At 42.1% G+C, this 60948-nt stretch overlaps 3 protein-coding genes and 1 long non-coding RNA gene across 6 annotated transcripts in view; 2 read left to right on the top strand and 2 right to left on the bottom strand.

Moving 5' to 3' along the window:
• The first annotated feature begins 6477 nt into the window (after positions 1 to 6477).
• Positions 6478 to 28250, top strand: LOC139542793 (cadherin-like protein 26). The gene is made up of 19 exons (XM_071348624.1): positions 6478 to 6629; positions 11210 to 11281; positions 11383 to 11475; positions 11683 to 11844; positions 11985 to 12132; positions 12388 to 12560; positions 13224 to 13352; positions 13502 to 13687; positions 14094 to 14371; positions 14496 to 14641; positions 14820 to 15047; positions 15721 to 15942; positions 16306 to 16436; positions 18371 to 18454; positions 21301 to 21369; positions 22145 to 22252; positions 22463 to 22495; positions 22635 to 22706; positions 26575 to 28250. The coding sequence occupies exons 1-19, from the start codon at positions 6600 to 6602 to the stop codon at positions 26779 to 26781; spliced, it is 2571 nt and encodes an 856-aa protein (XP_071204725.1). The 5' UTR covers positions 6478 to 6599; the 3' UTR covers positions 26782 to 28250.
• Positions 28251 to 53911: 25661 nt separating this feature from the next.
• On the top strand, positions 53912 to 54933 carry LOC139542792 (uncharacterized). Its single transcript, XR_011668549.1, has 4 exons — positions 53912 to 54190; positions 54273 to 54337; positions 54464 to 54578; positions 54844 to 54933. It is a non-coding gene; the product is annotated as an uncharacterized lncRNA (long non-coding RNA).
• Positions 54934 to 56112: 1179 nt separating this feature from the next.
• LOC139542791 (uncharacterized protein SCO4629-like) lies at positions 56113 to 58778 on the bottom strand. Of its 3 annotated transcripts, none has more exons than XM_071348621.1 (6): positions 58662 to 58778; positions 58060 to 58148; positions 57564 to 57687; positions 57279 to 57431; positions 56704 to 56886; positions 56113 to 56467 (listed from the first exon to the last, which is right to left on the bottom strand). In XM_071348621.1, exons 1-6 carry the CDS (start codon positions 58768 to 58770, stop codon positions 56349 to 56351), a joined length of 777 nt encoding a protein of 258 aa, XP_071204722.1. In that variant the 5' UTR covers positions 58771 to 58778; the 3' UTR covers positions 56113 to 56348. The 3 variants fall into 3 exon arrangements, with proteins under 3 accessions (XP_071204722.1, XP_071204723.1, XP_071204724.1); XM_071348622.1 differs by having other exon boundaries at positions 58569 to 58699; XM_071348623.1 differs by having other exon boundaries at positions 58296 to 58663.
• A 1070-nt stretch (positions 58779 to 59848) lies between these two features.
• The window catches only part of mtg2 (mitochondrial ribosome-associated GTPase 2), a 2997-nt gene continuing 1897 nt past the window's right edge, over positions 59849 to 60948 (bottom strand). The window contains exons 4-6 of the mRNA XM_071348619.1: positions 60785 to 60948; positions 60485 to 60623; positions 59849 to 60398 (exon numbers count right to left, since the gene is read on the bottom strand). The exon at positions 60785 to 60948 is cut by the window's right edge and continues 55 nt beyond it. Of these exons, the coding sequence (XP_071204720.1) occupies positions 59998 to 60398; positions 60485 to 60623; positions 60785 to 60948 (704 nt within the window). The 3' untranslated portion in view covers positions 59849 to 59997. The remainder of the gene's footprint in view (positions 60399 to 60484; positions 60624 to 60784) is intronic.

The following is a 60948-nucleotide window of genomic DNA, read 5'->3' as shown; positions in this document are numbered from 1 at the left end:
ATATACTCTGCTACACGCGCCGAGCATGTGTCCCTGGTGCACAGGGTGCTTGGTCGACTGTTGGTGCATGACCTGTACGTCAAGGCTGAGAAATGTCTGTTCTTCCAACAGTCCGTCTCCTTCCTAGGGTACCGCATTGCCACGTCAGGGGTGGAGATGGAGAGTGACCGCATTTCAGTCGTGCGTAATTGGCCGACTCCCACCACGGTAAAGGTGGTGCAGCGGTTACTAGGGTTTGCCAACTACTACCGGAGGTTTATCCGGGGTTTTGGTCAGGTAGCAGCTTCCATTACCTCACTGCTGAAGGGGGGACCGGTGCGGCTGCAGTGGTCGGCTGAGGTGGACAGGGCTTTTGGTCACCTGAAGGCTCTGATTACCTCGGCTCCCGTGTTGGCTCATCCGGATCCCTCTTTGGCGTTCATAGTGGAGGTGGACGCGTCCGAGGCTGGGATAGGAGCCATGCTTTCTCAGCACTCGGGCACGCCACCAAAGCTCCGCCCCTGTGCTTTCTTTTCGAAGATGCTCAGCCCGGCGGAGCGAAACTATGATGTGGGGGAACGGGAGCTGTTGGCTGTTTTCAAGGGTCTGAAGGCGTGGAGACATTGGCTTGAGGGGGCTAAACACCCTTTTCTCATCTGGACTGACCACCACAATCTGGAGTACATCCGGGCGGCGAGGAGACTGAACCCTCGCCAGGCAAGGTGGGCCATGTTCTTTACCCGTTTTGTTTTCACCCTGTCCTACTGACCAGGTTCCCAGAATGCTAAGGCAGACGCACTGTCCCGGATATATGACACAGAGGAGCGGTCCATGGATCACACTCCCATACCTCCGGCCTCTTGCCTGGTGGCACCGGTGGTGTGGGAGCTGGACGCGGACATCGAGCGGGCGTTGCGCACAGAGTCCACTCCCCCCCAGTGTCTAGCTGGGTGCCTGTATGTTCCGTCTGCTGTCCGCGACCGTTTGATCTATTGGGCCCACACGTCACCCTCCTCTGGTCACCCTGGCATCGGTCGGACGGTACGTTGCCTTAGTGGGAAGTATTGGTGGTCCACCTTGGCTAAGGACGTGAGGGTTTATGTTTCCTCCTGCTCGGTGTGCGCCCAGTGCACTTCTTCCAGGCACAACCCAGAGGGAAGTTACAACCCCTACCCGTTCCACAACGGCAGTGGTCGCACCTGTCGGTGGACTTCCTGACGGATCTTCCTCCCTCACAGGGCAACACCACGATCCTGGTCGTTGTGGATCCTGGCACTACGGGTTACCTGAGGACATAGTCTCTGATCGGGGTCCCCAGTTCACGTCCAGGGTTTGGAGAGCGTTCATGGAACGTCTGGGGGTCTCGGTCAGCCTTACCTCAGGTTTTCACCCCGAGAGTAACGGACAGGTGGAGAAAGTAAATCAGGATGTGGGTAGGTTTCTGCGGTCATATTGCCAGGACCGGCCGGGGGAGTGGGCGTCGTTTATCCCCTGGGCAGAGATGGCCCAAAACTCACTCCGCCACTCCTCCACTAACCTCTCCCCCTTCCAGTGCGTACTGGAGTATCAGCCGGTTCTGGCACCTTGGCTTCAGAGCCAGATCGAAGCTCCTGCAGTGGACGAATGGCTTAAGCGCTCGGATTAGATCTGGGATGCCGCCCACGTGCACCCTGACTATAATGTTGTTGTTTTTAATTGTCATCAATATACAAACAATACCCCATAACGACTAAGCAACATTTTCAACATTTTTCTAAATGTATAAAATAGACAACTGAAATATCACATTTACACTATTCAGACCCTCAGTACTTTGTTGAAGCACCTTTGGCAGCAATTACAGCCCCGAGTCTTCTTGGGTATGACACTACAAGTATGGCACACCTGTACTTGGGGAGTTTCTCCCATTCTTCTCTGCAGATCCTCTCTAGCTCTGTCAGGTTGGATGGGGCGCGTCACTGCACAGCTATTTTCAGGTCTCTCCAGAGATGTTTCGATCGGTTTCAAGACGGGGCTCTGGTTGGGCCACTCAAGGACATTCAGAGACTTGTCGCAAAGCCTCTCCTGCGTTGTCTTGGCTGTGTGCTTAGGGTCGTTGCCCTGTTGGATGGTGAACCTTTGCCCCAGTCTGATGTCCAGAGCGCTCTGGAGCAGGTTTTCATCAAGGGGTCTTTCTGCTCCGTTGATCTTTCCCTTGATCCTGAATAGTCTCCCAGTCCCTGCCGCTAAAAAACATTACATTTACATCATAGTCATAGACTCTTCTGTCTGCTACCGCACGGCAAGCGGTAACGGAGCACCAAGTCTAGGTCCAAAAGGCTTCTTAACTTCTTGCCGCACGGATCCCTTTAGCGGGATCATTTTCGTAAACAACCGCTGAATTGCAGAGCGCCAAATTCAAAAAAAATACTAAAAATATTTATAATCATGAAATCACAAGTGAAATATACCAAAACACAGCTTAGCTTGTTGTTAATCCACCTATCGTGTCAGATTTTGAAAATATGCTTTACAGCGAAAGCAATCCAAGCGTTTGTGAGTTTATCAATCACTAGACAAAACAGTAAGAACAGCTAGCCTCAAATTATCTTGGTCACGAAAGTCAGAAAAGCAATAAAATTAATCGCTTACCTTTGATAATCTTCGGATGTTTGCACTCACGAGACTCCCAGTTACACAATAAATGTTCCTTTTGTTCGATAAATATTATTTTTATATCCAAAAACCTCCATTTGGTTGGTGCGTTATGTTCAGAAATCAGCAGGCTCGAGCGGTCATGAAGGGCATACGAAAATTCCAAATAGTATCCGTAAAGTTCGTAGAAACATGTCAAAAGTTTTTTATAATCAATCCTCAGGTTGTTTTTAACATAAATAATCAATAATATTTCAACCAGACGGTAAACTATTCAATAAAAGAGATAAAGAAAATGTCGAGCTACAACTATTGCACGCATGAACTAATCGAAGGACATTCAGCTATCCACTGACGCGTTTTGATAAATCTCGCTCACTTTTCAGAATAAAAGCTTGAAACTATGTCTAAAGACTGTTCACACCCTGTGGAAGCCATTGCAAAATGAATATGGTTGATATCCCTTTAAATGGAGGAAAGGCAGGCAATGGAACAGGGGTTTTTCAAAATAAGGGGCACTTCCGGGTTGGATTTCCTCAGGTTTTCGCCTATAACAGTTCTGTTATAGTCACAGACAGAATTTTGACAGTTTTGGAAACTTTAGAGTGTTTTCTATCCCAATCTGTCATTTATATGCATATTCTAGTATCTGGGCCTGAGAAATAGGCAGCTTACATTGGGAACGTTATTTTTTCCAAACATAAAAATTCTGCCCCCTAGCTTCAAGAAGTTTTAAACAAATAATGTTGACTCACCCTACTTGTAGATTAGTTGAATGCCAATGCCATTCTCCTTCTCCAATGCCAATGCCATTCTCCTTTCTTTCATGTTTGCAAAATGGTTTATGGGTCTGTCATACAGTACTCATTTAGTTTTAGTTTTCATAGGCTACCTTGCTAAAATGCATGGGCAAAAAGGAATCAGCTAAGTTAGCTAGCTAGTTAAAACTTCTTCAGGCTGCAAGCCCGACACCGGTACACTTATGACAACATCCAGCTCAAGTGCAGGGCGCGAAATTCAAAATATATATTTTTAAAATATTTAACTTTCACACATTAACAAGTCCAATACAGCATTTGAAAGATAAACATCTTGTGAATCCAGCCAACATGTCCGATTTTTTTAATGTTTTACAGCGAAAACACCACGTATATTTATGTTAGTTCACCACCAAATACAAAAGAGGACAGACATTTTTCACAGCACAGGTAGCATGCAGGTAGCATGCACAAAGCCAACCTAACTAACCTAGAACCAACCAAACTAACCTAGAAACAACTTCCTCAGATGACAGTCCTATAACATGTTACACAATAAATCTATGTTTTGTTCGAAAAATGTGCATATTTGAGCTATAAATCAGTTTTACATTACTGCTACCATCACAGCTACAGTCAGAAATAGCACGGGAGTAGCCAGAGTAAATACAGACACCAACGTCAAATACCTAATTACTCATCATAAAACATTTCAGAAAAATATATGGTGTATAGCAAATGAAAGACAAAGATCTTGTGAATACAGCCAATATTTCAGATTTTTTAAGTGTTTTACAGCGAAAACACAATATAGCGTTATATTAGCTTACTACAATAGCTAACACACAACAGCATTGATTCCAGGTAATCGGTAGCGATAGCACAGTTCGACAGATATATGAAATAGCATCCCAAATTGGGTCCTACCTTTGTTGATCTTCCATCAGAATGTTGTACAAGGGGTCCTTTGTCCAGAACCGTCTTTGTTTGGATTCAGAACGAACTCTTTCCCTCTTGAATTAGCAAGCACACTGGCCATGCGGCGCTAACCTCTCCTTCGTGAACAAAGTCATACAACGCAACACGCCTAAAGTCCCGAATAAATTTCAATAATATAATAAAACTATATTGAAAAAACATACTTTAGGATGATATTGTGACATGTATCAAATAAAATCTAAGCCGGAGATTGTATTCGCCCATAACGACAGCTTTCCAGAAGGCGATTTCAGGTCCAACTTCGCGCTTTCGAAAAGAAAAAAAAATGGCGGACCCCTCATTCCAAGATGATGTATTCCACCTCAGAACAAGATAATCAACTCATTTCTGCTCTCACTTCCTCTTGACATCCAGGGGAAGGTGTATGACGTGTATGTATAGTCCTAAGTGACATGCCCATTTATAGGCAAGCTCTTGAACAGAGACCTCGCTTTCAGAAATCTCACTTCCGGATAGGAAGTGGGCTGCAGAAGGAGTTCTGTTTCACTTAGAGAAATAATTCAAACGGTTTTAGAAACTAGAGAGTGTTTTCTATCCAATAGTAATAATAATATGCATATTGTACGAGCAAGAATTGAGTACGAGGCCGTTTGAAATGGGCACCTTTTTCCAGGTTACTCAATACTGCCCCTGCAGCCTGAAGAAGTTAAGGCTACATACTGAAATTAAATCGTCACAGGCCAGTGGCACAATATATTAATTCATGGTTTGATCAGAATCACCTTCATAATCATTGGCCTGTACAGAGAATTCAGTCAAAACCACAAGTCTAAATCCAAATCTCCATCCATGGCTTAGGAAAGGGCTGATTTAGAAAACTAGCTACTGCAGGACATCAACACAAGCAGACCAGAAACAGAGACGTTTGTCTGACAATGATGACGTTTAGTTTAGGATATGACTTGATTGGTGTAAGCCAAATCCAAACTAGCTTCCCTTGGGGGGCATTTTTCTGTGCCAGGACAACCCACAATTGAGCTCCGCTCAACGCTGATTGGCTAATTATTTTATTTTGAAAAATGATCAAGGGAGGCCAAATGCTTGCTAGCATCAATCAATCAAATGCTACGGCGGCAACATGTCATACTCTTTTGTTCCAGATAGCATCAGATACATGGGCTACACATACTGAGACAGAGGGGCGCTGTTTCCCTCACTCGGATGATGTCTCCTGTGAGATTCAGCAAATTATGAAAACACAGAGAGACGAAAGATAAATTATTTTATAATTTTTATAAATTTTATTGGTCAACAATGTCTAGAAATACACACGTTTTGTGCTCTTGTAGGAGGTAATCATTCCCCCATTGCTGACTACACATTATCTTTAACGGGGCTAATAAATCACTAACAAGCAAAGGATATGAACAAATGTACAAATGTGCTCACGTCGCTACATGTAGCTCTCGCTTTGATCTCAAAACAAGCTCATCTACTGACAACCGCTGAATGGCACAGATCCATACAGTGCATTGCAATGGTCTATTTGCATGTAGGCGTACTGCAGCTCTGACTGGTTATGGCGCATACGTCTGTGTAGAAGAGTATGGGCCTGAATAGTGCCTGTCAATGCAATAGAATCCTACTCTCCACTGCATTCTGCCTACAACAAAAGCATAGTTCGTTTTGTATGTTGCATTGAAAGTGGCTAATATTGCGTTGACTCGATCACAATTCCCACAGTAAAGGAAAACGTTGATAGTGCTAACTAACAGGGAAATCTCTAGTGGAGTGAAGTTCAATCTGGTTCTTCTCTGCCTGGGCAGTCCCGGGGACCGTGCAGTCCTGTGCAGCGAACAGCTTAGAGAGAACAGTGGGTAGAACCCTCTGTGGAAAGTGTTTTACATGGAACCAAAAGGGGTTGTTCAAAGGGTTCTCCTATGGGGACAGCCGAAGAACCCTTTTCGGTTCTAGATAGCACCTTTTTTTCTAAGAGTGTAACCCTTAAGCCTAAAATAGCATTTAAACAAATTCAGAACATGATAAAAGTTCAGAATTTTCTAAAATCTTCTTGTTTTCCTACCTTGTTAGGACATTCTGGTGATTTGTTAGCACATTAGGGTCCTGATAATGTACACACACACACGCACACAGGATCAAACACGCCTGTTCTGCCTGGAGGGATAGTGGGCCGTCCCTCACATACTGCCTGTACCAAGTGTCTCAAGCTCCTCTACCAGAGGTGAGTTGTTGACACTCACCAGAGGATATCAAGCGGACCGGTCCAAAATGGGGAAGTTGTCCTTGCTTCAGCTGATAGTGAGTACAAAACCAGCTTCTACAGAATTCATTGTGCTAAAGTAGATTAGCATTGACAAAATAGGCACATTTGTCTAAACCAGGGGTTGGAACTAAAATGATTTTCCAATCGTTTCGTTCTGAACAGAACCCTGATTTTTTGTGTTCAGTTTCACTGTTCCGACCAGCAAAATAAAGTTCTGAAACGTTTCGACCCAAAATAAGTCATGGTTAATATTGTTCCTCTCTGTTCCTTTTTAAAATCTCTAAAATAGTTTTTTTATTTTATTTTTACATTTAGCTTGACATTAAATCGCTTCACCAATGGATAGAGTAGCTTGCTGTGGAGCGGGCAAGCTATGTACATGCATTGAACATAGAAGTGTAGTGTAGGGTGCGACATGCGACTGAAATTCTGCGGATGAAGAGAGCTCTGGGCATGAAGCACTGGGCATCTTGTTGTTATGACATGCATTATCTGAATTAGACCCACAGAATTATACCTACGGAGGATCGGCTTCTATGAAGGAACATTGAATGTCTTTGAATTTCAGAGTTGGCTTAACTAATGTTGGACCAGAGCTAGCCCTTGATCATGAATCTCAGATCCATTACATTACACATAATGTCACCTAGAGTTTTCCAGAGCTAGATCAGAGCTAGCTAACAAGTTAGCTAGCTAACAAGATTAATGTTGGACCAGAATTAAAATAAAAACACTTCTTACCTTTTTGTAGTTGATAAATACAATGTGAAACGTGATAACTATAATATCGTTAACTGGCATTGAAAAAGTGTATCCATTGTTCTCTAATTAAAATCTCTCTCCCTAATTCCTGAATCACGCCTGTAACGTCAGTAGCTACAGTACCCTATGCTTCGGAGGGAGGAGCAGGTGGGCTTCACACACACACTGGAATACATTTATGAGTTACAGTGAGGGTTTTGCATAGGCGCTTTGTTGGGATTGGAAAAAAATATCCAGAGTGTAAAACAACATTATAACCTGTTCCCATGCTTTTAAAATAACAGTTCTGTTCCGGAACAGTATAGATCACTTTTGTTCTCGGTTCTGGTAATGTTCCTCAAAAAATGTTATTTTCTGATTTTCGGTTCTGTTCCATGAACTGGTTCCAACCCCTGGTATAAATGTAAACATACCTGAAATATTGATCACAGAAGTGTCATCTGGGTGCAGTTTATCGTGTTATAACATTAGTATGCCACTTTGCAATGCTTTGAGTGTTTTCTCTCTGAATGTTGAAAGGTTTTTAGTCTATCTAGCCTACCTCATCAACAATGGCACAAAATACCTGCCAGGGGTTTTAACCCTCCAGGCAGTCCTGGGCAATTCCGGTCCTCGCGGCCTGATTGGTGTCACACTTTTCTCCATCCCTAGCAAACACACCTGACTTAAACTAATTGCATTTTTAACTGAAGATCATGATTAGTTGATTATTGGAGTCAGGTGTGTTAGCTGGGCTGGGGCAAAAGTGTGACACCAATCAGGCCCCCGAGGGGGGTCTAAGCCATGTGAAGGGGGGCGGTCTAAATTAACATATGGAATTGTTTTAAGATGGTCATACCAAGGATTATTTAGCTATTTGATTTTGAATTTTAAGATCCCTTAAGGTATCAAACAAATATATAAACAATTATTGGATGACACATTGAATTTGGCATAACTGCTATTAGCCAATATAATCACATTGAATAACAGATTCACTACATGGAACAACAGCTAGTCCCCCAAAAAGTATCTAAACGAAGTTTGTTCTGAAGTGTCTGTCCTATATCTGAGAGACATAAGAAAGATCAGAAAGTTTTTTTTTTACATCCATTTATCCTCCTATTTTAGGCACGAAACTATCTCGATATATACTTCCATAAAAAATGTTATCTGGTACCGGGGACCTTCAGACAGGTCTTGTGAGAGTCTCAGCTTTCCACAGAGGGGTCATACTAGTGTGTAGCCGAAACCGTTTGGATGCTTTAGACAGAAGTTGGCGGAAGAGGCTGTATCAACTTCAGACGTGTCTTGTGAGGCTTGTGGGCATCCTAGAGCAAAATAGATTTTCATTTTATTTAACGAGGTAAGTCAGTTAAGAACAAATTCTTATTTACAATGACGGCCTAGGAAGAGTGGGTTAACTGCCTTGTTCAGGGGCGGAACGACAGATTTTTACCGTGTCAGCTCAATGATTCAATCTAGCAACCTTTTGGTTTCTGGCCCAACGCTCTAACCACTAGGCTACCTGGTGCCTCTGATGTTCAGTTAGGCTACATATAGGCAGATACCCATTACACTTTGGACAAATGGGAGATATCATTGCCATCTGACTGACATTGTCTTTAAAACTTCTTCGGGATCGTGTCCCTTCCACGGGACGGTTGAGCTGACGTAGGCTTACTACCTTAGCATGAGGTAGTAAGTAACAAAAACATTTCCCAGGACATAGACATATCTGATATTGGCAGAAAGCTTAAATTCTTGTTAATCTAACTGCACTGTCCAATTTACAGTAGCTATTACAGTGAAATAATACCATGCTACTGTTTAAGGAGAGTGCACAGTTTTGAACATGAAAAGTTATTAATAAACAAATAAGGCACATTTGGGCAGTTTTTATACAACATTTTGAACAGAAATGCAATGGTTCATTGGATCAGTCTGAAATGTTGCACATACACTGCTGCCATCTAGTGGCCAAAATCTAAATTGAACCTGGGCTGGAATAATACATTATGGCCTTTCTCTTGCATTTCAAAGATGATGGTACAAAAAAAGTACACAAAAAAGGGTTGATTTTTTTCTCCTACATTCCTTTCACATTTCCACAAACTTCAGTGTTTCCTTTCAAGTGGTACCAAGAATATGCATATCCTTGCTAAAGGGCCTGAGCTACAGGAAGTTAGATTTGGGTATGTCATTTTAGGCGAAAATTGAAAAAAGGGGCGGATCCTTAAGAGGTTTGAAGTGTGAGTGTGCAAGGATGCCTATTATTTTAGATTCAGCTGCGAAGTGTGCTTCAGGCCAGTAGACTACAAATCAAAACATCAACAACTGATGGGAAGATACTATTTTCCCTAGTCTTAGAATCTCTGCTTCTGTCTGTTGGAGCATCAGTCAAGTTCATCCACGTTTTACCAAGCTGATTATGTCCATATTATCTGTCTAGCTACCCGAATCACCTCAGAGGAATTAGCTAGCTGTACTGTAGGCTAGCTGAATCTAGCTTGCAAACTGGTATTATCTGGTGAACTTTTTTCAACTAGACTTTCCGTTGAAAATCATGTCAGGCGTATGTTCTCCAATGCTCTGCACACACTCTACTTAACTGTAAATATACCATCTTCCCTTACACTTTTACCACCATTATTTTGTGAAGCTTGTCTCGTCTCATCTCTCCCCTCATTTACAGTTCACCTCACTTCACAGCATCACTTACTGAAATATGCCAAATAACTTTCTTGGAATTTTAATGCGAAACTAGTCTCTACTAAAACTACCTGTCTGAGCATGTAGGGAGTTCACTGAGCTTTGAATCTATTATGACTTTGAAAATCTCCTATGATAATTGGGACATCATTGAATGGGTGTTGATAGCTGAGTATGCAGGGTTTCTGGAGGATGAATTAACATAAAGTCTTTATCAGAGGCCATGGTGGTGAGAATGCAAGTGCCCTCATTTCACATCATACTTTGTAACATTCTCCAGAATTTAATCGATCACGGATCTACCGAATTGCGTTTTCACTCTGAACTTGTATTCTTTACTGGACTGAGCCAAAACTGTCAATGTTTAGCAGACAGTCTTCGTTGGGGTGTAGCCCCACATTCTCAAACTGCTTATTATGTAATATACATGTCAATTGGTTGCAGTAAATATAATCCCAAGTCATTTTTTATAAATCTTCACCTTGCCTTCAACCGTAAGAGCTTTCCTTAAATCATCATACTACACACCCCATTGCGTTTTAATGCCTGACCCTGAATAAACATATTCTTCAGCTTTTTAATTTGTTAATTTGTGGTGCAACTTTTCAATTTGACCATCCCTTGACCAACTAAAAGTGTCCATCTCTTAGTGTTCCTTCTAATGAAATGTACATTTGAGTAATTTAGCAGACACTCTTATTCAGAGCAATTAGGGATAAGTGCCTTCCTTAAGGACACATCAACAGATCTTTCACTTAGTCAGCTCAGGGATTCGAACACACTATTAACCGCTACCTCATTGGATGATTCATTAGGTATAATTTGTTTTTTTTTAAATTATGTCTATGAACAGTGTCCATGGGGTAGAGAGGTAGAGAGAGGTAGAGAGAGGTAGAGAGAGGTAGAGAGAGAGAGAGAAAGAGGTAGAGAGAGAGAGAAAGAGAGAGAGAGAGAGAGAGAGAGAGAGAGAGAGAGAGAGAGAGAGAGAGAGAGAGAGAGAGAGAGAGAGAGAGAGAGAGAGAGAGAGAGAGAGAGAGAGAGAGAGAGAGAGAGAGAGAGAGAGAGAGAGACTGGATGAATCACACCTTCATCTTTATGTATTTTTTTACTATGCACAAATATATTCTCTCTAATTGCATGTTGTAACTGTTTATGTCATCAGGTCTCAATCATGGTTGCATTAGCACTGGCACACGATACCGGCAACTATACAATGAACAAGCGGGAAAAGCGGGTATGTCATGGACATTTCCAGAAAAAAAAGAGAGAAAATCTTGAAATACATTTTTGAGTTTAAAGAAAGAAGTACAATGGCCCTCATCCCCTTTCCTAAAGGAGCTGCTGGTGCGTTCCAAAAGAAGGTGGGTCCTGTCCACCATTGAGCTAGTGGAGGAGGACCCTGGACCTTTTCCCAAGATAGCCACACAGGTAAAAACATCATGCACCACCAAACAAGGTACAAAAGCACTGGGCCCATAAATAGTCTATGGTCATTCATCAGAAGAACAGTTGCTTCCAACACAACTCTGTAGTAAGTCATACTGTAAACCCTGGACCTGTTTTGGGCTTCTCCTAAACCAGGGACCCAGTAATCATAGAACTGCAAACTGCTCATCAACAAGGCTGTCTTTCCAGATATTCAACGATAAAACGCCAATGCTCAAAAACAACTACCAGTTCCGTATAAGTGGAACCGGAGTGACCGAGGAACCGATGGGCGTGTTCTCCATTGGCAACACGGACGGAGTGGTTTATGTATACAAGGCCATTGACAGGGAGACATACCCCTTCTTTCACGTGAGCATCAACACACACAGACAGAAGGACGGACAGACGGACAGACAGACAGACGGACGGACGGACAGATTACCTAAAACTATCTTAACCAAACAGAATATCTAAACATAAATTGACAATCATAATATTATTTCCTACAGATTAATTTTGACATCATGGACAAGGAGACTGGTAATCTCGTGGACAGTACTCTGGGGTTCGACGTGGCGATTAAGGACATCAATGACAATGCGCCTTACTTTGAGAACCTTATCACGAAAGCCAGTGTGAAAGAAAGTTTACCAGAGGGTCAGTACACAGAAAGGCTGTAAATCATATGCCTGCATATAGGCCTTGCACAAAGTATACTTAACTAGACTGTTCCCACAAGAACCAATCAGTCATTGCGTTAGGCTGAGAATTCAAGTGGCAAGTGGGTGCTCTTTTTGAGCAGAGAGAACATGTAAAGGGGAACTAATTTCCCCTTTTCTCATCCTCCTCTTCCCCAATATTTCTTCTCATCCTTCCTGATCTTCCCCTCCTGCCCTCCTCTCCCCGTCTTAGGCTATCTGCCAGTGCCTCTGACAGTCAGGGACAGGGATGAGGCGAACACAGAAAACTCCACCATCAGTTTACGGGTGTTGTCTCAGGAGCCAGCTGAGCCCCAGATCAACCTGAAGCAGGTGGAGGGCACCAAGATGAGCCAGCTCACCTTCACCGGCTGCTTCGACTATGACGTGAGGTTCCACTACAACACACATGCACACACAGACAAGCCATTACATGCACAGACACACACACACACTTGACATACCCACTCACAAACACATACACAAAACATTATGAACATGACATAGTCTGACCAGGGGAATCCAGGTGAAAGCTATGATCCCTTATTGATGTCACTTGTTAAATCCACTTCAATCAGTGTAGATGAAGTGGAGGAGCCAGGTTAAAGAAGGATGTTTTAGCCTTGAGACAAATGAGAAATTAATTGTGTATGTGCCATTCAGAGAGTGAATGGGCAAGACAAAATATTTAAGCACCTTTTTGAATAGGGTAAGGTAGTAGCTGTCAGGCACACCGGTTTGTGTCAAGAACTGCAACGCTGTTGGATTTTTCACGCTCAACAGTTTCCTGTATGTATCAAGAATGGTCCACCACCCAAAGGACATCCAGCCAACTTGACGCAACTGTGGGAAGCATTGGACTCAACATGGGCCTGCATCCCTCTGGAATGCTTACAACACCTTGTAGAGTCCATGCCTCAACGAATTGAGGCTGTTCTGATGGCAAAAAGGGGGTGTAACTCAATATTACAAAGGTGTTCTTAATGTGTATTTTAATCTGTATTTTAAAATGGTGGGATCAATATTTCATTTATTTTGTTCCTCGTGTAGAAAGTAAAGATGTATAAAGTGGTTGTTGAAGCTAAGGATCATGGGAAACCAGCCCTGTCCTCAACTGCAGTGGTCAACCTCCACATAATGGACTCCAACACTCACCAGCCAGTGTTCAAAAACAAGACTGTAAGTTCCAAGTTGGTTGACTGGTTGATTGACTGATTCAATGATTTGTTGGTTGATTGGTTGATTGATCAATTGATCAACTGATTGAGTGAACATGTCTTTATTGATTTGTGAAACACAAATATTTACTTTACCTTCTTTCTGTGCAGTACAATACTCAGGTTATGGAGATGGAGTCCAATAGGGAGATACTCCGAGTGGCTGTGACTGACGCAGACACCCCCAACACCCCCGCATGGCGGGCTGTTTACTCCATTGTGAAGGGGAACGAGGAAGGGAACTATAAGATTGAGACCGACCCCAAGACCAACGAAGGTATACTGACTGTCATCAAGGTGAGTCTGTTTGACCTTATGACCTTATTCAAGGTTCTGAGCATCAACGTCACTTACAGATATGCCATTTTAATTTGATCACTCTGTTGTTGCAGATCATTTTCCTGCACAACAGTAAAGGCAAACTTGTAGTGTATTCAAAGTTTAAAAAGGCTTCTAAAGTTTGTAATTTCCACTTTAAAATGTCAGACTTGATTTGCCCTGATGAAAAATGTATAAACCCCTACAAAAATGACCATTAATTATACTCCACATATTAACTCACATGTCTTGTTGCTGCAGGATTACTTTCCTGCTGTGAGAAACTGGTCAAATTAAGATAGTACTAGTTCCAAGTAGTTTTTTCCATTTTTGTTTTGTATTGACTTACATTGCTCTAACATAAGTACGGGACTACATTTCCCAGGGGAAGGATTTTGAGAAGACGACGGTGACCAACGTGGAGATCGCCGTGGAGAACGAGGAGCCTCTGTTTGTGTGTGGCTCAGGAGGGCCCAACTCCCCCAAAACCCTGACCGCGCTCCCCCAGAGAGTGAATGTGGCGGTGGAGGTGATTGACGTGAACGACCCCCCGGAGTTTGACAAAAAGGTGGTAGACGTGTACGTGAAGGAGGAGGAGGTGACAGGGAAGGTGCTGTACACGCCCAAGGTCACCGACGTTGACTCAGATGTGGGAAAAATCAGGCAGGTGGCAACATGTGATGACTCAGATTCACCTGGGTTGTGATATTGATTACCACAACTTATTTTGTATGTACAGTATGGATTCAAAGTAAGCATATATCTGTCCCATCCACGTCCTGACCAGGTATGAGTTAGTTGAGGACCCAGCAGGCTGGGTCACCATAGATAACAAGACAGGAGCGGTTACTACAGTGAAGAAGATGGACCGGGAGTCACCTCACGTCAACAAAGACAACATATACACTATCCAAATCCATGCTATAGATGACGGTTAGTGCGTGAGGTGTGTGTTTGTCTGTGTCTGTGTGTGAGTGTTTGTGTGTGTGCCTGCGTGTGCACCTGCGTGCGTGTGAACATGCATGTAGCTGTGTGTGTACGTACGTATGCATATGTACAGTATATGGTATTGAGCATAATAAAGTATTTAAAGAATCTCTTCCTCTCTCAGGCAAACCTCCTGCCACAGCTACAGGCACCATTCTGGTTCACCTGGGGGATATCAATGATAACATACCCTCTTTGGTGGAGAAGGAGCTGGTCATGTGTGGTAACAAAGTGATTGTGCCAGTAGAAGACAAGGACAAACCTCCCTTTGGATGCCCCTGTTCCTTCTCCCTGGGAGTGGACAATGGAGACAAAACACTGAAGAGCCACTGGAAACTGGACCCTGCCAATGGTCAGCAGAATCACACACACTCATAAACGCACGCACGCACGCACGCACGCACGCACGCACGCACGCACGCACGCACGCACGCACGCACGCACGCACGCACGCACACACACACACACACACACACACACACACACACACACACACACACACACACACACACACACACACACACGCACAGACACACACACACACGCACAGACACACACACACCCACACACCAAAGCACTGCTTTTATCCATCTACTATCGCCATACAACCTGCTAACCTAGAAAATACCACTACTCAGACGCCAGGTCCTTCCTTTGTAGCAGCACAGAATTAAATATCATTATAAACTGGGTGGATCGAGCCTTGAATGCTGATTGACTGACAGCCATGGTATGTCAGACTGTATACCATGGGTATGACAAAACGTTTATTTTTACTCCTCTAATTACATTGGTAACCAGTTTATAATAGCAATAAGGCACCTCGGGGGTTTGTGGTATATGGCCAATATACCACAGCTAAGGGCTGTATCCAGGCACTCTGGATTGAGTCATGCGTATGAACAGCCCTTAGCCGTGGTATTTTGGCCATATACCACACCCCCTCAGGACTTATTGCTAAATTAACCTCCTACCTTCTTTTCCTCTCCGTCCACCACTCTCCCTTGCTCTCCCCCGGTGGTCAGGTATGGAGGCGGGTCTGGTCAGTCTGAAGACCCTGCCGTACGGTAACTACACGGTGCCTCTGGTGATCCTCGACCAGCAAGGCCAGGAGGCACATGACATTGTCCAGGTGATAGTGTGTGACTGTGGGAAAGAAGACAAGTGTAGGGCTTCTCTACCCCGGAGCTCCAGCCTGGGCTCTGCCGCTATAGGACTACTGCTGGCTGGACTGCTGCTCCTCTTACGTGAGTTAGAAGGGAATAGGAATGGAGTACTGTACAGTATATAGGGATAGTTAGAGAGTAGGTGGATAATCAGTTAAGTCAGTTACTCAGACACTCTTAGAACTTAGTGCTTGTGGCCTGAAATTCAGTGGGAAAAATGAAGAGAGAGACACCAATTCAGTCTAAACTAAATCACATTTATCAAATTGAGAGCAAACTTTTGTTGCATTATTGTAATTAAAACATGTTGATAGATAGCAGTGATACAGCATGCTATGAAAAGTTATAAAAACATGACTAAACATCCATTCATTTTTTGTATGGTAAAATGCTATGAGATATGACTGTTAGTGGTGACTGTGTGGTTATGTGTCCCTCTCCCAGTGCTACTGCTTTTCCTCCTGCTGTGTGAGTGTGGCGGTAAGAAGTTCACACACCTCCCCCTCAACCTGCAAGAAGAGGGCAACCAGACTCTCATCAAATACAACGAAGAGGCAGGGGGCAGTGCATGCAAGGTGTGTGTGGGTGTATATGTTCACGTGCATGTGTGCATGTATATCTACAGTATTTGTGCCGAATGTATACATTAAGTTATGTGTCTGGGTGTTCAGCACAATGACAGGAGTGTACAATACGATCACTTACTGAGCTGTCCTGTGTAGGGTTGCAAAGGGAGGGTATATTAATGGAAACTTTCTAAGTTTACCAGTAAACTACCAGAATTTGGGTGTCTTTCACAGATGTTATGTTATCTATCACAAGACATCTAGTGGCCCTTTTGGGTACTTCAGAATATCACAGGTGTCTGTAACTATCTCTGGCACTCTGTTTAAACAAGATTATTTTAAAATAAAAAAATTGAATGACAAAGCTGTAAAACGTCATCCTAAATATAAACCATCAACTTAGTCAATACCATTGGTGTTTAATATGAGGGTTTCAGCATGAAATATCCTTTATATATTACACACTTAGTAGTTATTTTACCATGTCAGTATGTATTTATTTTACTATGTCAGTATGTATTTATTTTACTATATCAGTATGTATTTATTTTACTATGTCAGTATGTAGCTATTTTACCATGTCAGTATGTAGTTATTTTATTATGTCAATATGTATTTGTTGTCAATGTTTTGGCGTCAAACTGGTGGCAGTTGTGAAAAAGTCAATAGTTGAAGAGTTTCAGAGGTAATTGAAAATAATGCCAATGTTAATTAGATACTTTTTTCATTAATTTTCTTTTGAACCATATGGTCTATCTACTAGATACTCATGGACGATATTGACACAGATATATAAAATATATATACATTTAAGTTATTCAAGTATAATTGACCAAAGTTACAATAGGTTGCCATAGATGTTCTGTAAATTACCAAAATTACTGACGATTCCGGTAACTTTGGTAAATCACCAGTAGCTTTGAAACCCCAGTCATGTGCTTATATTATTGTTGTCATTGAGTCTGGGAATTACATGTTTTTACTGTTGGCAAGACAGGTATTCTTCCTCTGGTATGTGACCAGTTTGTAGTCTGACATGATGTTTCATCTTGTAATAACTTTCAATGTTCATTTTCTCTCATCTCTTTTCTCTTTCCTCTCCTCATCTCTTTTCTCTGTCCTCTTCTCATCTCTTTTCTCTGTCCTCTTCTCATCTCTTTTCTCTTTCCTCTCCTCATCTCTTTTCTTCTTCCTTGCCTCATCTCTTTCCTCTCCTCATCTCTTTTCTCTTTCCTCTTTCCTCTCCTCATCTTTTTTCTCTTTCCTCTCCTCATCTATTTTCTCTTTCCTCTCATCTCTTTTCTCTCCTCATCTCTTTCCTCTTTCCTCTCCTCATCTCTTTCCTCTTTTCTCTTTCCTCTCCTCATCTCTTTTCTCTCATCTCTTTCCTCTCCTCCTCATCTCTTTTCTCTCCTCATTTCTTTCCTTTCCTCTCCTCTCCTCATCTCTTTTCTCTCCTAATTTCTTTCCTTTCCTCTCCTCTCCTCATCTCTTTTCTCTTTCCTCTCCTCATCTCTTTCCTCTCCTCATCTCGTTTCTCTCCTCATCTCTTTCCTCTTTCCTCTCCTCATCTCTTTTATCTTTCCTCTCCTCATCTCTTTTCTCTCCTCATTTCTTTCCTCTCCTCATTTCTTTCCTCTCCTCATCTCTTTCTCTTTCCTCTCCTCATATCTTTCGTCTTTTCTCTCCTCATCTCTTTCCTCTTTCCTCTCCTCATCTCTTTCCTGTTATCTCTTTCCTCTCCTCATCTCTTTCCTGTTATCTCTTTCCTCTCCCCATCTCTTTCCTCTCCTCATCTCTTTCCTCTCCTCTGCAATCATAAACTCTTCTTCTTTTCCAATACTCTCTACTTACCTCTCCTGTCTCCTCTCTGCTGCTCTTATACCCATATCCTCCTTTTTTTCTTCTCCTCCTCTCCCTCTCCTCCTGTCCCTACCTTTTAGGGTGAGCCCATGTTGATCCTGACCCCCACCGCTCCTAACAGGGAAGTGATAGATGGAATGAAGCAGACCACCCCAGGCATACCGGTAAACTGGCCACTATTCTTACTTTCTTCTTGTCTTCTTTTTCATTCTTTCTGTAACTCATCTTTTTCCGTGTCACAACCCTTATTTAAAAATACAAAAAACAGTCTATGGTCAACACAGGGCCTGAGATTTTTCAATGACGTGTCTGTGGGTGTGTTCTGCACGGTTAGGTGGAGTTGTGTGAGAGCGTGTGTGAGGTGTCATATGATGGAGGAAAAAGTAATTAAAATCACGACAGTTACAGGTAATTAGTGGTTTCTGTGTACGGTGTGTGCTTCCCTCTAATACGTACGGTATGTATGGTAATCACTGAATGAAGCAGGTTCAGTCACTATTAGCATAATTTAGTTTCTGTAGTACAAATGAGAGAGTAAAAGAGATCACATCCATGATTTGGGTGTGACTCATGAGCACATGTGCCACATGCAGAGTGAGTAAGCCTACAACACTGACTACATTCTCCAAACCACATTTATATGGTAAGGCTGACTGTGCAGGGAAGATGACTCATCTGCTCAAAGAATGTGTTAGAGCCCCCAGAACAGGTTTAAAAACCTAAACATTTGCTTACAAGTCTTGGAGGAGACTTGCATTTTGTAAAGGGTGAAGATTAATTATAGAATACAGTACAGATGTGATTACTAAAGAGCTAAGTATAGGCCACATCACAGTAGTGTGTATCAGAGATTTATCGAGTGTATGGATATTATGGAGCGAATTAGTATGTACTAAGATATTGAGTGTAGTGGATTGGGCAGGACACAGTGTGCATGGTGAAGTAGGCCCGGTGGACCACATCAGTGAGATTCAGAAGATTTAGAAGGGCACTGACTGACATACACTACATGACCAAAGTACGTAGACACCTGCTCGTTGAACATCTCATTCCAAAATCATGGGCATTAATATGGATTTGGTCCCGCCATTGCTGCTATCACGGCCTTCACTCTTCTGTGAAGGCTTTCCACTAGATGTTGGAACATTGCTGCGGGGACTTGCTTCCATTCAGCCACAACAGCATTAGTGAGGTCGAGCACTGATGTTGGCCGACTAAGCCTGGCTCACAGTCGGTGTTCCAATTCATCCCAAAAGTGTTCAAAGGGGTTGAGGTTAGGGCTCTGTGCAGGCCAGTCAAGTTCTTCCATACCGATCTCGACAAATCATTTCAGTATTGACCTCGCTTTGTGCACGGGGGCATTGTCATGTTGAAACAGGAAATGGCCTTCACCAAACTGTTGCCACAAAGTTGGAAGCACAGAATCGTCTAGAATGTCATTGTATGCTGTAGCGTTAAGATTTCCCTTCACTGGAACTAAGGGGCCTAGCCCGAACCATCAAAAACAGCCCCAGACCATTATTCCTCCTCCACCAAACTTTACAGTTGGCACTATGCATGGGTAGGTAGCGTTCTCCTGATATCCGCCAAACCCAAATTCGTCCACCGGACTGCCAGAAAGTGAAACGTGATTCATCACTCCAGAGAACGCATTTCCACTGCTCCAGACTCCAATGGCAGCAAGCTTTACACCACTTCAGCCAATGCCTGGCATTGCGCATGGTGATCTTAGGCTTGTGTGGGCGGCTGCTCGGCCATGGATACCTATTTCATGAAGCTCCCGACGAACAGTTATTGTGCTGACATTGCTTCCAGTGGCAGATTGGAACTCGGTAGTGAGTGTTGCAACCAAGGACAGATATATTTTACGTGCTACGCGCTTCAGCACTCGGCAGTCCCATTCTGTGAGCTTGTGTGGCCTATCACTTCGCGGCTGAGCCGTTGTTGCTCCTACACTTCAGAATAACAGCACTTACATTTGACCGGGGGTAGCTCTAGCAGGGCAGAAATTTGACAAACTGACTTGTTGGAAAGGTGACATCCTATGACGGTGCCATGTTGAAGGTCACTGAGCTCTTCAGTAAGGCCATTCTACTGCCAATGTTTGTTTGTGGAGATAGCATGGCTGCGTGCTCAATTTCATACACCTGTCAGCAACGTGTGTGACTGAAATATCCGAATCCACTAATTTGAAGTGGTGTCCACATATCTTTTGTATATATAATGTAACATTAAATTATGGTTTCCTAAGATTGAGGGATTTACAAGCAATATGTATCATATGCTTGCCAATGGAGAATGAGTTAGAGCCAAGTCTCCTATCTGTAAGATAGTGCTACTGTTTGAACAGAACTACCTATTATATAACTGTCCCTACCTTTCTATCTGCTACAGAAGTAGGATTCTAATTTGAGCCAGTTTGCTACAGCAGGAAAATAATTCTGCAGCAACAGGAAATGTGATTTATTATGTGGATTATAATTAATGGACAGTGTTGTAGGGGTTGATAGATTTTCATAAGGGAAATCAGGTCAAAAACTTCTGAAGCCTTTTAAAACCTCAAATACACTATAAGTGAAAAATTTCCTGCATTGCAGGAAAGTTCTCCTGCTACAGGGGGATCAAATGAAGATCCTACATCTGTACTACACCACTTCATTTGCCACCGTTAGAGAACTTCTACTCCACAGACCTGTATATCATATTATGTGGCTCAGTTGGTACAGTAGAGCATGGTGCTTGCAACGCCAGGGTTGTGGGTTTGATTCCCACGGGGGACCAGTATGGAGAAAAAAAAGAATGAAATGTATGAACTCATTAACTGTAAGTCGCTCTGGATAAGAGTGTCTGCTAAATGACTAAAATGTAAATATTATTATATTCTTAACTCTGTCACCACCAACAACAAGACTAGTTACTATATCTTCTACCATCTTACTACAACACTTTGATCACAGTCTAAATCACTGTTGTTTATGCTGTGCTTAATTCTTGCTCTCTGATTGGACAGTTTACTCAGAAGACTAATGAGATGACCCAAGAGGCCAATGAGATGTACAGAACCACAGGGAGGACCATTGTGAGTGACATCCTTACTGACAATCACGATTTTCAAGTTTTTTTTAAGTATGTGTTTTTAAATACCTTGAAATACTTTTCCCTTTTGGATGCATCTCATCTCTAGTCGATGGAAGTCTCACATCACATTAAACCATTTGGGCAGTGTGAAATACATGCAGTTCATGCCTGCCCTTGTTCACTGGCTATAGCTCAATCTGAACTGTGGGAAACTTTGTTTTTGGGAGGATATTAGCCGATGGCAAAATAACAAAATGCAAAAGTTTTATTTAGCTTGAACCAGTTGTACTGTCCTGACTGTTCAATAGCACTGATAAGCATTGCATTTGACCTGTGTCAACTATTTGTGAGAGACATTTCAAAGAGTGAAGATCTTAAATGCTCTTCCTACCTGTCTCAGTGGTATACTTTCCGTAGTTCTACATTGAGTGGTACTACATCACTGTGTACATAACAGAATTTAACTCTTCATAATCCTCAGTTATGCTTTAATTTTGCACTTTGTGCATTTTCCCTATTACTATGTCATTATCTAACATGCTCATACCATGTTAGATACTTAACGCAGCAAAATAGTGGTGACAACAGTGGTACACAATTCAGTAGGGCATCAGTCTACATTGAAATGTATATAACCTTTCAAGTTTTCAAGTTTTAATGTCACATGAAAGTACAGTGAAATGCCTTTCTTGAAAACTATAAACCCAACAATGCAGTAACCAATAGTCTTAGCAGCAGCGCCTATGTCTCAGAACTCAACCTCCATCTCTCCCCAGGTCACCCAGGTGTCCTCGTCAGGAGAGGGAGGGTTCTCAGGAGGGGGAACATTCCAGAGAATGGGCGAGGCCAACGGAACTCTGAGAAGCCAGGGTGGGCGGGGCATGGTGAGTGACATCTGCAGGCAGCCACTAGAGGGAAACATAACCCTCCTTTTATGAATTTTTACTATAGTGCTGTATGATTTGACAGGTGTATAGATACAGGTTATTACAGATTAACTACAGGTTATCAAGGTTTTATACAGTGAAGTGGGTGCATTAATGCAGTCGATACTTACACATTCATATTGTTGATATTATATTTTCTAATTGCAGTACCAGACTACAAGCAGGAACAATACCATGAGGGTAAGTGTTGCCGTGCACTATCAGGATCTGGTCTACTTGACACCACACCATTGACACATACATACACACGACATACACTGTTGTTCCTCCATCAATCATCCATGTTTGTTTTTTTGTGTTTTCTCCACTCTCTCCTCAGAGTAACTCTTCGAGGTATTCCCGTTCCTTCGGCTTGCTGTCGAACCAGCACATCTCAGAGCACATAGACCGGGTAAGAGACCAAAAAAGTGTTAAACAAATTAAAATATATTTAATATTTGAGATTCTTCAAAGTAGCCACCCTTTGCCTTTATGACAGCTTTGCACACTCTTGGCATTCTCTCAACCAGCTTCATGAGGTAGTCAGTCTTGAAGAAATTCCCACATATGCTGAGCACTTGTTGGCTGCTTTTCCTTCACTCTGCGGTCCAACTCATCCCAAACCATCTCAATTGGGTTGAGATCGGGTGATTGTGGAGGCCAGGTCATCTGATGCGGCACTCTGTCACTCTCCTTCTTGGTCAAATAGCCCTTACACAGCCTGGAGGTGTGTTTTGGGTCAATGTCCTGTTGAAAAACAAATTATAGTCCCACTAAGTGCAAACCAGTGGGACTATAATTTGCATAATGCTGTTGCAGCCATGCTGGTTAAGTGTGCCTTGAATTCTTAATAAATCACAGACAGTGTCACCAGCAAAGCACCACCACAACATCACACCTCCTCCTCCATGCTTCACGGTGGGAACCACACATGTGGAGATCATCCGTTCACCTACTTTGCGTCTCACAAAGACACGGCGGTTGGAACCAAAAATCTCAAATTTGGACTCATCAGACCAAAGGACAGATTCCCACCGGTCTAATGTCCATTGCTTGTGTTTCTTGGCCCAAGCAGGTCTCTTCTTCTTATTGGTGTCCTTTAGTAGTGGTGTCTTTGCAGTAATTCAACCACGAAGGCCTGATTCACGCAGTCTCCTCTGAACAGTTGATGTTGAGATGTGTCTGTTACTTGAACTCCGTGAAGCATTTATTTGGGCTTAAATCTGAGGTGCAGTTAATTGCCGATTTCTGAGGCTGGTAACTTATCCTTTGCAGCAGAGGTTACTCTGGGTCTGCCTTTCATGTGCTGGTCCTCATGAGAGCCAGTTTCATCATAGCGCTTGATGGTTTTTGCGACTGCATTTGATGAAACTTTCAAAGTTGTTGAAATGTTCCGCATTGACTGACTTCATTGACTTCCTGTCTTAAAGTAATGATGGACTGTCGTTTATCTTTGCTTATTTGAGCTGTTCTTGCCATAATATGGACTAAGTCTTTTGACAAATAGGGTGATCATCTGTTTTTAATTTTTATTGGGCGATCTTCTGTTTTTAATTTTCAATTTAACTAGGCAAGTCAGTTAACTTCTTGGAACTATAGGGGGTGCTGTTCCGCATTAGCATATTTGGGTCTCCAAATTAAACTGCCTCGTGCTAAATTCTTGATCGTACAATATGCATATTATTGTTATTATTGGATAGAAAACACTTTCTAGTTTCTATAAGAGTTGGAATTTTGTCTCTGAGTGGTACAGAACAATATCTACAGCACTTTTCATGACAGGGGTCAGATTTCAGAAATTTTTACCCCTGATCTGGAGTCTGTTTTTAAGGCGACAGTGAATGCTATGAAGAAACCGACACTGCCTACGTCTTCCTCTGGGTGTCTGTACGTCATCACGTTTTGAATGGAATCGATTGCACAATCACAGCCATTATAAAAGAACAAAATGTATAGGTACCTCCCTTTCTCGCCGCGCGCCTGAAGCGTGAAGGACATCGGACTTGCCTCATTCCAAATCGTTGTCTACCCAGCAATATTTCTCCGGTCATGTTTTCAGTCGTTATAGTTGTTAAAAACATCATAATGTAGTTAATTTGAACCGTTTTATAGCAATTTATATCCGTTTAGTGCGATTTTGAGGAATTTCTTTGTTGTGCACTCTGAAACTTTGGACACGTTTTGTGGTCCCGTTCGATCGTTAGTGGATATTTCGAAGGACAGAGGACATCTATCGACCAAAAGAAGATTACAACATAGAAAGGATACATTGCCCAAGAATCTGATGGAAGAACAGCTCAAAGTAAGCAATATTTAATATGATAAATCGTTGTTCTGTCGAAATATTTTAAACGCATATTTCGCCATTTTGTTTGTTATCGCGTCACTTGGCGAACCCTGTATTGAAAAGTAAGGATAATTTTAAAAATGTAAATCAGCGGTTGCATTAAGAACTAATTTGTCTTTCGATTCCTGTCAACCCTGTATTTTTTAGTCAAGTATATGATTAGCTTTCAATTAAACTAGATCACTCTGATAGATGACGTCAGACATATTGAGGCTTGATTTCCTAGTATTTTTATTGTGTAACCACGGTTTTGTATGGCTAAATATGCACCTTTTCGAACAAACTGTATATGTATGTTGTAAAATGATGTTACAGGAGTGTCATCGGAAGAATTCTGAGAAGGTTAGTGAAAAAATTAATATATTTTGGCGGTGATTACGTTATAGCGCTCTTTGGCTGGAATCGATGCTCTGGTAACGTTTTCACATGTGGTATGCTAACTTATCGATTTATTGTGTTTTCGCTGTAAAACGCTTAGAAAATCTGAAATATTGTCTGGAATCACAAGATCTGGGTCTTTCCATTGCTATGCTTTGTCTATTTTTATGAAATGTTTTATGATGAGTAAATGGTCATACACGTTGCTCTATCTAGTAATTCTAGTCGATTTGTGATGGTCGGTGCAATTGTAAACTGTGATTTCTACCTGAAATATGCACTTTTTTCTAACAACACCTATCCTATACCATAAATATGTTATCAGACTGTCATCTGATGAGTTTTTTTCTTGGTTTGTGGCTATCAATATCTTAGATTAGCCGAATTGGTGATAGCACCTGAAGTAGTAAGAAACTGATGGAGTTAGAAAAGTGGTGTATTTTGCTAACGTGTTTAGCTAATAGATTTACATATTTTGTCTTCCCTGTAAAACATTTTAAAAATCTGAAATGGTGGCTTTATTCACAAAATCTGTATCTTTCATCTGGTGTCTTGGACTTGTGATTTAATGATATTTAGATGCTACTATTTACTTGTGAAGCTATGCTAGCTATGCTAATCAGTGTGGGGGGGGTGGGGGGTGCTACCGGATCCGGGTTTCTGAGGCAGTAGAGGTTAAGAACAAATTTTTATCTACAGTGACGGCCAAACCCTAACCCGGACGACGCTGGGCCAATTGTGCTCCGCCCTATGGGATTCCCAATCACGGCCGGTTGTGATACAGCCTGGAATCGAACCAGGGTCTGGAGTGACGCTTCTAGCACTGAGATGCAGTGCCTTAGACCGTTGCGCCACACGGGAGCCCACTGTATACCACCCCTACCTTGTCACAACACAACTGATTCGCTCAGATGCATTAAGAAGGAAAGAAACTCCTTATTAACTTTTAACAAGGCACACCTCTTAATTGAAATGCATTCCAGGTGACTACCTCATGAAACTGGTTGAGAGAATGACAAGAGTGTGCAAAGCTGTCATCAAGGCACAGGGTGGCTACTTTGAAGAATCTCAAATATAAAATATATTTTGACTTGGTTAACACTTTTTTGGTTACTACATGATTCCATATGTGTTATGTCATGGTTATGATGTCTTCACTATTATTCTACAATGTAGAAAATAGTAAAAATAAAGAAAAACCCTGGAATGAGTAGGTGTGTCCAAACATTTGACTGGTACTGTATGTGACATGTAGAAAAGGTTACATACAGTAAGTAGCCTGTGGTGTTAGAACAGAGAGAGACATTTTGGTAAAGATGTGTATGATGCACCATGTGGTCTTGAAAACAAGAACTAATGGTGGTAATATTTATCTTATCATTAATACAAATTCTGTAATGTAAGAAGTATCCCTCTATTGGATCTATTACATATAAATAGCCTACTTGTTTAGTTATTAGTATTGAGAGTTTTATAAGATTTTGTAGAATCTAATTAAAATATGATTTAAGATTTTTCTTAAATTTTTTCTAACATTGACACATTGGTGCTCCAGAAGCTACATATGATTGGAGACGAGGTGGACTACCAACCTTACGGGTATGGCTACGAGGGGACAGGCAGCAAGTGCCAGTCGCTGGACGAGCTGTCGCTAAACAAACTGGATGACAACCTGGAGTTCCTGGGGGACCTGGGGTCAAAATTCAACACCCTGGGGGGCATCTGTCAGCAGGACATGCAGGAGAGGAACATCAGGCTGTAGACACGCATGCACATGAACACACGCATGCACACGCACACACGCACACAAACACACACAACTGGCTGGACTGGGACTGGAGATGGTTCTAACGTAACTGCGCTACGACACTGATAGGGTGAGCGCCATCAGCTGGAGAAGAGGACACAGTTACACCAAACATCGCCCATTGAGATTCTGGATCATGCTTTGCGTCATATACGACAGAGGGCCATTTTTTTACCGACAAAAAAACATGCTGGATTGGCTTTTACCCACACAAGGAGGGACTGTGAGAGACACTTTTGATATTTTGGATGTCTGAAGACACAATGAATAATGACCTCACTGCACTGAATAAACCACATCATGCTCGGATGGATTTATGGATTTATGTTTTGACAGGGCCGGGGTGTGTTTGTATGGTGATTGTTTTGCAGTGGTGTAAAGTAAGTACTTGAGCACAAATACTTTAAAGTACTTCACTATTTATATTTTTGACAACTTTTACTTTTACTCCACTACATTACTAAAGAAAATAACTTCATACATTTTCCCTGACACCCAAAAGTACTCATTACATTTTGAATGCTTGGCAGAACAGGAACATTTTCCAATTCACACAATTGTCAAGAGAACATCCCTGGTCATCGATAGGGCCTCTTAATCTGGCGAACTCACTAAACACAAATGCTTTGTTTGTAAATAATGTCTGAGTGTTGGAGTGTACCCCTGGCTATCCGTACATTTTACTGGGTGACTTTCACGTTTACTTGAGTCATTTTGTATTAAGGTATCTTCACTTTTGCTCAAGTATTACAATTGGGTACTTTTCCAACACTGTTGTTTTGTTGTTTAATGTGTTTTATATCATCAGGCTTCACAGTACTTTTCAGCAGCAGCTTATCATCTCTTGATCTACTATTTATGCCAGAATGGGATAATTTTGATGCCAACACTTGGATGGAAACGTCAACATCACCTCTGTGGGAGTTTTACTATCGTGCGAATTATACTTCATAACCTCTCTCTGCTTAGGATAATGATTTACACATGTTGCTTTCAACTCATTTCTTGACCTCGATGGAGTAGAATCCCACACGATGTCTGGTAGTATAGAATTGGGACACAGCAGATTCAGGAGAACAATTGATAGCTATTTTGGAATCATCACCTATCTGCAGAAAAGTGACAATGCCTAACCATGGCTAACCTGAGAGCCTGGAACCATTGTGTGCCCTGCCCTGACCAAACCTTTAAGAGCAATCAAAGCTGTGCTGTTGTGTATCCTAAACATAATGTAAAGGTTCACTGTATAATACTAGACTTGGTTTCCTTCACTTTTGCGCACAGGTCTTTTTTTCTTTTTGACTTGCTTCTCTTTTATTCCCTGCTAACGTCTACTGCTATGCCGGTTTTGTATCAAAAGACAATATATCAACATGTTTTTGTTTATATTTCAAATTTGATTAAAGTATGCACGTCATGGAAAAGTGTCTCCGTATCTCTCAGCCATACCTCACAAAAACACGATTATGATCCTAAATGGTTTTCAAGGTTTTTCACACTAAACATGACATGAAATCACTTCAATGACATGAATTCCTTGGAACACCCCCTTGAGTTCTCCGTAAAACTGACACACCCACTGTAACAATTTCATGTGAATAGGAGAAGGTCATTTTTGTGTAGTCGTGTCACTACAGAGGTAGGATCTTAATTTGCCCACTCTTTTGCAGGATATCTTAAAATGTGTAGTGTATTTGAGGTTTAAAAAGGCTTCTGAAGTTCGTAATTTCCACGTTGAAATTTCAGACTTGATTTTCTCTTATGAAGAATATATCAACCCCTACAAAAATGGCCATTAATTATAATCCACATAATACACATTTCCTGTTGCTGCAGGATTATTTTCCTGCTATGGCAAACTGGCTCAAATGAAGATCCTAAACTTGTACCCATATCAAACCCATTCTAATAATCCCTCAGCAAACTGAGTTTGAATCATGCCGATAGTACATGCTCTGACCCGCCCTTCCTGTTGATGCTACAGACCAAGTTGTAGAACTGGTTCTGTAATACTACAGAATAGAGGAGTGGAGAGACCTAGAGTGTGTAGAGGTGCGGTACAAGACTTGATTCTGTAAAGTTTGTGACATATAAAAAACAGTATGCACACATCAAGTACTAGATAATATTGTCCTCTATGTTGCAGTAGAGCTACAACTTTATGTAATACATATCCTAAGCAGAGGATCGATAATGAGCTAACAGTTTGATTTGTTTATAATACATATACTGAGACTATAATACCAACATGTTTTAAGCAGACCACCATAGTCCCTATGCCCAAGAACACAAAGGCAACCTGCCTAAATGACTACAGACCCGTAGCACTCACGTCCGTAGCTATTAAGTGCTTTGAAAGGTTGGTAATGGCTCACATCAACACCATTATCCCAGAAACCCTAGACCCACTCCAATTTGCATTCCGCGGGTCAGAGCATGTACTATCAGCATGATTCAAACTCAGTTTGCTGAGGGATCATTAGAATGGGTCAGATATGGGTACAAGTTTAGGATCTTAACTTGAGCCAGTTTGCTATAGCAGGAAAATAATCCTGCAGCAACAGGAAATGTGCATTATGTGGATTATAATTAATGGCCATTTTTGTAGGGGTTGATATATTCTTCATAAGAGAAAATCAAGTCTGAAATTTCAACGTGGAAATTACGAACTTCAGAAGCCTTTGCTCTGACCCGCCCTTCCTGTTGATGCTACAGACCAAGTTGTAGAACTGGTTCTGTAATACTACAGAATAGAGGAGTGGAGAGACCTAGAGTGTGTAGAGGTGCGGTACAAGACTTGATTCTGTAAAGTTTGTGACATAAAAAACAGTATGCACACATCAAGTACTAGATAATATTGTCCTCTATGTTGCAGTAGAGCTACAACTTTATGTAATACATATCCTAAGCAGGGGATCGATAATGAGCTAACAGTTTGATTTGTTTATAATACATATGCATTTGCTAGAAAACCAATTTCAATTAGTAACATTATTGCAACTACATTGTAAGTCCTAATATTTTTTTATACAGTATCCACCTTCTAAGGTAAATGACATTGGGGCTGAATTGACTTCCCGTCAGGGATGGACTTGGACAAGAATTCAGCCCTGGCATTTTATCCTATTAGACCATCCTAGAGACATTAATGACACTCAGGTGTGTCCAATTTATCAAATCAAACTTTTTTTGCCACATGCACCGAATACAACAAGTGTAGACTTTACCGTGAAATGCTTACTTACAAACCCTTAACCAACAGTGCAGTTCAAGAAGAAGAAAATATTTACCAAGTAGGCTAAAATTAAAAGTAATAATAAAAAGTAACACAATAAGAATAACAATAACGAGGCTATATACAGGGGGCACCGGTACCGAGTCAGTGTGAGGTAATCTGTACATGTAGGTGGGGCCGAAGTGACTATGCATAGGTAACAAACAAACAGCGAGTAGCAGCAGTGTACAAGAGGGGGGGGGGGGTTCAATGTAAATTGTCCGGTGGCGATTTTTATGAATTGCTCAGCAGTCTAATGGCTTGGGGGTAGAAGCTGTTGAGGAGCCTTTCGGTACTACACTTGGCGCTCCGGTACCACTTGCCTTGCGGTAGCAGAGAAAACACTCTATAACTTGGGTGACTGGAGTCTCTGACAATTTTCTGGGCTTTCCTCTGACACCGCCTATTATATAGGTCCTGGATGGCAGGAAGCCTGGCCCCAGTTATGTACTGGGCCGTTCGCACTAACCTCTGTAGCGCCTTACGGATAGATGCCGAGCAGTTGCCATACCAGGCGGTGATGCACCCGGTCAGGATGCTCTCAATGGTGCAGCTGTAGAACCTTTTGAGGATCTGGGGACCCATGCCAAATCTTTTCAGTCTCCTGATGTGGACACCAAGGAACTTGAAACTCTCGACCTGCTCCACTACAGCCCCGTCGATGTTAATGCGGGCCTATTCGTCCCGTCTTTTCCTGTAGTCCACGATCAGCTCCTTTGTCTTGCTCACATTGAGGGAGAGGTTGTTGTCCTGGCACCACACTGCTAGTACTCACCTCCTCCCTATAGGCTGTCTCGTCGTTGTCGGTGATCAGGCCTACCACTGTTGTGTCATCTGCAAACTTAATGATGGTGTTGGAGTTGTGCCTGGCCATGCAGTCGTGGGTGAACAGGGAGTACAGGAGGGGACTGAGCATGCGCCCCTGGGGAGCTCCAGTGTTGAGGATCAGCGTGGCAGATGTGTTGCTACCTACCCTCACCTCCTGGGGGCGGCCAATCAGGAAGTCCAGGATCCAGTTGCAGAAGGAGGTGTTTAGTCCCAGGATCCTTAGCTTAGTGATGAGCTTTGAGGGTACTATGGTGTTGAACGCTGAGCTGTAGTCAATGAAAAGCATTCTCACATAAGTGTTATTTTTGTCCAGGTGGGAAAGGGTAGTGTGGAGTGCAATAGAGATTGCATCATCTGTGGATCTGTTTGGGCAGAATGCAAATTGGAGTGGCTCTAGGGTTTCTGGGATAATGGTGTTGATGTAGTCGTGGAAAATCATTTTCAAATACAACGCTTACCAGAACTTTTAAAATCAAACATGCTCTTTATTACAATTGTACAGCCCACTGGCATGTCCCTGCGGAACACACCCCGCGGAACACACACTTTCTCAGAACTCCAGCTACTCTATTTATACACACATAGTATTGTCCGTCCCCTATGAAGTCATTCACCACCATCTGCTTTCAATTTGTTTATAATAGTGGCTGGACCCTCTATCCCAGTGTGTCCAATTACCTCTAGGCGTCACTCTGTCTGACATGTATGTTTGTAATAGAATTGTCAGACCATATGTCTAGTGTCCAATTGCTTTTAGGCGCCACTCTGTCTGACATGTATGTCAGCACAATGGAGAATCTACAAGGGTCAGAGGGTCAGAACGTCCCTTAGTAGACCTCCATCACCACGGTCCCATGACCCATGTTAACATGTGGTTCGTTACTTTAATGTTCAGCTATCTTTTATATTTATATTTTATCCATGTATCTTATGTTACCACTACACTACTACACCATCTGCTAATCTTTGGTTTCCTGTATTTACCAGAATGGCAAATGCACTCACATCTGCTCTCTTATACTACCTTCCAGTATACTCCTGTCTACTGTCCAACAGTGTGATATCTACCCACATATGTCACCTACTCCTACATAATCCCTCCTCTTGAGGGTATTAACCTCAAAAACCATACTAAAAATGACATATAGAGAGTAGATATCAATACCAACAATTGACTAAAACATTATCAAAATAAAGCTTACAAATCACTTGTACCAAACATCTCAAATTATTAAAACTAAAATAGGAGTACAAAATCCAATTAGAAACATTAATAAAAACCGAACTAGACCAAACATCTCCAGTTGACATAAGAGTAAAAGATCTAATTAGAAACATTAATAAAAAATAAAAATAATACAATGAATATAATAAGAAATTGAATGAGAAAATCAAAGACCTACATGCAGTTACAAAAGAAAATTGACACAACATCATTCTAAATTTAAGCATTTCAACATGATCCTCCTTGCAGACATGAATTTGGAAATACAGCATATACAGGTAGACCATCCTTACAAAAATCATGGCAAGCATAACCACCTCCAGGAACTACTCTATATAGACAGTTTGGATTCCCAAAGGGGCAGTCCAAAGGTCCACCGACCGCATTACAAGGCTTTCCATACTTATTAGTATACTTGCCTGGGCTACTCGGTACAGGATCAATCACCACAGGAGGGTCATCTCTCCTTACAGACATCTATTTAACTGCTGTCTGAACCACAATTGACTTTACCAGGGGTATAACACAACAAAATGCAATACCCAAAGCCAACAACCCTCCTCCCAACATGATGGTCATCCTAGCAAACATGACACAAACTCCACCCTTCTCCACTAAGAGCCAATTAAGTATAGTTAATGAATCCCTGTTGATTATATCATATATAATTAATCCATTCTAAGTTCATATTTGGTGTTATCCACAGAAATATAGATTCAAATCCTGATTTAACCTCCTCTCTGGCCTTGAAATCCCTAAGTAGACCTCTAAGCAGTCCAATTGCATTAAGGTATACCTCAGGATCCTTATCATAAACCCTTTTAACTCTAGGTTTTAACATAGTCATCATGGAGTGATTCAATAATAGTAACCTATTTAATTGCTCTAACTAAGGCACAAAGACCAATCCATCCATCAGGCAATACATTCAACAGTTAGTTTTTTCCACACATCCAGAAACTATCAGCAATACCTCTGTCTTGATTTTTCAACATATTAAGAGATGGCGCAACCTGAGTTATGTGACCACACAACCCTTTATCATTATTTTTACGAACTCCCACATTCTCTTAACACCCCAATAGTATCACATTCTACAGTGGTGTTTCCTACATCAATTCCTTCGGTGTCATGGCTGTAAAAACATTCATATTTTCCTTTAACCACGGTACCTCTGTCTAATTGAGGTACATTTAATTCAGTTCTAATATTATAGGCAACACAATCATTGTCTCCCAGCATGGTCTCATTCAACATAGTTTTACCCCTAGTACTTACCCAGAACAATCCTACATTTTATGTCACACAAGGGAATAGAATACTTTCTATTGGTATAATAGTCATTTTTACAACTTACACAGTTTTTACATGATGCTGGTTCAGAGACTATTAAAAGATCAGACAAAGGTGATTTTCTTCACAAAATACAATTGTCCATTCTGTGTCTGTTTGCCATATACTTAGCCCATTCGTATCACTCCTTCTTCACTACTTCTTCTCATGTAGTGTCCTTGAGTGGTTCTGATTCTGATATATCTAATTCTGTTGCTTTTTCAATGTTCTTATCTTGAGGTAGATCATTAGAGTTTATCAGAAAGTTTCAAATATCAGTAAAAACTCTCCTGACTGATGTCTCAGGTTGCTATGTTGGCACGGTGGTCTGCTTGGTAAGGGCAGTCGATGTCATCTAGTGGTAGCTACTGTGGTCGTCACAGCAGCCGCCACCCTTGTTGTTGTCACAGGTTCTTCCTGTTCAGGTGCAGGGGTAGGTCTTCACCTTCCACTGGTTCAATCTTGTTCATGATGAGCACCTACTCGTCTTTTTCTTTGATTCATGTCAGGTCACATCCTTTCGGGTCCCAAACGACTTCTCCCTTTGTTTGGTGATGTGTCCATCCACAGAGTGCAATCTCCGATAAGGGTTTGATCCTTATGATTGAGATAGACTTCAGTTCTCCTGCTTCTGTTATACATTGAGGTGGAACATAGATTCTAACCTTGTCAGTCTTTTTGGATTGTTCGGCTGATTCCATTCTTCTCTTCCTGCTCCCACCATACATCTTGATTGTGCATTAGTCTGTTGTTTCTATACTAGCATTCACTGTTGCTTCTATTATGTCAATGTCATTATTCTTTTGTTGTTCTAACATCAATTGTCTGTAAAGGAGGCCATTCAAAAGTTTAAAAGTCAATTGTGGGGTAATCCCCATTTTCTTCAGCTTGCGGGACTTTTCCTCCTCTTTCTTCACCTGAAGCTCCCTCCTCAGGCCGGACTTAGCTTCCATCTGGAAGGGTTTCAATTTTAGGAAAGAAACGTTCTTATTCTGTTCCTTGTGAGGCCTCTCCTCCTCTTCTGGGTGCATTAGTCGGTGCACGTGTCATATTTTGGCTTTCACTTGATTTACTGTTTTCTTGGCTCCTCCCTGGCATCTCAATCGTTTCCGCTGCTCCTGCTCCCTCCAGGCTCCCTCCTGGTGAATCAGCATCCTCAGTGTCCTCATCTCTATGTGGTTGTATCCTTCTCTCTGTTGGGACTCAGCTGCAGTGGTTCAGATGGTACCACGTCTGGCTTCTTTTCACTTGGACGGCCGTTCTTGTTGCTTTGGCCACCTCATAGGGTCCATCTCTCCTCGGTTGATCCCACTTCCTCCGGATCCCTCCAACGTGGACTAGATCTCCTGGTACCACTGAGAGAGGTCCTTCTGGTCCCCTTGGATCATCAGACGCAGAACCTCTCATCCTGGTTCAGGTTTCTGCCTACTTTCTGTGAAGCATTCATACTTAGAGACTTATGGCCTCTGTTCTAAGATTGCACCATACATCCTCTTACTTCCATCACTCATCACACAACAAACAGACATTCCAGCTGAAGCTGGCGAACCCCTCTCCTTCTGGTTTCCTAAACATAAGACTTGGAAAACAACAGACAAAACATAACAGCATTGACAATGTTATGTGTTATGCATAAATATATTCATGCAAACTAAAATCTGAGACCATGACAATTCCCACTCTCTCTTTACCTGACTCTATGCCTCCAGGATACTTTTCTGCTGGACTCCACAAAAATAAAAGCCCTAAAAAGCTTCCTCATGCTTCCACCCAGTCTTCCCCTTTCGGCCACAGGTTCTGAGAGGTGTTCCCAAATCATGTCATTTTTACTTAGTTTCCCATCTACTCCATTTCAACTGATAATCATGTGCATAACCTACAATTAACATTCTCTCTTCTTGAATTAATTCAACACTGTATATGCTTTCATATCAATCCCTTTAACATGTTTGTTTAGAGTATAATATCCTATCATCCATTCTCTTTCACATGATGTATTAAAAATAAAACAAGTAGCCTCCAAACTCAACCCAGTATGTCTATAGTGGAATCTAATCTCTCTCTCTTTCTCTCTCTGATTCCACATCCTCTGTCATGGTGTTTTCAAGCTCACCCATTATTCAGCTGGACCTTACTTCTCGTGAGACTTATGCACCCACCAAAGAGAGACATAAAGAACTTTACCACTGCAGTGTTGTAAGAAGTATACCACCAGCCTGGTGTATCTTGATGTACACTCAGTCTCCAGAATGCAGCCCAAGCCCTTCCATTTCTGGCTGTTTTTTCCTGAGGACATACACACTAACACATGGGTTATTCCCTGACAACAGACTTCCTTCTTATAGCAAGATCACTAAATCTTAATTTTTAATAACAGCCCTATGTAAACATTCTGCCTCAATACCTGGCCTCCTGCCACAGAAATATTCATAATGATAGTTAAATGATGGTCCCTACGGCAACTGCTGTAAAATAACATGTAATCAGTCAAGCGTCTTCCAGTTGGAAGAATATCCAATCCTAACAAAACTATGTCATAAGTTTCTTAAACTTTTGCTCTAATGTTCAAAATGCCACCACTTATTCTTTTTACCATATCTTTAGATATGTGAATTGTTCTATTTACTTTTAGAATTGTCCCTATATTTTACACAGCCAGCTGTCTTTCCTTTTCTGTGAATTATCTCTATTTTTATACATTTTTCTAGAAATAACACCCCTTTACTACCATTACCTTCATTTATAAGTCCCCTAACCCATAACTGCCATTGTTTGATACATACTTAAAACATCCTTAAGTCAATTTATATATCATTTATATCAGTCCCTCCTCAGGAACATATACACAACCTTATGTTCCTCAAAACAAAAATAAATTGACCAAACGAGAAAAAGAGAAAAAAAATAAAAATAAAATTATAATAATTATTGCACATGTGCAATATTATCACTATTTGTAAAGAAATGAAACCTGGAGAAAACATCCATCCGTGTCATTCTATGCCCAAGTTATTGTTGGTCTCTTTCTTCTTCATTCATGGGTATCTTCGCACAACAGACTACCTTTTTATTCAATTAAACATTACATTTTATCATTCCAATTCCAATGACATTATAAAACGAAAGAAACAAAAAACCTTTAATCTAAAATTCTGTAAGTTTTGTCAACCACCTTGTCTCAGGATTAGTTTCCAGAGCTTCCCTAGGCCTATTAACGTTAAACAGTTCTATATCCAAATAACTAAACAGTTCTTTTTGAAATACTTTTCCCAATCCAATATTCAGGATAACAGTCCTTAGTGTTACCTTTAACTCAAATATGACCTCATCTATTCAATACACATCATCCCTTTAATAATTAACATTTATACTAAACACTTTAATTACCAGTACCATCTATTTTCCCAATAGCCCCTGTCTCAGTTTCTCTCATGAATGGCCTGATAATAAAAAAAATCAGTACCCCAATAACTTTAAGTCATTATTCTCCCAACAAATATAATGTAATTTCAGCATGTCTTTTTTTTTAGATACAGTTCACAGGTCATCAGACACAGTTGTCCCTCACTGTTCAGTCGGTTAGGGTGGGTTTGAGCTCCACACCCACTTGTAGTGATATTCTCTCCCATGCCTTAAAGCATTCTGACGTCACCTTCTATGATAACTCCCTTATTCTACCGGTGATTTCTCAGACGAATTACAGATGAGGTATTTATCAACAAAACCCTTTGGAGTAACTTTCATCACTTTCTATATGCAGAATGAACAAAACACATTTGTGTATTTATCCAAAGACCATAACCCCAAGGAACTGATAGTTTTACCCATGAACCCATGTTATATCAAAATAAAAATTAAAATAAACCTATTCGAATAACTTATTCAATTTAAGGGTACAACTCTTCATAATTTTCCCAGGGACATAATAGATTTTCAAAGTAATTATACAGTTTGAATAGAGTCTTGTGTCTTTTAAACATTTAAAAATTAAATCCCACCTGTTCCAACAATTTCTAGTAAAAGGTGATCAGTCTTTCACAGGAAATTCTTAGGAATCAGGGCATTTTGACACCATTAAAATGTTTCCACTCCCCTTTCTTTAGGAACAACTTAAATACATTTTTCAAAAAATAATTCCATCATTCTGCATACCCAAATTGAAACTGAAGTGGAAAAAGCCCTTCCAATAAATCTACTAATGTATATTCATTCCCAGTACACGGTGCACTTACTAGTAAACCATAGCCAATAGCACACAGGGACTGGACTCACTTATCCAGAACTCCATTTATTAGCCTTATCCAGATATTTTTATTTTTAAAGCGTCTGACTTTAATTAACTGCTTTCCACAGTAATGCAGACTCCAATGATATTTCGACCAGAGAAGATTAAACCCTTTTTTTCTGGAAAAGAAAGTATACATATCGTTAATTTCACAACGTCAGCTTTTAATCTGCAAATAGTTTTTATTCCATAAACATCTTAACATTTTTCAGAGAATGACGGTATAGAATGTCTAACAATTAAAATTCCATCTGTACTCTACTATATGTCAAGTCAAACGTGATCTAATACTTCGTCTTGACCACATATAAACTGTAATCTCTATGAACCACTCATTGTTCGCTCAGAGACAATACACCGCCAAGTAAAAATTCCATTCACACTAACCTCAAACCGATTAGTTGTTTGTTATTTTGACAAGGAAATAAACTCTCGTATATCGGCATTTCCTGCTACCACACTAAGTTCTAGTGTCACCTTACACTAATTTTCCCCATAACCCGCTATATCCATATTCAAAACAGGGAGCTATTTTCTTATTTGTTTTTAGATATTGTCAATAGTTCTACTAATCACCCGCACGTCTGCGAGGACGAGTGGAACCACATTTGTCTTTTATAGTAATGTATTTGCTGATGATAGAATGTTACCAGGTAATGGCGTCCCCCATTATCCAGTTTTTTCATATTCAATCCGAAGTCGGTAGAACTAATGTGCGCGTCTTTTAGTGAATCCATGGCTTTCTTTTTAAAAAATCCCTCAATGCTATGGTGAAACAATCCTTTTGTTTTTATGCCACTATTTATTTATTTATTTTCCTAAATACTCCCATGTATTATACACCTCTTATTTACTATTTTTCCGAGGTAGAGCTAATCTCCTTTCCAATTAATAATTCATTTGTCACATCACTTAATTTCTCTTATCAAAGCCTACTCTATATAGTACAGACATTTTTCTGAATACTACAGATGACTTAATGTCTTATCCTAGTACAGTACTTCAAATATCACTGTGTTTTTCCCTTTACAGATATAATTATTTATTCATTTTATTCGTTTGGTTTGTTATTACAGTTCTAATCTATTTTTAAGATTACATTTACCTTACATTTAAGTCATTTAGCAGACTCTCTTATCCAGAGCGACTTACAAATTGGAAAGTTCATACATATTCATCCTGGTCCCCCCGTGGGAATTGAACCCTCAACCCAGGCGTTTGTAAGCACCATGCTCTACCAACTGAGCCACACAGGTCCACTGCCCGCTCCATTAAGATCTCTATCTAACGTCTTACTTTTACCTTTTCTCTATATTCTTATTGTTTCATTGTCTTTTATCCCATTTTACTGTTTAATTCCTGATTCACGGTTTTAGTGAAACCAACCTCTCATATTCTGGTCTCTGTCCTTCAGGCTATTTTTAGACCGTAGCTTCTGTAGACACAGAGTGATCGACGGCCTGTTTTTTCCTCTTCCTTTGTTACACCGTTCGTGAATCCTTAATCTGTCCTGAATTTCACTATTTATCACTATTTATCTTAACTAACCTAGATTCGTTTTTAACTTTATAGTACAATTTCATTTTATCAACGATTCTACTTTCTGTTTTGTTACCACACTGTTCTATTCATATTATACTATTCGGTTAACTCCTCTTTAATTATTTTTATTCATTATTTATTTTGATACCTTTTTAGTAATTTTACTATGGTCCCTTACTACTTTATCACATCAGTGTTTTTATCCTTGCTTATAACTTATTTTACTTCGATGTTTCTTAACTTCTTTCCCTCTGCCTAATAGCAGTTAACGACACCCTTCATCAACTCTACTCTGTCACAGGAGAGCTGCGCGCTCCCTCTCCTGGACGTTCTGCCTACACACACACACAACTTGTCTTTCCTTCCTAATCTTCTATTTTTACACAGATCTACTCATTTCTTACAACATTATCATTCATCCTTTTATGTTTCATCCGTTCATTCAATCCCTTTGTTTTTACCTCAAAACAACTCAGTCTTTCTTTATTGACTTAATTCACTTCCTCCTACATAAGCCTAGACTTCTACAATATGACGAGACTACTGTCTAATCGGATCAGCTTGTCTTCATATCCTATTCAACCCCCAATACTTATCTTTTCTTCTATTATTAGAGTAGTATTGTGGCGTGACCTACTGAATTACCAAACCCTGGTAGCTAGACAGAGCGGTTTTTTATTCGCAGGATTTCTTTTGCATTTGAACGCCGCACAATCGGGCCAACGTTTTTCCTGCACCTACTACTTCACTCATACAGTCCTCCTTTCAGAGCGGAAACTATGAATATTTATTTAACTACTGATTTATGTTTTGACCGTATAAGTTACTTTTGCAGTTGAACGCCGCACAATCGGGCCAACGTTTTCCTACAACCTACTGATTTATGCTTTGACCGTATAAGTTACTTTTGCAGTTGAACGCCGCACAATCGGGCTAACGTTTTCCTACAACCTACTGATTTATGCTTTGACTGTATAAGCTACTTTTGCAGTTGAACGTCGCACAATCGGGCTAACGTTCTTCCTGCCTTCTAAATATTTCACCCGTTCAGCCCTTCTTTCAAAGCGGTAACCATGAAATATTTATTTAACTACTAAATATTCACCAACAGACCCTTCTGCCGCGCCGTGAATATCCCACCCAAGCAGACCTTTTCAAAAATGTTAACCAGCCATCTCAGCCAGATGCGCAAACAACCGCATCATTTAAGCTACACATTCGAACGGTCTGATCTGAACGAGCGCATGCATGCTCACTCTACATCTAACACAAGCAAAGTTCACAGCACCTATTCACTCAGTCTCTATACATGCGCATATTTAATACAATTCCCCAAATTACACATACATGCACATTCATTGAATTTAAAAGTTCTTTTGTATTTACTGGTTTCATTTTAGGAAATTTGAAAGAGAGACTTACGTGGCGCTCCTCTCGCTGAGACAGTATCTCTGAAGCAATCTTACACAAACATTTCAACTATTGTAAGAACTTGCTTACCGTCTAGTTGGGCGGCCACCCTTGTTTGCCAGAATGTCCAAAGACACTATCTCCAGCCCTGAACGCCATTCCTCAGTCCCTGTCCCTCCTGGCTCAGCTCGCCAAATAAGTCGTGGAAAATCATTTTCAAATACAACGCTTACCAGAACTTTTAAAATCAAACATGCTCTTTATTACAATTGTACAGCCCACTGGCATGTCCCTGCGGAACACACCCCGCGGAACACACACTTTCTCAGAACTCCAGCTACTCTATTTATACACACATAGTATTGTCCGTCCCCTATGAAGTCATTCACCACCATCTGCTTTCAATTTGTTTATAATAGTGGCTGGACCCTCTATCCCAGTGTGTCCAATTACCTCTAGGCGTCACTCTGTCTGACATGTATGTTTGTAATAGAATTGTCAGACCATATGTCTAGTGTCCAATTGCTTTTAGGCGCCACTCTGTCTGACATGTATGTCAGCACAATGGAGAATCTACAAGGGTCAGAGGGTCAGAACGTCCCTTAGTAGACCTCCATCACCACGGTCCCATGACCCATGTTAACATGTGGTTCGTTACTTTAATGTTCAGCTATCTTTTATATTTATATTTTATCCATGTATCTTATGTTACCACTACACTACTACACCATCTGCTAATCTTTGGTTTCCTGTATTTACCAGAATGGCAAATGCACTCACATCTGCTCTCTTATACTACCTTCCAGTATACTCCTGTCTACTGTCCAACAGTGTGATATCTACCCACATATGTCACCTACTCCTACAATGTGAGCCATTACCAACCTTTCAAAGCACGTAATGGCTACGGATGTGAGTGGTACGGGTCTGTAGTCATTTAGGCAGGTTGCCTTTGTGTTCTTGGGCACAGGGACTATGGTGGTCTGCTTGAAACATGTTGGTATTACAGACTCAATCAGGGACATGTTGAAAATGTCAGTGAACACACCTGCCAGTTGGTCAGCACATGCCCGGAGCACACGTCCTGGTAATCTGTCTGGCCCCACAGCCTTGTGTATGTTGACCTGTTTAAAGGTCTTACTCACGTCGGCTACGGAGAGCGTGATCACACAGTCGTCCGGAACAGCTGATGCTCTCATGCATGCCTCAGTGTTGCTTGCCTCGAAGCGAGCATAGCTCGTCTGGTAGGCTCGTGTCACTGGGCAGCTCGCGGCTGTGCTTCCCTTTGTAGTCTGTAATAGTTTGCAAGCCCTGCCACATAAGACGAGTGTCGGAGCCGGTGTAGTATGATTCAATCTTAGCCCTGTATTGACGCTTTGCCTGTTTGATGGTTCGTCGCAGGGCATAGCAGGATTTCTTGTAAGCTTCCGCGTTAGAGTCCCGCACCTTGAAAGCGGCAGCTCTACTCTTTAGCTCAGTGCGAATGTTGCCTGTAATCCATGGCTTCGGGTTGGGGTATGTACGTACAGTCACTGTGGGGACGACATCCTCGATGCACTTATTGATAAAGCCAGGGACTGATGTGGTGTACTCCTCAGTGCCATCGGAAGAATCCCTGAACATGTTCCAGTCTGTGATAGCAAAACAGTCCTGTAGTTTAGCATCTGCTTCATCTGACCACTTTTTTATAGACCGAGTCACTGGTGCTTCCTGCTTTAATTTTTGCTTGTAAGCAGGAATCAGGAGGATAGAGCTGTGGTCGGATTTACCAAATGGAGGGCGAGGGAGGGCTTTGTATGCGTCTCTGTGTGTGGAGTACAGGTGATCTAGAATTTTTTCCCTCTGGTTGCACATTTAACATGTTGATAGAAATTTGGAAGAACTGATTTAAGTTTCCCTGCATTAAAGTCTCCGGCCACTAGGAGCGCCGCCTCTGGGTGAGTGGGTTCCTGTTTGCTTATTTCCTTATACAGCTGACTGAGTGCGGTCTTAGTGCCAGCATCTGTCTGTGGTGGTAAATAAACAGCCACGAAAAGTATAGCTGAAAAGTCTCTAGGCAAGTATTGTGGCCTGCAATTTATCACAATATACTCTACTTCAGGTGAGCAAAATCTAGAGACTTCCTTAGATTTCGTGCACCAGCTGTTGTTTACAAATACGCACAGACCACCCCCCTTGTCTTACCGGAGTGTGCTGTTCTATCTTGCCGTTGCAGCGTATATCCAGCTAGCTGAATATCCATGTCGTCATTCAGCCATGATTCCATCAAACATAGGATATTACAGTTTCTGATGTCCCGTTGTTAGGATATTCGTGATTGTGCCTCGTCTTATTTATTGTCCAATGATTGCACGATGGCGAGTAATATTGACGGTAATAGCAGCTTTCCCACTCGCCATCTCCGGGTCCTGACCAGGCTCTTTGTCCTCTGTACCTGCGTCGCATCCTCTTGCAAATAACGGGGATGTCGGCCCTGTCGGGTATTTGGAGAATGTCTTGTGCGTCCTCCTTGTTGTAGAAAAAATCTTTGTCTAATCCGAGGTGGGTGATCGCTGTCCTGATATCCAGAAGCTCTATTTTGCCGTAAGATACGGTTGCAGAAGCATTATGTACAAAATAAGTTACAAATAATGCAAAAAAAACCACATAATAGCACATTTGGTTGGGCGCCCGTAAAACTGCTGCCATTTCTTTCGGCGCCATTTTAAACAGCATCTCTGCATCTCTGTGTGTGGAGTAAAGGTGGTCTAGGATTTTTTTTCTCCCTGTTTGCACATGTGACATGCTGGTAAAAATTTGGTAAAACTGATTTAAGTTTGCCTGCATTAAAGTCCCTGGCCACTAGGAGGACCGCTTCTGGGTGAGCATTTTCTACTTTGCATATGGCCTTATAGAGTTGGTTGAGAGCGGTCTTAGTGCCAGCTTCGCTTTGTGGTGGTAAATAGACGGCTACGAATAATACAGATGAGAACTCTGTTGGTAGATAGTGCGGTCGACAGCTTATCATAAGGTACTATTCCTCAGGAGAGCAATACCGCGAGACTTCTTTAATATTAGACATCGCGCACCAGCTGTTATTGACAAAAAGACACACACCCCCACCCCTCGTCTTACCAGAGGTAGCGTCTCTGTTCTGCCGGTGCATGGAAAATCCTGCCAGCTCTATATTGTCCTTTTCTTCATTCAGCCACGTCTCGGTGAAACATAAGATGTTGCAGTTTTTAATGTCCCGTTGGTAGGATAATCTTAATATTAGGCCATCAATTTTATTTTCTAATGATTGCACGTTAGCAAGAAGAATGCAAGGCATTGGGAGTTTACTCACTCGCCTCCGGATTCTCAGAAGGATCCCCAATCTGCGTCCCCTTTTCCGGCGTCATTTCTTCACGCAAAAGGCGTGGATCTGGGCCTGTTCCAGTGAAAGCAGGATATCTGTCTCGTCGGAATCGTTAAAGGAAAAAGTTTCTTCCAGTCCGTGGTGAGTAATCGCTTTTCTGATGTCCAGAAGTTATTTACGGTCATAAGAGGCGGTAACAACAACATTATGTACACAATAAGATACAAATAAGTTACACAAAATGCAAAAAAACGGCGGTGTGGGAACAGAAGCCACCATCCTGCAGCTCCATATTAGCTTTAATTGCCGATCTGCGACGAGACTTCGACCACCCAGTCAGCGGACAAGAAGCGGCCAGCCGACTGTTCAACATCCTCTAAGGGGCGAGACCAATGGCTGACTTCGCCATTGAGTTCCGCACCCTCGCCGCCAAGAGTGGGTGGAATACGGAGACCCTGTTCACCGCTTTCCACCAACTCCATCAAGGATGAACTGGCCTCTCCGGAACTGGGAGAGGACCTTGAGTCCCTGATAATGCTGGCAATCTGGATCGACAACCGCCTCCGAGAACGCGTGAGACAGTGCCTTTTTGACACCACCCCAGTATCCTGATTTCTTGAGCACTCCAAGCCCCCCGAACAGAGCATTGAGGAGCCCATGCAACTGGGACGCACATGTCTGAGCCAACAGGCGCATGTGCGAAGGCTGTTGCCTATACACGGGAGGTCTCGGTCATCTCCGTGCTACATGCCCAGAGCAGACGGGAAACACCAGGGCTCGCCAGGACAAGGGGAGACCCTGACGAGCTGTGTAGTTACCTCCCGGGTACCCAGTCACTATCTGTCACTACCCGCAACCTTCCACTGGGACAATCGTCAGCACAAGATTCAAGCCTTCATGGACTCTGGGGCCGCGGATAAGTTCATTGATCAGGACCTTGCCAGAGAATTACAAATCCCCTGCGTGAAGTGTCCCATCCCATTGGCTCCGGTCAGATAGAATATTAGATCAAGCCCATTCTACTGCAGGTTGGGGTGAACCACTTATTTTGATCACTGCTCCTGAGAACCCCCTTATCCTAGGGTACCCCTGGCTAGCGCTACATAACCCACTATTCTCCTGGTCCATGGGACACCTACTAGACTGGGGTAAGAACTGCCAGACTAAATGTTTAAGACCCCCACCAAGAGCCTCGTCGTGTCCTCCTGCATCCATTTAAGACCAAGACTTCTCCGCTCTCCCCTCCGGGAGGCCTTCAGTAAGAGGCAAGCCACCACCCTTCCCCCCATGGTCTATACGACTGTACCATAGAATTCTTACCCGGCTCCACAACTCCCCGGGCCGTCTGTACTCCCTCTCGACCCCTGAAGCAACAGTCATGGATAATTACATCTGGGAGTCGCTGGAGGCAGGTTTCATTCGCCCCTCTACATCCCCAGCTGGTGCAGGCTTCTTCTTCGTGGGTAAGAAGGATGGAGGCCTGCGTCCTTGCATCGATTACAAAGGGCTGAACCGGATTACGATCAAGAATCGTTACCCCCTATCCCTGACGTCCGCTGTCTTGGAATTGGCCCAAGGTGCCCAATTCTTCACCAAACTAGATCTCCACAACGCTAACAATCTGGTGACAATCAGGGAGGGAGATGAGTGGAAAGCTGCCTTTAACACCCCTAGTGGTCACTATGAGTATTTAGTCATGCCCTTCAGATTATCGAACTTACCGGCAGTCTTTCAAGCATTGGTCAATGACACTCTTAGGGATATGTTGAATCAGTTCTCTACCAAATGGACCCTGTAAAGGTTGAGGCGGTCGCCGACTTGCCCCATCCCACCTCACTAAAGCAGGTCCAGCGGTTCCTCGGGTTTGCCAATTTTTACAGGTGTTTTATATGCAACTTTGGTGTGGTGGCAGCGCCTCTCACGGTCCTAACCCGCAAGTCCCAGCCTCGGACACTTGAGCAGGGGCGGTCCTTTCACAGCGGAACAAGGAGGACAAGAGTGTGCAAAGCTGTCATCAAGGCAAAAAGTGGCTACTTTGAAGAATCTCAAATATAAAATGTATTTTGATTTGTTTAACACTTTTTGGTCACTGCATGATTCCATACGTGTTATTTCAGAGTGCTGATCTCTTCACTATTATTCTACAATGAGATTGAATATGTCCATGAACACTCCAGCCAGCTGATCTACGCATGCTCTGAGGACATGGCTTGGGATGCCGTCTGGGTTGACAGCCCTGCGAGGGTTAACACGCTTAGGGTTCTTGGCACTGAAGAATCCTCCCAAAAGGTACTTCCGAGAACCCCATAGGAGGTGGGGTTCATCAAGGTACCTCCTTAGTTCTTGGGGGTTCTTGCAGGAACCTAATTGCCCAACTGAAAATGTGGATTTGAATTTTAGAAAACAGCAGGTGCAGGCACTTAACATTTTTAAGATCTCTTCAATTTAAGGTAAGGTTTCTTGTATTATCTAAATTGATATTGTTTCATGACGATACCATCAATCTTTTCATATTTGTGCAAATGGCTGTGTTTGGCACACTTTAATGGATGTCAATCAAGAGGTGTTGACGGCTATAGCTGTATTGGGCACAGATGACTGAACTGCCCACTTATTTCTGTGTCTGTAGCTTTTTTTTCAATGTAACCTTTATTTAACTAGGCAAGTCAGTTAAGAACAAATTCTTATTTACAATGACGGCCTACCAGGGAACAGGAACAGTGGGTTAACTGCCTTGTTCAGGGGCAGAAGGACAGATTTTTACCTTGTCAGCTCAGGGATTCAATCCAGCAACCTTTCGGTTACTGGCCCAATGCTCTAACCCTATACTGACGAGGAGGCACACAAAGGTATGTACAATTGATATTGATTTTTCACATAGCGTTATGCAGATTACATGTAGACTATCATCTAATTTCTATTAATGGTTTCTCTAAAACCTTATAGGACTCAGTCATAGCAGCCATCTTCCTCCTCCCAGACCTCTTCAATGAAGATCACAGAGGTCTCTACATTATGGACAAGGTATATGTATGAAAACCGTTGTCAAAAGTGAACAGTTTTTTCATTCACATTTGCCACAAAAAAAAGGTATGATTACTGTCATGTGCATCATCTGTAAAAATTATTATTTTTGTGTTCACAGACTTCACCCTTCCTACACTGCTGATGAACATAACTGGAAACCTGTTTGATCACCATGCACTGCAAAATCATTCTGGCTATGGATACAAAGGATATCAACACATTAACACGAAAGAGCATATACTGATTGAACTTGGAGCTCTGCTGGGAGTTTACCGCATATTTTGAATTCTGCTTTGCCACTAAAATCATAATAAACACTGACAAATAAAGGTTTTTGTTATTGTTATGCTGATTTATAATGGGCGAGGTAAAAATGGTTATTCGAGGAACCATTAAAGGGGGTTCTCTTCAAAGAACTTGTAGAGGTTCCCCCACAGTTTCAATTTGAAGAACCCGTAAAAGATCTTCCTGGAATCTTTTATTTTTAGTGTGTACCCTAAGTGTTAAGTACTACAGGGTTCCAGACTAACATTTTCCTCTGCTGTCACTGGTGCCTCTAATTTTGACAGTTGGTGGCACTAGTCCATGATATGGTGATTTGGTCAGACACAATTCATGAGTAATCATCTTATAAATGAATTCATAGGGCTTTATTAAGAAGTGTAATAAATAGTCTACTGGGGTATTAAAGAAATGTTTAATCTAACACGTCCAAGCAGTAATGCATGACTCAAGATATTTTGGATGTGTAACCTAATCCAGTGATCGACATGAATTTTGGGTTGACAATTATACTATAGTTGTTATATATTTAGACCTATTGGCCTATGCCCTCCCAATGGCCCACAATTGCATTTTGAACTGTTACACCATCAGAACGCATTTTTGTCTCTCATGTGAATGGGTGATTCGCTTAACACAGCAGCATACCCCATCGAAACAGGAAAAGGGGCAGGGCAGACACTTTCATTACAGGAATCATGAGGATAATGCACGTTATTGTGTGAGCAAATCATGGTTGTAGCAGCCAAAAAATAGGCAGTTTTGAGGGAGGTGACAATGTAGAATGTGCTCTTTCTAAGTTTATATTTACCCTTTCCGCATTTCACAATCCATGATCTTGGCTGTCTAACTGATGTCCTAGTCGGATCAGGTCTCTTTGCTGATGCCACGTTTGACTTTGAGTGTGAGTTTGCGTGCTCAGCTCAGCCAATCAGAAAACTGGGCCGTTCCTTCTTGGTAAGGGGACCAGCCGTTGCCCACTGATCAGCCAAAGGTTCATTATAGATTATTATCAGTGGCGATTTGAGCATGTAAATCTTGGTGGAGCAAAGAATATATATAATAATTATTCATGCCAGCAAAGCCACTACACTACACTAAACAATACATTAAGTGCACTATAACAGTGACAAACAGTGACCATAAACTGTTAGGGCCTACATAAAGCTGTCCCAACAGCAGTCCCAACACCTTATTTTAAAAAATATATATTTAACCTTTATTTAACCAGGTAAGCTAGTTGAGAACAAGTTCTCATTTACAACTGCGACCTGGCCAAGAAAGCAAAGCAGTTCGACACATACAACAACACAGAGTTACACAAGGAATAAACAAACATACAGTCGATAATACAGTAGAAAAAGTCTATATACAGTGTGTGCAAATGAGGTAGGATAAGGGAGGTAAGGCAATAAATAAGCCATGGTGGCGAAGTAATTACAATATAGCAATTAAACACTGGAGTGGTAGATGTGCAGAAGATGAATGTGCAAGTTGAGATACTGTGGTGCAAAGGAGGATAAGGGAGGTAAGGCAATAAATAAGCCATGGTGGCGAAGTAATTACAATATAGCAATTAAACACTGGAGTGGTAGATGTGCAGAAGATGAATGTGCAAGTTGAGATACTGTGGTGCAAAGGAGCAAGATAAATAAATAAATACAGTATGGTGATGGGGTAGTTGGATGGGCTATTAACAGATGGGCTATGTACAGGTGCAGTGATCTGTGAGCTGCTCTGACAGCTGGTGCTTAAAGATAGTGAGGGAGATATGAGTCTCCAGCTTCAGTGATTTTTGCAGTTCATTCCAGTCATTGGCAGCAGAGGAAAGGCGGCCAAAGGAAGAATTGGCTTTGGGGGTGACCAGTGAGATATACCTGCTGGAGCACGTGCTACGGGTGGGCGATCACCTGGCTATCAGCGGAGCCTTGTCAGGCATCGATACAGTTAAAACATAGCTGATATAGCTGACTTGTTTAAACAAAGGTGGTTTCTACTGACAATTGAGATGTACAAACTATGGCATAAGGGAACGACGAGTTGATAAGAGGCAATCCGTAATTTCGATTAAGACATTTATGAGCGAGCTAGGACAGACGTTGTCAATATAACTATTTGTTCAGAACTTTTGAAATGTACAGTGTCAGAATTCAGAACATGGGCCATTCTTACAGTATTCTCCCTGTAAACCAAGTCAGAACCGTAGGATAAATAAAGGGGGCATATAAGCAGACAATGAAAGCTCTTACAATATTCAATGATTACATTTTGCTAAAATAGGCTTTAGGCTACATGTGGACATGCACCACCAAGTCAGAACAGTTAGCAAATTAAGAGGGGAAAAGGGACCAAATTATTAGCATGAGGCACATGGGCTACTAACAGATTACTACACAACATACACTTAGTATTACTTTCTTAGCTACAGTATACATATCTCCCTGGCATATTACATCATTTATGCAGCAGCATACAAGACATTTTTCAACTCACCTTGTTGTGCTGTGTTCACTTCCTTCCAAACCACTCATTGTTGAATTTGCGATTTCCAACGTGTTGTGTAATGTTTATGTCCAATGGCCGATGAGCACCAATAAGTTTTATCTATGATTTCTCTTCATTATTTATCTTCATATGATAAGGATGGAAAAGGATTTGCCAGTACATTGTCAACTTGATTCATGATGATGACTGCTAGCTAAGATTTTTAAAGTATGATGTTGACATGATCAGTCCAATCAAAGCTACAGTGGGGAGAACAAGTATTTGATACACTGCCGATTTTGCAGGTTTTCCTACTTACAAAGCATGTAGAGGTCTGTCATTTTTATCATAGGTACACTTCAACTGTGAGAGACGGAATCTAAAACAAAAATCCAGAAAATCACATTGTATGATTTTTAAATAATTAATTTGCATTTTATTGCATGACATAAGTATTTGATCACCTACCAACCAGTAAGAATTCCGGCTCTCACAGACCTGTTAGTTTTTCTTTAAGAAGCCCTCCTGTTCTCCACTCATTACCTGTATTAACTGCACCTGTTTGAACTCGTTACCTGTATAAAAGACACCTGTCCACACACTCAATCAAACAGATTCCAACCTCTCCACAATGGCCAAGACCAGAGAGCTGTGTAAGGACATCAGGGATAAAATTGTAGACCTGCACAAGGCTGGGATGGGCTACAGGACAATAGGCAAGCAGCTTGGTGAGAAGGAAACAACTGTTGGCGCAATTATTAGAAAATGGAAGAAGTTCAAGATGACGGTCAATCACCCTCGGTCTGGGGCTCCATGCAAGATTTCACCTCGTGGGGCATCAATGATCATGAGGAAGGTGAGGGATCAGCCCAGAACTACACGGCAGGACCTGGTCAATGACCTGAAGAGAGCTGGGACCACAGTCTCAAAGAAAACCATTAGTAACACACTACGCCGTCATGGATTAAAATCCTGCAGCGCACGCAAGGTCCCCCTGCTTAAGCCAGTGCATGTCCAGGCCCGTCTGAAGTTTGCCAATGACCATCTGGATGATCCAGAGGAGGAATGGGAGAAGGTCATGTGGTCTGATGAGACAAAAATAGAGCTTTTTGGTCTAACTCCACTCGCCGTGTTTGGAGGAAGAAGAAGTATGAGTACAACCCCAAGAACACCATCCCAACCGTGAAGCATGGAGGTGGAAACATCATTCTTTGGGGATGCTTTTCTGCAAAGGGGACAGGACGACTGCACCGTATTGAGGGGAGGATGGATGGGGCCATGTATCGCGAGATCTTGGCCAACAACCTCCTTCCCTCAGTAAGAGCATTGAAGATGGGTCGTGGCTGGGTCTTCCAGCATGACAACGACACGAAGCACACAGCCATGGCAACTAAGGAGTGGCTCCGTAAGAAGCATCTCAAGGTCCTGGAGTGGCCTAGCCAGTCTCCAGACCTGAACCCAATAGAAAATCTTTGGAGGGAGCTGAAAGTCCGTATTGCCCAGCGACAGCCCCGAAACCTGAAGGATCTGGAGAAGATCTGTAGGGAGGAGTGGGCCAAAATCCCTGCTGCAGTGTGTGCAAACCTAGTCAAGAACTACAGGAAACGTATGATCTCTGTAATTGCAAACAAAGGTTTCTGTACCAAATATTAAGTTCTGCTTTTCTGATGTATCAAATACTTATGTCATGCAATAAAATGCAAATTAATTACTTAAAAATCATACAATGTGATTTTCTGGATTTTTGTTTTAGATTCCGTCTCTCATAGTTGAAGTGTACCTATGATAAAAATTACAGACCTCTAGATGGTTTGTAAGTAGGAAAACCTGCAAAATCAGCAGTGTATCAAATACTTGTTCTCCCCACTGTACGTGATTTGATGTCATTTTATCTGTGGCCAATGTCCTTGACCCTTCTTGGATGGGCACTTCTAATGTAACTCTATGGCATCACCCAAGGGGCTAGAATGTTTGAGGTCTCCCCTTAGACTTCGCAGTGATGTAGTGTCCCCATGAGTGACAGAATACTGAGCCAATCACGGTGCAACGCTCCGTATTTTCTGCTGGCTTGCCCCACCACCACAGAAAGCACTGAGCTAGGCTGAAACACCTGCATTTTGTAGCTGCCTTATTCAAGAAAACAAAAAAGAGACCATGTTTGTACGTGGCTTTATTAACTCAATGATATATAGATATATATTTTGACATTGTTTGCAAACTGATATGTGACACGTATTAATGCCACAATAACATGCAAAACAGGCAAGCCCAAAGAATGTTATTATTTTTTTGCAAATGTGGGGCTCCATCACTCTCATTCTTGGTCAAATAGCCCTTGCACAGCCTGGAGGTGTGTTTTGGGTCATTGTCCTGTTGAAAAACAAATGATAGTCCCACTAAGCACAAACCAAATGAGATGGCGTATTGCTCGTGTTTCTTGGCCAAAGCAAGTCTCTTCTTCACATTGGTGTCCTTTGGTAGTGGTTCCATTGCAGCAATTCAACCATGAAAGTCTGAATCACACAGTCTCCTCTGAAGAGTTGATGTTGAGATGTGTCTGTTACTTGAACTCTGTGAAGCATTTATTTGGGCAGCAAATTCTGAGGTGCAGTTAACGCTAATGTTAACTATAATGAACGTATCCTCTGTTGCAGAGGTAACTCTGGGTGTTCCGTTCCTGTGGCGGTCCTCATGAGAGCCAGTTTCATCATAGCGCTTAATGGTTTTTGCGACTGCACTTGCAGTTCTTGAAATATTCCGGATTGACTGACCTTCATGTCTTAAAGTAATGCTGGACTGTCATTTCTCTTTGCTTATTTGAGCTGTTCTTGCCATAATATGGACTCTGACTTAACAAATAGGTTTATCTTCTGAATACCAAACCTACCTTGTCACAACACAACTGATTGTCTCAAATGCATTAAGGAAATAAATTCCACAAATGAACTTTTAACAAGGCACACCTGCTAATTGAAATGCATTCTAAGTGACTACCTCATGAAGCTGGTCGAGAGAATGCAAAGAGTGTGCAAAGCTGTCATCAAAGACAAAGGGTGGCTACTTTGAAGAATCTCAAATGTAAAATATATTTGGATTTGTTTAACCCTTTTATGGTCACTACATGATTCCATATGTGTTATTTAATAGTTTTGATGTCTTCACTATTATTCTACAATGTAGAAAATAGTAAAAATTAAGAAAAACCCTTGAATGAGTAGGTGTGTCCAAACTTTTGACTGGTACTGTAGTTACTGCATAACTGACTAAGGCCTCTGTCTGCAGCCAAGAGTTCCATGGATGCCCATTCCGGTAGAGCAAAAGAGAGAAAGAGGGAGCAAAAGAGAGCAAAGGAGAGAGAGAGAGAGAGAGAGAGAGATAGAGTAAAAGAGAGAAATAGAGAGAGATAAATACTGAAGCCAAGACAGGTCTCTTGAGGTGAACCCTTTTGGGTTCCATCTAGAACCAAATACCTGTAACCAAAAATGGTTCTTCAAAGGGTTCTCCTATGGGGACAGCTGAAGAACCCTGTTAAGTTCTAGAAAGCACCTTTTTTAAAGAGTGTACACACTATCTGGCCTCTCATTCCTCATCCATTTTTACATATGGTCTCTTTGACCTTTACACACCACTATTGCAGGTTTCACACACCTCAGGTTGGCCCAAGTCTCATACTATATGCAGTCATAAACTAGCTGAACTAATGCTGTTAATGACTCTCTCTCACTACACATCCCTCCAGGATACACAGTGAACCTGGTGAAGGAGAACCCAGTGTACGCAGGTCACTACGACCTGCTGCGCATGGTGTTGGACCAGCAGGGTCAGGGAGCCCTCCACAACCTGTTCGTCACCGTGTATGACTGCTCTGGTGTTCAGCTGCAGTCTCGGCAGGGCCTCTGGAACCAAGATTGGAGCGAGGGCTGTAGGGATTGTCATCGGTGTCATGCTGCTACTGCTAGGTAAGTCAATCTTAGGAGTAGGGTGAAGATTCCCCTAGATGTTAATTGTGGGCCAGTTTTGCATTTTCCCCACTAATGGTTAAGGTTAGGATTGGGGGAGGGGAAGCTGATCTTAGATCTGTGCCTAGGGGAAACTTCACCACTGATCTGAATCTTACACTTGAGAAAGACATACTGGCCTACATCCCCACCTAGTGTTGATTTGGTATAGTTCGTTAGAACTTCAGTGTGTGTGGAGATTTGTGAGTTCCTCCTAGGTTTTCTACTGTTGTCCCTCCTGTTGACCAGTAAAAGAGAACTGAAGCTGATCCCTACAGATGAAAACTCTGAAGAACGTCAGATCAAATCTAACATTGAGATCCCAGGAACTGATCGCAAGGTAACAACAGACAACATTACCATCACATTCATCTCTGGTCATTGCTTTTTTCCCATCACACAATATGCTATTTTGATCATAGGTGCCTACACGTATCACACTCAAAGTGGACAGTCTGCTGGGAACAAAAGCTGCTTTTCTACCAATGTAAGATGCCGGTTAGGAAACCAGCAATATTTATTCACCAGTATTGTTTTGGTTCACACTGGGCATATTTGGCAAATGGAAAATTGTTGATCCATGCAAAGTAAATATGATACTATCTTTCCCCAGGCTGTACAGAGGTCCGCCAGTATGCGAGCATCGGTATGTTCAGGATAATCAGGGTATTTTTCCCTCATACCAATAGCAACAGGAACAGTTTCAACGATTAACCTCTCTGCGCAAGGTAGGCTATATAAGTCTAATAAATCTACTACCTTCATCCACTTTTGACCTGTCAATTAACTTTTCAGTGGCACTGAACTACAGCAACATTTTGAATTTGGTTTCAGAGTGCGCCCACAAAATTACACTCCAATGGTTATGGACAGGCATTTCAAGATCTAAAATTTCAATTAAACTTGTCAACTATTTTTTCTGAAACTTTCACTTGATTAATGTTGCATTGTATTGGTTGTGTGTGTAGTGATAGTATGGTTCTGATCACTCAGGGGTCAATGATGAGCAGATCAATGATGACAAAAACAAGATACTCCTCATGGGGAGAAAATAATTCTCTCAATAACGCCAGGCCCTTGATGACTCTACTCAATCATGTAACAATGTGTAACAGTCATAAACAATCATGACTGTGACAAAAAACTAACTGTTTCTAATGTATATTTTTTAAATCTATCTGGTGAACTCTATTCCTTCATTAACCTTTTTGTGACCTCCAATCCCTCCATCTATCCATCCCTCCTTCTCCAGAGGATGTTCATTCTGCAGGTTCCCGGAGAGGAGCTGGGGGACTATGCCCCCCACCCCTACGCTAAAGAGGGGGACCTAGAGCACCCAGCTGGAGGTCGGTCTATCTCCATCCCCGAGACCCCCTTCGACCAGGAAAAGCTACTCTACCTGGGCGCCAGGTTCAACACGCTGGCCTCCATTTGCAACACCCCATACCCCAGCGCATCCTAAGCCCACCTTGCCCTCACCCTCTTGGGCAAGAGGCTCTGCCAGGACTGGCTAGTTAGCATGGGCATAACAGGCTAGGTACCGGCCGCTTTCATAGATTATAAATTGAACTGGATCACTCATGCTTAAAAATGAAGTAGAACAGCAAACCTGCTCATGCAAAATCTGGATAACAACAAGCAATGTTAAACTTATTTTCTTTCTTTTTTTAAGCATAAAATACACAGGACTATGGAGATCAATGACCAATACAAAGACCAAGATGGAACTCAGTGCTGGAAGGAAAATAAATGCAATTTACCAATGGATCTTACATGGGCAGTAGCTATGTACAGCTGTGCTGTAGGGAGCCTGGTTGTACATATCAGGCATGCTACATTCTACTCTACTGTACACTGGCCAGGGCCCACTTTGGCTGGATTGACAAGCCAGCAAAAAACAAAAGGATTTCTGCACTGAGAACAGACCAGGGAAGTGAGCAACATGGAGTGGAAAATACTTGAATGTCAATTACTTTTTAGCTTTGATTTTACAAATGCGATGGCTGCAATGAAATAGTGTTATAATGGTGAATGAGAGAGAAAGAGGTCATTCTTTTAACATACCACACCATCTCTTACCCACATACGTCAAGCCAAAAATAGTCTAATGATGTTATATATGATGGTCATGTTTAAGATTATTATCAATTAAACACTTGGGCTTTAAGGTTTGGGCTTAGGTCCAGTTGTTTTATTTGGGTGTATATTTTGAGGTTGTCTTTTAATGTATATTCTATGTGGTATGTAAATAAGGGTAATAGCTTTTATATTCAGTTTGTTTTATTTATGTAGAAAAGCATTCAATCCACTGACTTACAATAAGCAAGAATTGAGTTCTGTGGCATATTTTCATACGTCTCAAGTCACGGTATCAATGAAACAACCATCTTCGCAAAATATGAACTTACTGTAATTTAATGTTAAATTCCCAACCATCAGTAGCATCAACATGTCCATAGCGAAACATAGGCACAAGTGTGTGTGTGTGTGTTGTGTATTCACTTGGGAATGTAGCCAGCCTGCAGGAACCAGTGGTAGGCGGAGAGAGCACTGGGTGTGATCTCCTGCTCCACCTGGAAACCTTTCTGTGGGTAGTCACGGATCCTCTCTAGAACACCTGGAACACACAAAGTTTACACCTTACTCACAGCATCATACTTATGTCTGTTGTTTCTACACGGCTGTAAGTGAAATGGTTGGCAACGTCTTTTAGACTTTTAGAATATTTGATTCTGAATGCCTTCATACATTCCTGCACTAGAAAGATGACATGTGGGCTTAAATATTTATTTTACATGGTCTAAATGCTTTAAGACAACACAAAAGTCCTGGGATTATGGACAGAGTACATACCTAGCATGTATGTTATGAGGTCCGTGGCAGTGCCCACAGTGGGGTGGGGGTAGGCAGAGATGCCCATCTGGGGGGAGGTAACGATGGCATGCGTGTGTTCCCCTTGGTCAGGCCACTGGCGCAGGAATGTTGCAGAGACCCTGCGCTCCATAAAGGGCTGCTGGACCAGGATCACCCTGTTGGCTGGGGTAGACATGACAACCACAACCACTAATGGGTACATGACAAAATACACATCGGCATACTGTACATAGGAATCACAGGAGGTTGGTGGCACCTTAACTGGAGAGGACGGGCTCTTGGTAATGGCTGGAGTGGAATGGGATCAAATACATCAAACACATGGTTTCCATGTGTTTGATGGCATTCCATTTTTTTCTGTTCAGGCCATTATTATGAGCCGTCCTCCCCTCAACAGCCTCCTGTAATAGGAATACAATATTGGCTTGGCTGAAATGTGTTCCAGTGATTCAGTTGTGCTGTCCTGCCCCCTAGCTGTAGAATAACGCTACAACAATAACAGACATTTCATATGAAAGGTTCTCCATCAGTGTGTCTAATGAGGAGAGTCTCACCTGGGATGTTTCTCTCCTTGAGGAGCCTGTATGAGAAGCAGATGTTGTCTCCAGTGTTGGTGGCCTCTGTCTCCAGCAGTATGTTCCCCCTGGGCACTCCCATCCTCAGAGCCACATCCAGGAACACGTCAGCCTCTGGCCTCGACCACACACCTGGACCACACAAGACACACATCAGACATTAGAGACATTGGATAGAAAGATAGTATGTGTGCGTGCCTTTGTGCTTTCTTGCATTGGCAGGAAGAGGGACAGAAAGAGAGAATGATGCTCAGTCTTGCTGACCTGCAGTCTGGTTGCCTTTGTAACCAGTGAAGAGCAGCCAAGGAGCCCATCCTTCCAGGAAGAGAGAAGCTGACCTCTCCGCCACACGCACATCATGGCAACCCAGGCCTATTATGACATCACTCTGAGATCAGACAGGATTATAATGCAATTTCAGATACATAAATTATGACATCACTATGACAGGATTATGGCATTTCAGAGGACATCATGGCATTTCAAATTATGACATCACTGACAGAACATACATGATTATTCAACAGAGGAGACAGCATTGAGAGAAAATCTTGGAGTATGACATCATCCTAAGAGGACAGATCATTATGCTGTTATTTTTGGTGAAGCCAGAAGAGCATATCATATAATCATATCAAATCAAAAGATAATGGGGAAGGAAGTTGCATCATACTGTTTACAATTCTGATTGCAGTTCATTTTAAATGCATCCAGTCAAAACGTATCTTATGTGTATGTACAATCAGATATGAAGGCTTGCCTTTTCCAGAGAATGGTGCAGACAAAGGTAGTCCCACAGAATTCTGGCCCACTTCTCACTCTCATTGTCCATTTCTCTCACATGCTGGTCTGTGGGAGAGAAAGACACTTCAAATGCAGAACCAAATGGAATAAACAACATGATACTGAATGAATCAATACTTAAAAGTAGACATTTTCACAGGTCAACAATGTCCTCATTAAATACATGTGTGGAGAGGAGGCACTCCACCTCACCTCAGGGGAGAACAAACTGAGCTGTAGTGGAGGTCCGTTGCGTTGACAATGAACATGTGACGCAACAGCAGCATGCAGACCACAATAACAGCGCCCTGAGGGCAGGTGTCGTGGGTCATCCTTTAAAAGTACAGACGACTGCAGCAGAAGTGGCTATGCTCAACACACTACACTGCACCAGTGTTAAACTCATTAACTCCCGAACATCATTCAGAAGCCATTAGAATTGTCGTTCTATTTCTCATTTGTCGCAAGGATGAAAGCTTTACACACCCCAGCGGCTCTCTATCCAGGTCTCTTTCTTTCATCCTGCACGATGCTCTCCCTTTCTCCACTGTTCTCCTTCACCTGTCAATGTTTTCTTACCCAGAATGCACTGCCAATGTTCCGGCATATTCCACTGCAGATTCCACTCTATGGCATTATTGTGATTGGCTAGTCTAAATGATATCCAGCTGCTCAGTTTAACTCTCATTGGCTAATGTACATTTCACTCTTTATCCCGACCGGCTGATTAGGCCTCCTTTCTCTTATTCGATTGGTTGGTGAGTCTCTGTAATGCCGCGTTCAAAACAACTAGGAACTGGTAAATCTCCGACTATAGCGTGTTCAAAAGAACTGGGAACTAGGGAAAAAACGATATCCGATTAGGATAAATCGTTTTGAACGGTCATCCAACTCGGTATTCTAAATCGTAAACTCTGGCATTTCTAGAGCTCCGACTTTCTGACCTGAAGATCACTGATGTCATGATTTGATGAGTGTAGGCTGATGATTGTGTTTCTAAGTGGAGTAGAAAGAAGCAGACACAAATCTGAAAGGTCCCAAAGTGAAAGATCTGTGAGAAAACATAAACAGAGCTCTACTGCTGTTAAAGCCTAGCTATTTCCTGCTAACCTGCATGCACACCCACTCAAGTTTAGATTGGGTGTTGTTTTGTTTTTGTCACATGACTAGACCCAACCCCATCCACAACACAAGGGCTACATTTTATTTTATCCCCTTCTATTCTCTAATGCTTTCCCCTTCACATACATTAGCTCCACCTAGTTTCTGCCATATAACAAGGACAGAGGGATCAGTTTTCTAGAATGAAACCCAGCCATTGTGTGCCAGCCCATACCTGATCTCGTTTGCTCTCAGAGGTCAAAGGTCAGCAGAAACTCGCTGCTGTTTTGTTTTTCAACCAAGAAACACAGAAAAATCCTTTAGCGAATGTGACAGATGCATCACAGTGCGAATTCCTGTCATTATACTGAACAAATATATAAACGCAACATGCAACAATTTAAGATTTTAATGAGCTACAGTTCATAAGGAAACCTGTTGCGTTAATATTTTTTATCAGCGTAGTTCAAATAATCAAAATGTACCAGTACTTGCATTTTTGATGAAGTGTGTTTCTAGACATCCCAAGGGGTAAAATGTGTGATGTTGATATAAGGGAAAACACTTAAGTACATATGACATCACAATAACTATCTGATGTCATCAGTACTGACCCTTGTACACAGATCTCAGTACTATGAGGAATAAAACAATGAGGAATCAGATTTACTGAAACGCATTTATTAAATCAATTCCATTTTTCACAGTTGAATAAATATTTATTTAGTTATACAATTTAAACAAAATACACTTAGCAGGTGCTGAGCAGTGAGGAAAAGGCATGGAAGTCTTTCAGTCCTTTTCCAGGGCAGACCTACCACCTGGTGGGCATGTCCTGCCCACTGCCCTGTCCATGGGTCTGTAGATAGCCATCATATAGCTCCCTGAGGTGCAGGATCAGCTCCTCTGTGTTCTGGCCTGTGAGGGCAGACACAGGGATCACCCTGTGGGCCACGTGGCCCCGGAGGGCCTCAAGGTTTCCCCGAGCCCCAGGCAGGTCCATTTTGTTGGCTACGATAGCGTGGGGCCGGTGGGTGAGGCCGGGCTCGTACTGGTCCAGCTCATAGCGCAGTTGTTGGAGCTGGGTCCAGGGTTCTGGGGAGGACAGGTCCAGGACAAAGAGAAGGAAGCGACAGCGCTCAATGTGGCGCAGGAAGGAGATCCCCAGGCCTCGGTTCAGATGGGCCCCACAGATGATACCAGGAATGTCAGCCACTAGACAGAGGGAGGGGACAATAAACTACAACACCAACCTTCGTGCCCAACATAATATACAACACGAAGATCAAAAACTCCTTTACCTGCCACTTGCTCATGGTCCCTGTAGTTGACAATACCCACATGGGGGTTAAGGGTGGTAAAGGGGTAGGCAGCCACAGCAGGCCTGGCATTGGAAATGGCCCTTAGAAGGGAAGACTTCCCTGCATTGGGAAACCCAACCTGGAGTGGAAGACACACACCAACAGGTAAATCAAGAAAATGTTACACATTTTTGGGGGATAGAGTGCATACCATTTATATTTCTACAATATTATTTTAACAAGCCCACATTTAATAAGATAGGCCTAGTCAGTGGAGTGAGTCCCTCTTCCGTGTCTCACCAGTCCGGCGTGGGCCATGGTGCGCAGCTCCAGCTGGAGGACCCTGTCCTGTCCCCTCTCTCCCAGGGTGGCCGTCATGGGGGCGCGGTTCTCATTGGACAGGAAGAAGCGGTTTCCCTTTCCCCCCGCCCCTCCAAACACAGCCACGTACTCCTGGTTGTGCT

This window comes from Salvelinus alpinus, chromosome 17 (assembly GCF_045679555.1).
Source record: "Salvelinus alpinus chromosome 17, SLU_Salpinus.1, whole genome shotgun sequence".
NCBI lineage: Eukaryota > Metazoa > Chordata > Actinopteri > Salmoniformes > Salmonidae > Salvelinus > Salvelinus alpinus.
The sequence above is the reverse complement of the archived record's forward strand: the minus strand, read 5'-3'. Positions and strand labels throughout refer to the sequence as shown.

Bases quoted from the DNA above. Each gene is read 5' to 3' on its own strand.
- LOC139542791 (XM_071348621.1), bottom strand. From the start codon at position 58,770: ATGAGAGTTAAACTGAGCAGCTGGATATCATTTAGACTAGCCAATCAC. The intron at 57,688-58,059 runs GCAAGCCTTCAT...GTCTGATCTCAG, and splicing joins TGCACCATTCTCTGGAAAAG to AGTGATGTCATAATAGGCCT. The intron at 56,887-57,278 runs GTGAGACTCTCC...TGTCTACCCCAG, and splicing joins CAAGGAGAGAAACATCCCAG to CCAACAGGGTGATCCTGGTC.
- LOC139542793 (XM_071348624.1), top strand. From the start codon at position 6,600: ATGGGGAAGTTGTCCTTGCTTCAGCTGATA. The intron at 11,282-11,382 runs GTATGTCATGGA...CCTTTCCTAAAG, and splicing joins TGAACAAGCGGGAAAAGCGG to GAGCTGCTGGTGCGTTCCAA. The intron at 11,845-11,984 runs GTGAGCATCAAC...TATTTCCTACAG, and splicing joins AGACATACCCCTTCTTTCAC to ATTAATTTTGACATCATGGA.